The 72,089-nt window shown below is 44.4% G+C and overlaps 2 protein-coding genes across 3 annotated transcripts; both read right to left on the bottom strand.

The window, feature by feature from the left end:
• Positions 1-28,082: 28,082 nt before the first annotated feature.
• On the bottom strand, positions 28,083-63,336 carry LOC134337598 (proteinase-activated receptor 3-like). 2 transcript variants are annotated; one of them, XM_063032755.1, is made up of 3 exons: positions 63,287-63,336; positions 58,358-58,509; positions 28,083-30,695 (listed from the first exon to the last, which is right to left on the bottom strand). In XM_063032755.1, the coding sequence occupies exons 1-3, from the start codon at positions 63,316-63,318 to the stop codon at positions 29,569-29,571; spliced, it is 1,311 nt and encodes a 436-aa protein (XP_062888825.1). In that variant the 5' UTR covers positions 63,319-63,336; the 3' UTR covers positions 28,083-29,568. The 2 variants fall into 2 exon arrangements, with proteins under 2 accessions (XP_062888825.1, XP_062888824.1); XM_063032754.1 differs by lacking the exon at positions 63,287-63,336 and adding an exon at positions 59,303-60,318.
• Positions 63,337-64,842: 1,506 nt separating this feature from the next.
• LOC134337599 (proteinase-activated receptor 3-like) lies at positions 64,843-68,172 on the bottom strand. Its single transcript, XM_063032756.1, has 2 exons — positions 68,012-68,172; positions 64,843-65,984 (listed from the first exon to the last, which is right to left on the bottom strand). Exons 1-2 carry the CDS (start codon positions 68,091-68,093, stop codon positions 64,846-64,848), a joined length of 1,221 nt encoding a protein of 406 aa, XP_062888826.1. The 5' UTR covers positions 68,094-68,172; the 3' UTR covers positions 64,843-64,845.
• Between the last annotated feature and the right edge of the window lie 3,917 nt (positions 68,173-72,089).

Below are 72,089 nucleotides of genomic sequence, written 5' to 3'. Positions count from 1 at the left end.
AGCCAAATAGCTGATAAAGATGTATATTGTGTATGTATCAGATAATGTAGTCATGTTTGTAATTTTTACCTCCCGGTAAAAATCCTTAAAGGGGGGAAGTGTTACGAGAATACACATAAAATTAAGATGTTTGTTGGCCTGGGCTAGCATCAGTGGCATCAGCAGTTGGTCTGCCACCTGCCCTCAGGGGAAGGAGAGATAAGGAACAATGGAGCAGCGTCTGGAGATGTGTAATGAAGGGATGTGGGAGGAAGAGCTGTCTGGAGCGGCTCCCCTCTTTGAACCTTGAACTGTTTGAAGTGATGGACAGGCGATACCCCAGCAGGGGGATAAAAAGGGACAGGTCCGCTAAGACAGCACACACGCCACCCGAGGTAACGAGACCCTGGAAGCGGTGCGCCTCTCACGAGTGGGTGAGAAGTGTCAGACAACGACAAGGGTGGAAAGGTACGATCAGCGGGAACCCGGTGTGTGTCCGCCCTTGCCTGGGTGCCGGGTTCACTGCAGAGGATCGACCGCATCTGGAGGAGGGGTCACAGTCGGTGACCTCAGGTGACATCACCAAGGACCCGCCCAAATGCTGTTTGTGAGCCATCTCGCTGGTCTGTGAGTGAAGCCGTTCTGAATGATCAGTTGTTCCTATTCTATGTCTCTCTTCCCCCACCTTGTCCATCGCCATGGCAACGATTACTGCGAACTGAACTACTAACTGGACTGAACTTTGAGTCATTTTGAAATTGGTCATTTACCCCTAGACAACGATAGAGCTTGATTGATGCTGTTATCTTAATTCTGTGCACATGTGCGTTTATCATCGCTGAACTGTTGCATTTATTATCCTTTCGATTAATGTGTTGCTTGTTTCTTTAATAAAACTTTCTTAGTTCTAGTACTCCAGACTCCAACTGAGTGATCCATTTCTGCTGGTTTGGCAACCCAGTTACGGGGTGCGTAACAATATCAAGAAGCCTTTAGATCCTCCAGACTTATATTAATTCCCAGAAAAGCAATCCCGTTTGTCCCATTTCGACCTTTTCTTATTTCCCTGTACCCCTTCAACTTACTCTCCCACACACATGTCCATCAACTCCCCTTTGACTCTTTTTGCCATTAATCTATACCGAAGGGTCTTTTTTTACAGCAGCCAATTGACCGGCCAGTTCGCCTTGGGGAGGTGGGAGAAAACCAGAGCCTCTGGACAAACTCATACAGTAACGTGGAGAAGGTGAGAACTCCTCACGGACGGAATCAGACCGAGATCCCTGGAGCTGTGAGGCAGCGACACCATCATCAGTGGTGGGAGACACTGAACCTCCCATTGCACCTTCACGGTAGATGTTAGCTACAGCACGCCAGATGATGTTTCCTGAGGTTAAAGTGAAATTATGGGTTTTTTGATGCCGAACTGATAATGAGGCTTTGGGCATAACCCGGGCTGCTCCGGGATTTGGATCTGAGGGCTCAGTTTGGTTCGGAATGCCGTTGTTCACTTCAATTGCTTGCGTGATTTGTGTTTTCTTCCCCCTTTCTCTTGCGCATCGGATGTTGGTCTTTTTTATCTTTAATTAGGTTCATCCAGGTTTCTTGCTATGTGGCTACCTGTAAGCAAACAAATCTTAAGGTTGTATAATTTATATATTCCTTGATAATAAATGCACTTTGAAACTTTGAACTTTTTCTGTGGAGTCTTGATCACTGGATGCAAAATCAGGTGGTCATAGGGTCCACCATGGGGAGGGGGATTATTTGACCTATTGTTTTATTGTGGCTCCTACTTCATCCCATTCAGTACCTCTTCCTTGTTCTGTTCCTGTATTGAATTGACTTTATTACTTACATCCTTCACATACATGAGGAGTAAATATCTTTACGTTACATCTCCGTCTAAGTGTGCAATGTGCACTTCATAGTAATTTAATAATAAATAGCATGTACAACAGGAGAGTAACAAGATGGTTAAATACAACATAGAAATACAGTTGTGTCAGCATGAAATAATCAGTCTGACGGCCTGGTGGAAGAAGCTGTCCTGGAGCCTGCTGGTCCTGGCTTTTATGCTGCGGTAGCGTTTCTCAGATGGTAGCAGCTGGAACAGTTTGTGGTTGGGGTGACTCGAGTCCCCAAAGATCCTTTGGGCCCTTTTTACACACTTGTCTCTGTAAATGTCCTGAATCATGGGAAGTTTACATCTACAGATGCGCTGGGCTGTCCGCACCACTCTCTGCAGAATCCTGCGATTAAGGGAGGTACAGTTCCCATACCAGGCAGTGATGCAGCCAGTCAGGATGCTCTCAATCGTGCCCCTGTAGAAAGTTCTTAGGATTTGGGGACCCATACCAAACTTCTTCATCCATCTAAGGTGAAAGAGGCACTGTTGTGCTTTTTTCACCACACAGCCGATATGACCACATGAGATCCTCGGTGATCAGCTTTATGTTCCTTTAAGTGCCAAGGAACTTAAAGCTGTTCACCCTCTCAGCCCCAGATCCATTTATATCAGTAGGGGTTAGCCTGTCTCCATTCCTCCTGTCGAACATAGAACATAGAATAGTACAGCACAGTACAGGCCCTTCGGCCCACAATGTTGTGCCGACCCTCAAACCCTGCCTCCCATATAAGCCCCCACCTTAAATTCCTCCATATACTTGTCTAAGGTATTTAAGGTGGGGGCTTATATGGGAGTGAAGTCTCTTAAACTTCACTAGTGTATCTGCCTCCACCACTGACTCAGGCACCATGCACCAACCACTCTGAGTAAAAAACCTTCCTCTAATATCCCCCTTGAACTTCCCACCCCTTACCTTAAAGCCATGTCCTCTTGTACTGAGCAGTGGTGCCCTGGGGAAGAGGCGCTGGCTATCCACTCTATCTATTCCTCTTATTATCTTGTACACCTCTATCATGTCTCCTCTCATCCTCCTTCTCTCCAAAGAGTAAACCCCTAGCTCCCTTAATCTCTGATCATAATCCATACTCTCTAAACCAGGCAAATCTCCTCTGTACCCTTTCCAATGCTTCCACATCCTTCCTATAGTGAGGCGACCAGAACTGGACACAGTACTCCAAGTGTGGCCTAACCAGAGTTTTATAGAGCTGCATCATTACCCCGCGACTCTTAAACTCTATCCCTTGACTTATGAAAGCTAACACCTCATAAGCTTTCTTAACTACCCTATCTACCTGTGAGGCAACTTTCAGGGATTTGTGGACATGTACCCCCAGATCCCTCTGCTCCTCCACACTACCAAGTATCCTGCCATTTACTTTGTACTCTGCCTTGGAGTTTGTCCTTCCAAAGTGTACCACCTCACACTTCTCTGGGTTGAACTCCATCTGCCACTTCTCAGCCCACTTCTGCATCCTATCAATGTTTCTCTGCAAACTTTGACAATCCTCTACACTATCTACAACACCACCAACCTTTGTGTCATCTGCAAACTTGCCAACCCACCCTTCTACCCCCACATCCAGGTCATTAATAAAAATCACCAAAAGTAGAGGTCCCAGAACAGATCCTTGTGGGACCACTAGTCACAACCCTCCAATCTGAATGTACTCCCTCCACCACGACCTTTTGCCTTCTGCAGGCAAGCCAATTCTGAATCCACCTGGCCAAACTTCCCTGGATCCCATGCCTTCTGACTTTCTGATAAGCCTACTGTGTGGAACCTTGTCAAATGCCATACAGATCACATCCACTGCACTACCCTTATCTATATACCTGGTCACCTCCTCAAAGCACTCTATCAGGCTTGTTAGACACGATCTGCCCTTCACAAAGCCATGCTGACTGTCCCTGATCAGACCATGATTCTCTAAATGCCCAGAGATCCTATCTCTAAGAATCTTTTCCAACAGCTTTCCCACCACAGACGTAAGGCTCACTGGTCTATAATTACCCGGACTATCCCTACTACCTTTTTTGAACAAGGGGACAACATTCGCCTACCTCCAATCCTCCGGTACCATTCCCGTGGACAACGAGGACATAAAGATCCTAGCCAGAGACTCAGCAATCTCTTCCCTCACCTCGTGGAGCAGCCTGGGGAATATTCTGTCAGGCCCCAGAGACTTATCTGTCCTAATGTATTTTAACAACTCCAACACCTCCGCTCCCTTAATATCAACATGCTCCAGAACATCAACCTCACTCATATTGTCCTCACCATCATCAAGTTCCCTCTCATTGGTGAATACCGAAGAAAAGTATTCATTGAGGGCCTCGCTCACTTCCACAGCCTCCAGGAACATCTTCCCCCCTTTATCTCTAATCGGTCCTACCTTCACTCCTGTCATCCCTTTTTTCTTTACATAACTGAAGAATGCCTTGGGGTTTTCCTTTACCCTACTCGCCAAGGCCTTCTCATGCCCCCTTCTTGCTCTTCTCAGCCCCTTCTTAAGCTCCTTTCTTGCTTCCTTATATTCCTCAATAGACCCATCTAATCCCTGCTTCCTAAACCTCATGTATGCTGCCTTCTTCCACCTGACTAGATTTTCCACCTCACTTGTCACCCATGGTTCCTTCACCCGGACTATTCTTTATCTTCCTCACCGGGACAAATTTATCCTTAACATCCTGCAAGTATATTTCCCTGCAAAAACATCATCCCAATTCACACCTGCAAGTTCTTGCCTTATAGCCTCATAATTTGCCCTTCCCGAATTAAAAATTTTCCTGTCCTCTCTGATTCTATCCTTTTCCATGATAATGATAAAGGCCAGGGAGCGGTGGTCACTGTCCCCCAGATGCTCACCCACTGACAGATCTGTGACCTGACCCGGTTCATTACCTAGTACTAGATCTAGTATGGCATTCCCCCTAGTCGGCCTGTCCACATACTGTGACAGGAATCCATCCTGGACACACTTAACAAACTCTGCCCCATCTAAACTCTTGGAACTAATCAGGTGACAATCAATATTAGGGAAGTTAAAGTCACCCATGATAACAACCCTGTTATTTTTGCACCTTTCCAAAATCTGCCTCCCAATCTGCTCCTCTGTATCTCTGCTGCTACCAGAGGACCTATAGAATACCTCCAGTAGAGTAACTGCTCCCTTCCTGTTCCTGACTTCCACCCATACTGACTCAAAAGAGGATCCTGCTACATTACCCACCCTTTCTGTAGCTGTAATAGGATCCCTGACCAGTAATGCCACCCCTCCTTCCCCTTTTCCGCCCTCTCTATTCCTTTTAAAGCACTGAAATCCAGGAATATTGAGAATCTATTCCTGCCCTGGTGCCAGCCAAGTCTCTGTAATGGCCACTACATCATAACTCCACGTATGTATCCAAGCTCTCAGTTCATCACCTTTGTTCCTGATGCTTCTTGCATTGAGGTACACACATTTCAGCCCTTCTACCTTACTGTCTTTACACCGTTTATTCTGCTTCTCTTTCCTCAAAGCCTCTCTATATGTTAGATCTGGCTTTACTCCATGCACTTCTTTCACTGCTCTATCGCTCTGGGTCTCATCCCCCTTGCAAATTAGTTTAAACCCTCCCTAACCATGCTAGCAAACCTACCTGCAAGGATATTGCTCCCCCTCGAGTTCAGGTGCACCCATCCAATCTGTACAGGTCCCACCTTCCCCAGAAGAGATCCCAATGATCTAAAAATCTAAAACCCTGCTCCCTGCACCAACTCCTCAGCCACGCATTCAACTGTCATCTCTTCCAATTCTTACCATCACTGTCACGTAGCACTGGCAGCAATCTTGAGAACGCCACCCTTGAGGTCCTGTTCTTCAGCCTTCTGCCTAGTTCCCGAAACTCACACTTCAGGACCTCATCCCTCTTCCTGCCTATGTCGTTGGTCCCAACATGTATCACGACTTCTGGTTGCTTTCCCTCTCGTACCAGGATGTCGTGCACCCGGTCAGAGACATCCTGGACCCTGGCACCCGGGAGGCAACAAACCATGCGGGTGTCCTTCTCACGTCCACAAAATCTCCTGCCTGCTCCCCTGACTATGGAGTCTCCAATGACGACAGCTCTCCTCTTCTCCGTCCCACTCTGCACCACCGGGTCAGACTCAATGCCGGAGGCCCTGCCACCGTGGCTCACACCTGGTCGGTCGTCCCCGCCAACAGTATCCGACTTGGTTGTTCGGAGGCCTCTGTGGTCGGGAATCCCAAAGTCATGCTCTCTGCCTCTTCAGTGTTAGCTGCTGACTGTGGCAAGGATGGAGGTCCTGTGCTAACGTTGGTGCTAGCGCTAGCTGTTGAACAAGTCTCCATTTGTCCACCGGTCTCAGACTGTGACAAGAGCGATGGTACTGCTGCATCATTGAGAACAGGTTTAAAAAATTCTGCCAATTTCAATGTCTTTTTTAATGCTTCTTTCTCACGGTCCTCTTTTTCTTGTTTCTTTTTTCTTTTCTGTGCTCCACTCTCGTATTTTTTTTGGTCCGCCATGACGATAGCTACCTATTTTGGGCCCCTCTGCAGCTCTGGCCCCTGGGCTGCAGCCCAGCCTAGCCCTGCCTAAAGTCCAGCCTTGCAAACAGCACATTTCATTGCATGTCATAATAAATAAATCTAAACCTGCATCTAGATTTCTATTCCAAAATCCAAGTCAGAAATCAAAAAATCAATGTTCTCAGCACTGACCTTTGTGGAACTGCAGCTCCTCCCCCTTCAGTCTGAGAAACAATTAACTTATTCTGGCTTGCTGTGTTTTGTCCAGATGTGCCACCGTTACTCGGTTACCTTCCTACCAGAGTGTCGAGAACCAGAAGGCACCAGAAAGGTATTGCTTTGTTACTGTACACCCACAGAGGATGACAATCCTTTCCAGAGAGTTTCTGAATTCCAGTATGCATATAATAGGTGTTAACAGGTAATGCCTCTCTAAATGAAAAGAACTAAGGGATTCTCAGGGAGTGATTAAGATTTTTTTAAACTGCTATGCTGTAGGTATTTCATTTTAGCAGTTCTCTAAGAGCAGTCTGTTCTGCTTTTAGCATGTTTGGGTTTGAGCTAAAGATAAGGAGCTATGTAGTTCAACTTAGGAGTGTTGTGTCAGCCAATCAGGATGGTGGAACTGGGAGATGGTTTTAGAGAATGCTGGAAGGAGAGGTTTTTGTGATGGACACTGGTGTGGGTCAAGATCTTTTTGGCGGGTGCTGGGGGAAGACAGATGGCCGAGGATGCTGTCCCTGTTGCACAAGGTGCTTTGTGCAGATGAATGGCCTCAAGGAGGAATGACCAATACTCCTTGGGGGAGCTTGCTAGTTCGAGATGGATTTTGAGTGACATTCGGAAGGTGGTGTGTGCTTTCATGCAGACCGAGGGTCCAGCACATGAGTGAAAGACAACTTCAAGATGGGCTCCAGTTTAGGTGCACATTTGGACTGGGTTAACTGTAATGGGCCCTTTTTCTTTTCTCTTCTTTTGTCTGCTAACTGTTCGATAAAGCTGAAATGTGTAAATGTACTTTCTTTATAATTGTTTGCAGTGTACGATCTGTTATTTCTTGCTGATGGCTAATTGCATGGGGGCTGTGGGATGGAGACGGCCATTTTGTGAGACTGCCCTTGCAGCCTCCCCCATTTTATGGACTCCGAACTGACTCTTGCTCTGGGATAATCTAATCAGAATGTGGACACAAGGAGCTTCAGGTAACGACCTGCTAAACCTGAGACCATTCTCAGATGAATAGTTATTTACTATGCAAAGAGGCAGACCTACAGAGAAGAAATTTGTAGTCTCGTTAGACTCGGTGTCTGGGTCACCTAGTTTGACTGGTTTGAACCAGTCAGAGTTGAAAGGAACAAAGACATGAAGCTGAGGGCAGAGACCATGGGACAATGTGGGTTATAGCCCTGAACAAGAGCCAACAAAAAGGTATAAAGGGCCAGTCGGATAATATCTATCCAATGACAGTGGAACACTACATTTATAGTGATAAGGCATTAATGCACTATCAATTACTCCAAAAGACTGGAAGTAGAGTAAATACTGAAAGGCTCTTAATAACAGTAAAAAGACACATGTCCATGCTGAATATCTGTCCTGGACTGAGGAAGGAGCAGTGACACAATCACCTTTATTCAGGTGTGAGGGGATCCTGGAGTGCCCCTATAAACTGTTTGAAGAGAGATAGAGACATTCATCATTGATAGTTTGTTTGGAAAGGAGAGAGAGAGAGACGAAGATTAACAGTTGGACTGTCACTTTAAGGCATTGGAAGTAACTTTCAATTTTTACTGAGTTTGGAGTTGGAGACAGCACTGAGCAGCTCGCAAGTTGCTATGGTGATCGAAGACGGTGTTATTTAATGGACACTCGATGTTATAATTTTCAACAGGTTGTTGATATTTCTCCAAGGACTTGTTGCCTGCTTGTGCATTTCTTTGCAGACAAAGGAAAGAGAGACTCTTTGAATGACGGGTGATGGCTCAGCCTGGTGAAATAAATGGGAGGTCAGATGATACAGACCTCAGACACATGATCTGGACACTGAATGAGCATTGTTGTGCCCGCAGAGAAAGTGGGTTTTGGAGGATCGATCAAGTGGATCGATCCAAATTGCTATTCCAGCGGTGAAGAAGGGGTTGACTGGTAGGGAGTTGTCTATGTGTCCACCCTCGCCTGGGTGATAGCTCCACCACAGAAGACCGGTCCCCCTGGTTAAAGTCACAGTCGGTGACTGGTAAAGGATTTCGGAGGACGACGAGAAGATCAACGGCATCAGCTCACCTGAAGACTCAACTCACTCTCTCTCCATCATTATTCAACTACATACCATGAACTGAACTGAACTTTACTCAACATCGTAAGACTGTATCTTTTTACCCCTAGACTTAAAGAAGCTTGGTTTTCATACATATATTTCCACACTTACTGATTTACGTACTTATATATATATATATATTCATTGCTAACCTGTTTGATTTATCTACATTTATTTTACTGTATTCCGTAGTTACTAACAATTATTAGTAGCTTATAGCAATACTGGACTGGCAGAGGACGCCCCTACCCTGAAGGGGTTTGTTGAGAAAGCAGACGAAGAAGTTTTAACCCACGAGGTTGAGGTAACTCCAGATGAGAGTTTGCCAGGGAATAGCTGGGAGGTTCGAGATGACCTTGAATTTGAAACTGGGACAAGTGATGACAGCCCAGAAGAGGCAGTTGTTCCGATTGAATGTGTTCAGGTTGTTGAAGTACCTGTGAGTTCACAGGATTCTGAACCTTATGTTGAGGCTCAGTTGAAGTCTGAGGTGGCTGACTTTGTTGGAAAGGAATGCAGTTTTTGTGTGTCAGATGGACTTGGTTCAGTGAGTAAGGGGTTAACCTTAGTATCAGTGGAATGTGAGGATTCTCAGTCATTTGTAGTAGACCGTGTTTTTAAAGCTGGTGAGGTCAATGTTGCTGGAAGTAATGGGAAAAGTGCTGTTCCTGGACTTTTGGATAAAGTGCTGGAAAAAGTTGGATTGGTTGCACGACCTTTGACCCTGCTTGCAGGACAAGGGCCTGCTGAGACAGGATGCTCTAGTTTGTTGAATTTTGTTTGGACGTTTGGAAGTAAGTACCTGCAAGATCATGCTGTTATTCAGAGTGATGTTATGGAAAGGAAGAATTGTTGTGGTTTTGGAGTGGAAGTTGCCATGGAAACAAGTCGAAGTATAGGTCGTAACCAGATGGGTAGTTTATTTGGTCTCTTTCATAATGTATGCATGATTCTGATCAGCCTGATGATGGTACTGAGTTTAATAAACCATGGAGGCATGTTGACAGCTCTCCAAGGTAAGAGTGTTTCAGCAATTCAGCTAATGAGCAAAGTTGCTATTGAGACCCTATGATAGGAAGACCAGAGGATTAAGTTATTATGATGTGTCACAGACTCTTCTACCTTCCAGATTTCAGCAGGACTTAGAGGGTACCACAATTGATAAGGGTAAGGTGTATAAGAAAGGTTTGTCTTTATTGAGAAAGGAATGTATCGAGGAACAGAAGCGAGATTCTGAATTGTGGCTTTAAGAGAGATAGCTCTCACAGGAGAGGAGGTTCAGAGAGAGTCAGTGGGATGTTACCTTAAAGATGGGGTGTTGATAAGGAGGTGAGTCACGTGGTGGTTTTGAAAGGTTACAGGGCTGAAATTTAAAAAAAAAGGCTTACAATATGCCTTTAGGTGGACATCATTGTGTGAGAAATGAGGAAAATGGGAACGAGGAGGTTCCCCTCTTATTTATTGTGGGAGATTCGATTCAGAAGGCAGTGAAGGGTAATTTGTTGGAACCTGTGTTCAGTTACGGGCCAAAAGGACCTTTGACCCTACTCAGAGAACTCTGGAAAGGATTGAGTAAGCTTTGTGACTTTGCTAAGGGAAGTTTACAAAATGATCGAGTCAAAATAAGACACTTGTTTACTAGAATTGCAGCTGGGAGAATGGTTGTAGAACAAAACGGAGTCATGAAATCTGATAATGGAATGGAAAAACATGTTTACTCACTGAATCTAGACTCACTAAATTGTCAGAATCCCATTGTTTTGGAAAATATTACTGATAAGGTTCACCAGTTGGATCCAAAACCAAAAAAACAAGTAAATTGGTGTTTTGAAATGGTGCACAGGTCCAATCAATTCTGTGATTGGAGGGTTAGAATGGTGCATGACATCATTATGAATCTAGCCTAGTTTATGAAATGGCATCTTCACAGAATGAACTTTGAGAAAAGTAAAATGGTTGAACAAGGAATTAGAAACAAGAAAGAACAAAGAAAGAGAATGGATGACTGTATTGATAGAGTGGGGAAGGCTAAATACCTTATTAAGATTGACTTGTTAAAAGGATACCGGGGTGTTCCTTTAACAGAGAGGGTTAAAGAGATACCAGCATTTGTGACACTGTCTAGACTGTATGAATACAATGTTTTACACTTTGGGATGAAAAATCCTCTAGAAACATTTCACAGAACAATCAATTCTGTGATTGGAGGGTTAGAAAGCACAGGAGTTCATATCAATGATTTAGTGGTCTGGAATGACACGTGGGAAGAGCATATTGCAGCTGTAGAAAAACGGTCTGACAGACTTTCCAAGGCCAATCTTACGGTGAACCTTGCTAAAAGTGAGTTTGGTCATGCCACAGTCACATGCCTGGGGTATGTGGTGGGCCAAGGCCAAATGGCTTCTGTACAGGCCAAGGTTCAAGCTATTGCTGAAGTTCCTGTTCTGACTGACAAGAAAGCTTTGAGAAGGGTTTTAGGGATGTCTGGGTATTATAGAAAATTATGTGAGAACTTTGCTGACATTGCTCTCCCCCAACAAAACTCCTAGGGAAGAGTGAAAGATTTGAATGGAGTGACCTTTGCCAGGAGGCATTTGAACATCGGGAAACCATCCTGTGTTATCATCCTGTGCTCAAAGCACCTGACTTTTCAAAGCCATTTTCTACAACAACCGGTGTTAGTGACGAAGCTGCTGGGGCAGTACTGTTACAGAAGGGAGTGGATGACATCGAACATCCAGTAGCTTATTTCTCAAAGAACTTTAATGTACACCAGAAAAATTATTCAACTGTTGAAAAGGAATTACTAGCACTTATTCTGGCTTTACAACATTTTGAGGCCTATGATCAGAGACCTCAAAACCTTTCCGTTGCTCAGAGACCACTTGTGGTTTACATGGGTTATAATCCGTTGATGTTTCTAGCTAAGATGAAGGATAAGAATAGAAGGTTGTTAAATTAGAGTCCGATATTGCAGGAAGGTGACTTAAAAATCAAACATGTGAAAGGTACTGACAATGTTATAGTTGATTAGTTATCCAGATATTAAGTTGGAAATTGTACACATTTTTGCTTTGTCATCTGATGTTTTTTCCTTGTATTGCTTAAAACCCTGTGATGGACGTTTAAAAAAAAATCGTCTTCGACAATTTTTTTTCCCTGAGGAAGGGGAGTGTGAGGGGATCCAGGAGTGCCCCTATTAACTGTTTGAAGAGAGATAGAGAGAGACATTCATCATTGATGGTTTGTTTGGAAAGGAGAGAGAGACGAAGATTAACAGTTGGACTGTCACTTTAAGGCATTGGAAGTAACTTTGGATTTTTACTGAGTTTGGAGTTGGAGACAGCACCGAGCAGCTCGAAAGTTGCTATGGTGACCGAAGGCGGCGTTATTTAATGGACACTCGATGTTATGATTTTCAGCAGGTTGTTGATATTTCTTCAAGGACTTGTTGCCTGCTTGTGCATTTCTTTGCAGACAAAGGAAGGAGGGACTCTTTGTATGACAGGTGATGTTCAGCCTGGTGAAATAAATGGGAGGTCAGATGATACAGACCTCAGACGCATGATCTGGACACTGATTGAGCATTGTTGTGCCCACAGAGAAAGTGGGTTTTGGAGGATCGATCAGGCGGATTGATCCAAATTGCTATTCCAGCAGTGAAGAAGGGGTTGACTGGTGGGGAGTTGTCTATGTGTCCCCCCTCGCCTGGGTGATAGCTCCACCACAGAAGACCGGTCCCCCGGTTAAAGTCACAGTCGGTGACTTGTAAAGGATTTCGGAGGACGACGAGAAGATCGATGGCATCAGCTCACCTGAGGACTCAACTCTCTCTCTCTCTCTCTCCCCATCACTACTCAACTAAATACCACGAACTGAACTGAACTTTACTCAACATCGTAAGACTGTATCTTTTTACCCCTAGACTTAAAGAAGCTTGGTTTTTCATACATATATTTCCACACTTACTGATTTACGTACTTATATATATATATTCATTGCTAACCTGTTTGGTTTATCTACATTTATTTTACTGTATTGCGTAGTTACTAATAAATATTAGTAGTTTATAGCAATACTGGACTCCAAAATGGTTTCTATTTCCGCTGGTTCCTTTATCCCCGTCACGGGGTACGGGACACAGGGGTCTGTGGGAGGAGCCACAGGAGCAGTCAGCAGAGGGGCGTGTCCAGGCAGGTAACCCAGTAAAACCTATATACATGGTTTACCATAGGTATGAATATAAAAGTGGACACTTTGATTGCGCCATCAGTGATAATTTTCTCCAGAGAATCGCCATCACGAGGAAGAACACCCATGCCAGTGGCTGGGAGAAGAAAGGATCACTCATCTGGCCAGCGGAGATCCCCTGCTTTGGTGTTATAAATAGGAAAAGTGGTCTGAGTGAGTACTGGTACAGAGGGAACATGTTCTAAGCTGTTGGCCGGGGGTCAACAAAGTTACGTTGTTGTTTGTGCAGAGACAATAAAGTGCGAGCTTCGATTAATTGAAAATTTGCGTAATGAGTTTGCCAACCTAGTTCCATTGCTGAACGGTCAACGTATCCCAGCTGTAATAAAAATAGGATGAATATCAAGCGTAGGATCAGTGTTCCTTTCAGGTTCAAGGTAACATATCACAGACTGCTGCTCTAATCTCTTTCTGTACTACTTACTTGTTCATCTGTCTGTCTATCTATTTATTAATTTATTTAATGTTTCTTTTTGTAACAATATCTTCTGTATATTGTTCTGCACTGCTGCCACTAAGCAACACATTTCACAACATATGCCAGTGATAATAAGCCTGGTTTTGGTTCAACAGTTTACATTCTCAACTCTTTTATTTCGCTTACACTTCTGATGTTTTTGTCCAGTTTTATTTGCCATGATCTCCTCAAACATCATCGATCGAGAGAGAAACAGCACTTTCTATCGTTATTTTGGATATTTCATTCTCACTTCCACATGGTCCTTACTATGAATCTCTCTTTCCTTTTTTGACTCTGCAATCGTGGGGTTTAGGTTAAACATCACTGTGGACTTCGCGTGGTTTGTACATACCGGCTGTGTGGTGAAAAAGGCACAACAGTGCCTCTTTCACCTCAGGCGGTTGAAGAAGTTTGGTATGGCTCCCCAAATTCTAAGAACTTTCTACAGGGGCACAATTGAGAGCATCCTGACTGGTTGCATCACTGCCCGATATAGGAACTGTACTTCCCTCAATCGCAGGACTCTGCAGAGAGTGGTGCGGACAGCCCAGCGCATCTGTAGATGTGAACTTCCCACTATTCAGGACATTTACAAAGACAGGTATGTAAAAAGGGCTCAAAGGATTATTTGGGACCTGAGTAACCCCAACCACAAACTGTTCCAGCTGTTACCACCGGGAAACAGTATCACAGCGTAAAAGCCAGGACCAACAGATTCCGGGACAGCTTCTTTCACCAGGCCATCAGACTGATTAATTCATGCTGACATAATCGTATTTCTATGTTATATTGGCTATCCTGTTGTACATAATAATTATAATATATTACTATAAATTGCACATTGCATCTTTAGGTGGAGACGTAACATAAAGATTTTTACTCAGATATATGAAGGATGTAAGAAATAAAGTCAATTCAATTCAATTTACTTCAACTAACAATATCCATTATAAACCCATTAATTCCTATAGCATTATCAATTACAGTTCCATTAGGACTCCAGCCCATTCTCACCATTTGTCTCTTTCTAAAATTACAGTCACAGAGACATAGATTGTCTGACAGAAGAATGGGTCCTTTGAACCTTCTCAGCTACATCGAACTTTTCTGCCCATTAACACGCATCCCAATTAACATTTTGTGCTTTGTGCCCAATTTCAGCACCTCTTTTGTCAGCAAGTTCTAGATATTAACCATTATTTGCCTAAAAAGGCGGGAGGAGAAGATGGCGGCGCGACGTAGTGCACGTGGCTGTTCCGAATGAATATCGATTATGTGTAACTAGGGGCCGTGCACAATCCGGATTTGATGGAGACAGCCGTGAGAAGTGCAGAGGAACATCTGGAGTAACTTCTGAAATGCCTGCTTCACTGCCGCTGCTACTGTGCGATCGAGAATCTCCGGAGACGAAGGCCCCAAAACCTCGGCTTTGCGTATCGCCTGTTGCCAGGGCTGGGGTCGAAACGCTCGGCAGAGATGGTGCTCGGTGCTCAGTGTCGAAGAGGTGGGTTGGAGGCTCGGAGTTTTTTGGACGGACTTGGAGTCGGACTGTGGTCAGGTGCTTCCAGGATGCTGCACCGGCAAGTTGGTGGCGCTAGAGGTTCACCATCTGTGTGAGATGATGGGACTTTCGAGAGACTTTGAGACTTTTACTGTGCCATGGTCTGTTCTTATCAAATTACGGTACAGGTTTCCCCCGCCATCCGAAGGTACAGCGTTCCTATGAAATGGTTCGTAAGCCAGAATGTCGTGAAACGAAGAAGCAATTACCATTTATTTATATGGGAAAAATTTGTGAGTGTTCACAGACTCAGAAATAACTTACCAAATCATGCCAAATAACACATAAAACCTAAAATAGCAGTAACATATAGTAAAAGCAGGAATGATATGATAAATGCACAGCCTATATAAAGTAGAAATACTTTTCCACAATCATTGCCTGCGCAGCCAAAATCTCATGCAAGCGCTCTCGGCAAAAACATGGTGCAAGTGCTGTCGGCAGAAAATCTTACGCAAGCGCAGTTGGCAAAAACACTCTCTCCGGTAACCTTTAAGCGAGGAAGCCAGCTAGCCAAATCATACCAAATAACACGTAAAAATACACAGCCGATATAAAGTAGAAATAATGTATGTACAGTGTAGTATCACTTACCAGAATCCGGAAGACAGCACTGAGCACACTGATGATGGTGTGTTAGGCTGAGTCGTCGCAGGTTGGGGTGGTGCAGTGGCCCCCACCCTCCAGGCCACCGACCGATACCAATCTGCGAAGCATGCAGGGGTGCAGCGGTGGCTGGGATGCACCCAGCACATCTTTAAGAAAAAAGCCGAAATAAACATGCTAATTAATTAGCTGCCGCCTGGCACGTAATTGTCGGCCCAGATCAGAGGCGATTGCCAATTGCGTCGCCTCTGATCTGGGCCAACAATTACGTGCCAGGCGGCACCTAATTAATTAGCATGTTTATTTCGGCTTTTTCCTTAAAGATGTGCTGTGTGCCTCCCGGCCACCGCTGCATTCTCCGTGAATCGGTATCAGTCCTGCAGCCTGGGGGTTGGGGTGGTGGGACACTGGGGTGTCATCTCATCGTCGTCTGTTTCCATCAGGGCAGGCAGCTCATCTTCTCCTATGACTGCCCGCCTCGATGTCGAAGGTCGAGGTTTGTCGTCTGCTGTGGCTGATGTGGAAGGCTTGAAAAATGACAGTATGCTTGACTGCTGAGCCTTGCACATTTTTCTATCGTCTTTGTAAGCACTCAAACCATCTTGCAAATATGCCCTAAACTGACGTACCCTTTCAAAATTAAAGTTGTACTTTATCATTGCAACGAAAATCTCACGCAGTTGCTTCACGTTCAGTTCCTGGACGACTTCACTTTCGGTCCGTTCGCTACTGCATTCGGTTTTAATTGTTATCCTTTTCTCTTCCAATTGCATCAGCTCTTCATCTATCAGTTCTTGGTCATGGGATGCCAAAACCTCTTCAACATCATCGTCATCAACTTCCACAAGCCAAACTCACTTTGCCCTTACTTCGTTTACCATGATCAAAACGCTTAATTATATCTAGTTTTATGCTAAGTGTAACACCCTTATGAGCTCTTTCAGGCTTTTCCGATACCTTAGAACCCATCTTGCTAATGGCTGCTCACAGGCACGTGTTTAAGCAATGCCGGCGAGAATGCCGTTCCGAATCCGGGGAGAACGACTGCTCGGGGCGTGCGCTGCTTTTTAACAGTGAAAACACCTTCTGTTAGCAAAAACAGGTAACTAATGTAGGTCTTTTGTAACAGTGAGGTTTCGTAAAGCGAACGTTTGAAAAGCGGGGGACACCTGTATTGCTTTGCACTGTTGTAACTATATGTTATAATTCTGTGGTTTTTGTTAGTTTTTAAGTCGGTTTGTCATGTGTTTTCGTGATATCATTCTGGAAAAACATTTTATCATTTCTTAATGCATGCATTACTAAATGACAATAAAAGGGGACTGTGTGTCCTCATAATCATAATCATAAAAACTTTCCTCTCAAATCTTCTTTAAAACTCCTTCCAGTAGCTTAAACCTCTTGTTTCTGATACTTCCACCATGGGAATAAGATTCTATCTACTTGTCTCTATGCCTCTTATAATTTCATATTGTCTGTTAAGTTACCTCTCAACTTCCTTCGCTCCTGGATATGAAGCCCAGACAATCTTTCCCCATAACCAAAGTCCTTTAGTCCATTTAACATCCTGGTGAATCTCCTTTGCAGTCTCTCCGGTGCAAGCACATCCTTCCTATAGGCTTGAGACCAGAGATATATCGTGGAATTAGGTCTCAGGACCCCGGCACTCATTTACATTAATCCTGCATTAATCCTAAATCTTTTTATTCCTCCCACATTCTTGTCTTCTCACCTTCCTCCCCAGCCACCGCCTGATTCTACCACTCAGCTACGCACTGTTTAAAAAAAGTCGGTGCAAAGCCTTATATGCTCATCAGGCCGGTGCTTATTCTGATTTCTGTGGTGTGAAGTGACTGAGAGTACGAGACTCCTGCCCCGGATAAGATGCCAGTCTATCGCAAGGTTAATCCCCAGCATTTTGCCGGTACCCATTTTCAGCTAGGTGGACTTAAGCAATGTGTGGTTAAGTGCCTTGCTCAAGGACACAACACATTGCCTTGGCTGGGACTCGAACTCACGTCCTTCAGATCGCTAGTCCAACACTTTAACCACTCGGCCACGCGCCACACACTGTTTAGTTTACTGTGAGGTATTAACCTACCAACCTGCAGATCTTCGAAGAGTAGGAGGAAACTGGAGCAGTCAAAGAAAACAATTAGGTTACAGGGAGAACGTACAGACCTCACCCTTGATCAGCTTTGAACCAGGTCTCTGGTGCTGGGAGGTACTGTCTCTTACAGCTGCATCTCTGTGCTGTCCTGTTAAATTTATCCTGATGATGAGATTTACTGCACTAATGTCTTTCTTTTTCCTGTAATGTGGCTTCCAGTCTACACTGGCTGACAGGCTCCCACATTTCTCCTTCTTCCCTCTCCCCCTAGACTTTAGAAGACAACGTCCTGAAGTAAAACAGCTCACCTCTCCCCACCGCTACCCCTGCCCGTACCATGTTTTTGCAATGGCAACATGTTTATCGCTGTAGTCGATGCTTCAGGAAGGATGCATCATTTATAAAGGGCCAATATTGACTAAATATGGATCAGATTTCTTATCCCATGAAACGCACTGTGATTGCTGAACTTTTCAAAGCCAAAAAACATGTGTTTACACGTTCACAAGATCTTTGGTCGCACTCCAGCCATGCAAAAATATTACTAAAGTCATAAGCCATCTTTTAAATAACAAGCTACCCGGTGAATCCTTCCTTTCTTTCTTTTTAAATCTTTTTATTGAGTAAGTATACAAAAAAGGTAAGCCATATAAACATTAATACAATGTTAAAGTATAATAAAATTCCAAAAGATAACAATACCAAAAAGAAAATACTACAAACAATGTAATTTAAGCATAAGAAACCAAGATAACATAATAGTATACTAGATTTTATATATATCAATGGAAAAAAAAGAAAAAAAAAAAAAACAAAAACCCCAAAAAAAAACCCACCGTGCAACTAACTAAAAGCAAAGCAAAGCAATGGGCTAACTTGAAACCAAACAGAGTTAAACTTAAAATCACGTCCTCAATCCCGACCTCCATTAAAACAGTGAAGAAAAAACAAGAAGGGTAAATATTACATTAAATGAAAATATCGAATAAAAGGTCCCCAAATCTGTTCAAATTTAAATGAAGAATCATAAAGGTTACTTCTAATTTTCTCCAGATTCAAACATAAAATCGTCTGAGAAAACCAAAAAAAGGTAGTTGGAGAATCCTTCCAATGTCAGTATCCTGTCTCAGAACCCCAGATGTGATTTTCCTTGGAAATTATGACAAAACTTCCCAATTTCGAAATTCTCTTTTGTGATAAAAGCCAACTTATCATTTACCTTCCTACATCTGCCTAAAGTGTATTGACTCATGCACAAGAATCCTTAAATTCTTCTGTACGCTTTAATCTTTTTCCATTTAGTTAATAAACTGCCTTTTGACTTATCTTATATAGCACATAACTTCACATTTTTCCATACTTAAACGCCAAGTTTTCACCCAATCACTCAGCCTTCTTACATCCTGTAGTAGAGGCAGAGTACAGCATCGTCACCGTACCTATTTTGTGCTATTAGCAGGGAGTGTCCTTAACAAGTGTAAACTTCAGGAGTAAAACACATCTGCCGCTTCTGGCATGTTGATCAACTCAATCTTTTTTTCCCAATCAAAACATCTTGTTACTTAGAACATAAGACATCACAGCAATCCCTTCAACCCACGATGTTGTGTTGACCTTTTAACTTTAAGATCAACCTAACCCTTCCTTCCCACATAGCCCTCCATTTTAATATCTTTCCCTTGCCTACTAAGAGTCTTTTAAATGTCCCTAATGTGTCTGCCTCCACCACCACACCTGGCAGCACGTTCCACGTACCTTCCACTTCCTGTGATGAAAATCCTAACTCTGGCACCTCCCCTAAATTTTCCTCCAATCACCTTAAAATGATGCCCCCTCATATTAGCCATTTCCTCCTGGGAAAAATTCACTGATTATCCACTCTTTCTATTCCTCTCGCAAACACGAGGAATTCTGCAGATGCTGGAAATTCAAGCAACACACATCAAAGTTGCTGGTGAACGCAGCAGGTCAGGCAGCATCTCTAGGAAGAGGTACAGTCGACGTTTCGGGCCGAGATCCTTCGTCAGGACTAACTGAAGGAAGAGCTAGTAAGAGATTTGAAAGGGGGAGGGGGAGGGGGAGGGGGAGATCCAAAATGATAGGAGAAGACAGGAGGGGGAGGGATGGGGTCCTGACCAACTCTTGTTCCAGCAGCTCTTGCTCCTGACACTGGTCCTAGACTTAACCCACTCCAGCTGTTGATATTGTACTATTTGTCAGCAAAGACCACAGGAATGGATACAACGCTGCCTACCAACCTTTCCAATCTTACACGGGCAAGTGAGTATATAGGTCTGGGATAGCGTCAGTGGATAACAGTGACTTCATGTATAACTGAGCGGTGCTGGCTCAGTAGGGAAAATAGAGATGTTATATGAAATTATATGAACAGCTAAAATAAGAGTGGGAAAATATGGTGCAGAATTTGAAATCTGCTGATTTTTTAAAAGGACTGCAAGTCTTTGATTTCTGTGCTTTACTTTCAAAGAAACACAGCCATTGTTCCTGTCCTAATTCTTCTAAAAGGAATCTGAAATTGCAACTCGTTTCAGATACAGACATCTACCCATTAGTGTTGTATTTCAGTGTTATACAGAGACAGACCAGTGCCCACTGGTGCTACACTGTGGTGTTGGGTAGAATCAAAGTAGTGCCCACTAGTGTTGCTCATCGATGTTAGTTATACAAACTGTAAGCATGGCATTCCCTTCTTTCACTTTCTCTGTCTCCGCCACGTCGGTCCTCGAGATGAGGACTTCCACTCCAGGACATCTGAGATGTGCTCCTTTTTCAGAAAATAAGGCCCCCACCTACTGTCACTTAGAGACCCTCCACCAGCATCTGCTCTGTTTGCTGAACCTGCCCTTACCCCCAGACAGAACAGGTTTAGAAGTTCTCCCGGCCATCACTTACCACTCCGCCAGCCTGTGCATCCAACGCACCATTCTTCACAACCTAGAACACGATCCCACCGCCAGCTGCACCTTCCCCTCACCACCCCTTTCTGCTTTCCACAGGACTCTGTCTGCCATGACTGTCTAGATTTGTGGGTTGTAAGCCTCTTTAATTCTCCTCCCCATTTTCGCACTGACAGTCTGTTCTTGACCTCCTCCACTGCTAATTACAAACTGGAGGAAGAACACCCCACATTCTGCCTAGGTAGTCTGCAACCTGATGGCATAAACATCGAATTCTCCAATTTTAGATAAGATGCCCTCCCCTGCCCCTTTTCTTTCTCCTCCCGATCTACCCTGTTGTCCCTATACTGACCCTCCACCATGCACCTCGTCTGCCCGTCATCTACACCCTCCTTCCACTGGTTCCACTCCCCCACTGTTCTCATCAGTCCCCTCCACCTCTCTATTTGTTTCATCCAAGAAAGATGCAAGGACTCCATCCATGTAGAGATAATTTAGAGCACACTTCTCAGATTTGCTTGCCCATAGGAACTCATCTGCATCTTACGTTTGCTTCACAATTACCTGCTGAAGCTGCTTGCGCCTCGCAAGCCTGATTGAATTCTCCGAGGAAGTGACAAGTGACAATTGCTGAAGGTAGAGCAGTGGATGTGGTGTACATGGTATTTAGTGAGGATGTTCGACAAAGCTCCCCGTGGTAGGCTCGTTCAGAAAGTCAGGGGGCATGGGATCCGGGGAAACTTGGCTGCACGGCTTCAGGATTTGCTTGCCCCCAGTGAAGGTGGACGATGGTAGCAGATGGAGCGTATTCTGCCTGGAGGTCTGTCGTGGAGCGCTCACGAAGGACTGGACCCAGGTGCGGTGGAGCAGCAGGAGATGGAAACAAGAGATTACATGTCGGAATCAGAGCCTCAAAGGAGTGACTGAGTGAGACCATGAGGTAATTCACCCTTTTTGACACAATGACCCCACTAAGGCACCGACTGAGAGTCCTCTTTAAATAATCATAGACTGCAGGAAACACGTGCCAGCCACAATTAACTTGATAAGATTAAACTGAAAACACAAGGCCTTAACAACTCTAGTTAAGATATTGATTAGTAAGTACAGTTACTAAAAAAACCCCAGAAGTTCAATGCCCTATGACAAGTGACAGAGGTCAGTGACCAGTGATGTTCCATGAGGAACTTCTCTGAACCACAGCTCTTTGTGAGTTTTATAACTGACTTCGATGAGGAACTGAGTTAGTAAGCTTGCAGACGATACAAAAGTTGGTCATATTGTGGATAGTGTAGAAGGCTGCCATTGGTTACAAGATTGATAGGGTAGGATGCAGAGCTCAGCTGAGAAGTGGCAGTCTGGAACAGTGGGAACTAATTCATTTTGGAATTTCAAACTTGAAAGCAAAATACAAGATTAATGGCAGGGTGGCGGAACAGAGGGATCCTGAAGTCCAAGTCTATAGATCGCTCCAAGTTTCTGAGCAAGTTGAAAGGGTGGTTAAGAAGGGACAACAGGGTAGATCAGGAGGAGAAAGAAAAGGGACGGGGGGGGGCACAGCTTATCTGAAATTGGAGAATTCTGTGCTCATGCCAGCAGGTTGCAGACTACCTAGGCTGAATGTGGAGTGTTCTTCCTCTAGTTTGTATTTAGCAGCGGAGGAGGTCAAGAACAGGTGTATGGTGTGTTGTCCTTGAGCTTAAGAGCTGTTGAGTTTAAGAGTTGTGAAATAATTTTGCAGCTCTATAAAACTCTGTTTAGACCACGACGAGACGGTTCCCAGCACAAGGTAGCTGCAAAACGGCCGGACCTACCTAGCAAAGTCGTGGACACAGAGACAGTTCCCAACACAAGGTAGCGGCAAACGGCCAGACCTACCTAGCAAAGGTATGGACACAAAGATGGTTCCCAACACAAGGTAGCGGCAAACAGCTGGACCTACTTAGTGAAGGCATGGACACAGAGACAGTTCCAAACAACGAAAGACAGTCCTTATCTAGACATAGCAAGGCTCCTGTCTTGCTCTGGCGGTGGAACTTGACGGCATTACAGGTGAGGACACAGGCGAAAGTAGCAGTTGAGGCTTCAGAAGGAAGGGGAAGGGGAGGGAATGGTCCATCAACTGAAGCTGAACCCAGGAACTGTTTATGTAGCCAGCCCAAAATGAGAATCTTGTGCCTCAATTAAGGCACACAACAGGACAAGGGAAAACTGGAAAACCTGGAATAAGGAATATGGACCGGCCGTGAACCGGAATGCGGACTTCACGAACCGGACCATGACAGTATCCCGCCCCCATGGGAGCCTCCTGGCAACCAAACAGGCTCTCCAGGACTAAGGATGACACGGGCGGGTGGGAGGGTATTTAACAGAAGGGAAACCCGGGTGGCAAGAGTAAAACGACAGTGATTGTGTTGCTGGGTCCATATTTGACTGGACTGTTCTGTCATACGGGGGACGCTGGGAGTGGACCCAAATGCAAGACACAGACACTGAAGTACTAGGAACAGGACCAGGTGTGTCAAGAAAGCAGGGGAAGTGGGGAATAAATGACGCTGGACAAGACACAGGCCCTGGACGAGACTAGGATACAGGGCCTGGGCTAGGACTAGACTAGGAAAGCGGGACCTGAACGAGGAACTAGGAACTTGGAAATTGGACAAGGACTCCGAGCCAGAGACTGGACAGGGTCCCAGAACCTGGGTCTTGACTTGGGCTCGGACCCCAGATCTAGGTTAGGACAAGACGTGGCTACAGGACGAGTAGTGGCAACAGGACTGGATGTGAGACTCCTGGACAGGACTAAGGAACCCCAGCACAGGACAAGGGAACCCCAGCACCAGGCTGGGCAAGGTGCTCCTGGGCCTGTCACACTGGATGGGGGCATTGGGAGCAAGGGTGGACCCAAATGCAAGACACATCTTGTGAGGTTACTTAGATTTAGTTTATTGTTCAAAATCAGGAGAGCAAGGCAGGAGTAGGAATAGCGAACTGGACAAGGATTGAGGACTATGACTAGGCTGGGACCAAGGGTCTGGGCTAGGACTCGGAATCGGTTCGAACTAGAGAGGACATGAAGAGGCTAGGATATGGACTCCGAGCCCGAGACTGGGCAAGGACCCAGTACCCGGGTCTTGCCTCGGGCTCGGATCCCAGAACCAGGCAAGGACATGACATGGGCTAGGGAGAGGAGGAACATGGGAACACAGAGACTTGGTCTCGGGGAACAGGTACATGGAACCATGGACACATACACAGAACACAGAGTCGGGACCCCTCCTTGGGTACAGGACATAGGGCCGGGACTCGCGCACAGAACAGAGAGCCGGGACCCCTCCTTGGGTACAGGACATAGGGCCGGGACTCGCACACAGAACAGAGAGCTGGGACGCCTCCTTGGGTACAGGACATAGGGCCGGGATTCATGACCCTCGGCGGGGCAAAGGCAAGACAGCCTGACTTACCCCACGGAGGCAAGGACAAGACACGACAGAACATGACCCCCCCACGGGGCAACGGCAAGATGGCCTGCCTTACCCCACGGAGGCGAGGACAAAACAAGACAAGACATGACCCCCTGCGGAGCAATGACAAGACGGCCTGACTTACCCCACAGAGGTGAGTACAAGACAAGACAAGACCAACACGAGCGAACACCAGACAGTACGTATCTAGCTCTGGCAATTGAACTAGACCGAAGTGCAGGCGGGGGCTGCAGACGAGGGCTAGAGGCGACAGGGGCAGAGAAGGGATTCAGACAAGGGGGTAGGACAGGAATCACAGACCGCCAGGGCCAAGACTTGACTCAGAACTGGGAAGCCAGCAGGGCCAGGACTTGACTTAGTGCTTGAATGCCGCCGGAGCCAGGACTTGACTTGGAACCTCTGGGTAGTGGCGAGCTCTTAACTCGGCCTGGGAACAGTAGACAGCAGTTCTTGATTCTCTCCGGCGGGTTAACTGACTCACCCACCTCGGTGAGGAAACTTTGCAGGCTCGCTTTGGCAAGGTAACTGGACAGGGTTGCTCCGGTGAGGAAGGGCGAATTACCGGCACACACTTCGGCAGAGACTAGCCTTGCTCCGGCCGGATGACATCGGCACACTGTGTCTTTGATGACTTTGCAGATGCTCTCGCGCCGAACAACTGAAAGCCGGAGACTATAAACTAGCGGTTCAGCCAAGCGTTAATTGTCTCTAATCACCAAAGCCGAGAGACACGGGAAAACAGGGAATCAATGGTCCGGATCATTACATAAACAAGGTAAATTTAAAGGGACCCCGATCCGGACAATGACAGGGCCGGGCTAGACACATGGACAGGATGAGAACACGAAGCCTTGACTTGATCGAGTGAGCCAGGAACGTAGAGCCTTGGTCGAGGGAGACAGGAGTGCAGAACTTTGGTAGTCTTGGGAGAGAGGAAACAGAACACAGAGCCTTGGTAATCTTGGGAGATAGGTACACAGAACACAGAGCCTTGGTCTTGAGAGACAGGAAAATGGAACACAGAGCCGGGACCCCTCCTTGGGATCAGGACATAGGGCCGGGACTCATACACAGAATGCTGAACACAACGAGACAGTTCCCAACACAAGGTAGCGGCAAACGGCCAGACCTACCTAGCGAAGGCGCGGACACAGAGACAGTTCCAAACAACGAAAGATAGTTCCTTATCTAGACACAGCAAGGCTCTGGTCTTGCTCCAGCGGTAGAACTTGATGGTGTTACAGGCGAGGACACATGCAAAGGTAGCAGGCGAGGTTTCAGAAGGAAGGGGAAGGGGGAGGAACAGTCCAGCAACTGAAGCTGAACCAAGGAGCTGTTTATGTAGCCAGCCCAAAATGCGAATCATGTGCCTCAATTAAGGCACGCAACAGGACATGGGAAAACCGGAAAACCTGGAATAAGGAACGATGGACCGGACCGTGAACTGGAATGTGGACTTCACGGACCAGACCATGACAGCAGTATTGTGTTCAGTTCTAGTCACATTATTATAGGAAGGATTTTGAGGCTTGAGAGAGGGCACAGAGGAGATTTACCAGGATGCTGTCTGGATTACAGAGCATGTCTTATGAGGATAGGCCGAGTGACCTGGGGCTTTTCTGTGTGGAGTGAAAGGGGCTGAGAGGTGACTTGATAAGAGATGTTTAATAAAACAATGAGGCATTGATAGAGTAAACCTCCAGCTCTCTTTACCCAGGACAAAAATGGCAAATGCTAGTGAGTGTAATTTTAAGGTGATCGGGGGAAAGTATAGGAGTGATGTTAGAGGGAGGACTTTTTACACAGAATGTGGTAGGTGCGTGGAACAAGCTACCAGGACTGGTGGTAGAGGCAGATACATTAGGGACGTTTAAAAAGTCTCTTAGATAGGTATATGGATGAAAGAAAAATGGAGAGCTATGTGGGAGAGAAGGGGTAAATTGATCTTGGAGCAGGTTAAAATGTTGGCACAAAAAAACTAGTACTGTGCTGTACTGTTCTGTGTTCTGTTATATTAACCAATGGGTCTATCTTTCTGAATAAAGACTGGTGTCAAACAAGACTGAGTCTTTGCCCAACATGCTTCTCAATCTTTCTTGACAAAATATTGGATCTCATGTCCTAAAATCTTCCCAGGGAATGAAGCCACCTTCAGAACCAATGGGAAGCTGCTGAATTCATGTTGGCTACACTCCAGGGTGAAGGTTACCTGAGTAACTCGGTCATTGAGCTTAAATAAGGGGACATCACTTATGTTTGTAACCTTTTGGTGGCTGAGCTCCGAGTCATGGTCCACAGATTCACTGAACCATTGTTAGTAGAATCCCAGATGGAGACGAGAGGGTGTACAGGAGTGAGAAATTACAACTAGTGGAGTGGTGCCACAGCAACAAACTTGCACTCAACCTCAGTAAGATGAAAGAGCTGATTGTGGACTTCAGGAAGGGTAAGACGAAGGAACACATACCAATCCTCATAGAGGGATCAGAAGTGGAGAGAGTGAGCAGTTTCAAGTTCCTGGGTGTTGAGATCTCTGAGGATCTAACCTGGTCCCAAGATATCGATATAGTTATAAAGAAGGCAAGACAGGCTATACTTTATTAGGAGTTTGAAGAGATTTGGTATGTCAACAAATACACTCAAAAACTTCTATAAATGTACTGTGGAGAGCATTCTGACAGGCTGCATCACTGTCTGGTCTGGGGAGGGCTACTGCACAAGACTGAAAGAAGCTGCAGAAGGTCGTAAATTTAGTCGGCTCCATCTTGGGCACTAGCCTACAAAGTACCCAGGACATCTTTAGGGAGTGGTGTCTCAGAAAGGCAGCGTCCATTATTAAGGACCTTCAGCACCCAGAGCATGCCCTTTTCTCACTGTTAGCATCAGGTAGGAGGTACAGAAGCCTGAAGGCACACACTCAGTGATTCAGGAACAGCTTCTTCCCCTCTGCCATCCACTTCCATTATGGACATTGAACCCATGAACATACCTCACTTTATAAATATATATTATTTCTGGTCTTTGCACGATTTAAAAAATCTATTCAATATACATATACTGTGATTTACTTATTTATTTATGTTTCCTCTTCTTCTAGATTATGTATCTCATTGAACTGCTGCTGCTAAGTTAACAAATCTCACATCACATGCCGGTGATAATAAGCCTGATTCTGATTCTGAATCTTGCTAAATCACACCACATTTTGACAACAAGATTTCACATGAGCCCCTAAAAAACATGGATTTCTTCTCATTTCTCAGGAGCAACATCTTGATTAGGGTAGGGAAACTGATAAAGAAATTCACCATTGTGTTCACGGCACCAGTATGTACAAATGTTCATTGAGAAGGCGGGTATTTGAAGATCAAGATCTCAGATCTAGCACAAAACTTGTGTTGTGTCCAATTGTAATTTCTGGCTTCCAATATGCTTGTAAGGCTTGGACTATCTATTGCATCTTCAGACACTGCACAAATGCCACTAATGTGTAGCCACACTAAACTTCAAATTCACTGGAAAGTTAAGCAAGGCAGTATAAGTGTCCCCTGCCTGCCTGCAGCACCATTATTGAGGGCCTTCTCACAATGCTCAGTTGGCCACGTCATTCACATGCCCAACACCAGACTCCTAAGACCCCCAGTTCTGAGCTTTGTCACATGCCAGATTCACAGGCGGACGAAGGAAAAGATCCAAGGTCTCTAAACTTCCTTGAAGATCTACAGCACGTGCACTGACCCTTGGGAGAGTCAAACACGTGAATGCTCAGAACAGAGAAGGAAGATTCAGGGTGATGCTGACAGCTTCAATACCAGTGCCAGGAACATACAGATACCCTGCACAGGTGACTGAAAGAGTGCCTCACCTCAAACTACTCAACCTCCTGCCATCACTCCGCAGATGCCCCAAGCAGAGACTGCCGAAGAAGAAGAATTACTCACTTATATGCTCACAAAAGGCATCCATATGATCTGTTTTTATTTGTTGCACAGGTTTGCGTCAGATACAGTGCTTACATTTTTACACAAGTTTAAATATACCCGTGGGGACGGGCGGTAGGCTGCTACTTTCAGGTTTACACATGGGAGCCTGCAAACAGCAATGTACCACAGGGTTGGCCTGGAAATCCTTCTGTTCATTATTTACATTAATTATTAGGATATGGTAGGGAAGGTATGATTAGTGGCACCAAATTTGGTTGTGGCACTGAGAGTGAGGATGGTAATTTTAAGGCTATTGGATACTACTGATGAGTTTCTGAGATTGGCTGAACAATGGCAGGTAGAATTTAATTCTGATAAATAGGAGGCACTTTTGGAGGACTAATAAAGCTAGGGCCCTATGAGGTATTGAGGAAGAGGAGGACCTTGGTGTACAAAGATCCCTGAAAGTAGCAGCCCAGGTGGATAGATGGCCAAGTCAGTGACTTGAGCTCCCTGTCTTTTTAATAAGGCTTCAAATATAAAACAGAGATTATCACACAACTGTACAAAACATTGCTTAAGCCAAGACTGGAGTACTTTGTGTAATTCTCATATCTGTACTATTAGAACGAGGTGCTTATACTGGAGAGGGTGCAGAGCAGATTCACCACAATGTTGCCCTGGGATTGTGTTGTTTCTCTTATGAGAGGAGACCGGATAAACTGGGTTTGATTTCTAGGAGTCGAGGAAGTTGTGGGGGAATTTGATTTAAGTATACAAAATATAAGAGCCAAAAAATAGGGTTGACTATGAGGAACTTCTCACAGTAGTCCAGAACCAGACCATCTGAAGTGAACTGACCAAGAAGCACAGTGAGACGATGCTGGAATCCCAGAGCAATGCAGACAAAATTCTGGTGGTCAGGCAGTGTCTATGGAGAGGCGTCATGGTGAAGGACCTCAGCCTGAAACGTCAACTGCTTATTCCTCTCCACAGATGCCGCCTGGCCTGCTGAGTTCCTCCAGCATTTTGAGAGTGAGACACCATATTGGTTTTGGTTTTGCGACTGTCACATGTAAATGGAGTGAGAAGCCTTCGTGGTGCATACCAACCAGTCAGATCAGGCCATACATTGTGGCAGTATAGAGAGAAGCAGGATATAGTGTTGCAGCTATGGAAAAAGTGCAGTGCGGTTAAATCTGGCAGGAGGGAGCTGTGTTCTGAAAGACGCTGTGGGGTAGTCACCAGCTCATTTTCATTCCTGCTACTTTGTAAACAATATAACAATATTGAAGGAAACATAAATTCTGGTTTTCAAAATTCTGAATAGGTGATATTTGAGAATAAAAACATAATCTGCTAAATTAATCTGAACCAACAGAATCTGGTCCATTTTCAATTCCATTGTTGATTTGATGCTGAAAGCATTCAGTGCTGATGGTATATTTTTCAGTTCATAGTCAGTGGATTGATTTCTTCCTTTGGGTCTTTGAAACCCTTTCAGGTCCTGCGCGGAATCAGGCGTCTTTCACGGACATCCCAGCTCTGGAGTGTGAGGTGTAGGTGTGAGTGTTCAGGAGTTCCTGGGTGGTCCTCCCAGACAGCAGGCCCCGCTGCTCCTTCCTGCAGCAAATTACATGCACCACCTTGACCCTAAATTCATCAGAAATGTAATAGTAAATGAAAGGGTCAATGCAGCTGCTGGAGCTGCTGACAACCATGCAGACCATGTAATAAATGTAGAGCTCACTCTCGTTCGTATGGTGGTACTCCGAGTGGTGAATTAGGAGGATTATATTGCTGGGAGCGAAGCACCCAACATACACCAGTAAAATCAGGAAAGTGACTATCGCAGCATGCATGTAACTCTTCTCATTGACTATTAAAGTTTTGATTACAGAACCGTAGCAAAAGACAGTGATACAGCATGGGATCAAAAATCCCATGATAACCAAACATACAAAGTAGTAGAAGAAATACCCAGCCTGACTATCCACTGGCAACACATCGTGGCAGGTCGTAATGTTCAGGTTGTCGATGCTGAGCAACTGCTCCTTGAAGAGAAATGGCAGAACCAGGAGTGCGGCGATCACCCAGATCGACGAGCAGACGCTGATGGCAAATGCGTTGTCCCTGAACTGCCGGGAGGTGAAAGGATACACCAGAGCAAAGTATCGGTCGACGCTGATGACGGTGAGGAGCAGGATGGAGCAGTACATGTTCCCGTAGAAGAAGGCGGTCGTCGTCCGACACAGGGCTTCGCCAAACAGCCAGTTGTTGCCCAGAAAGTGGTAGGAGATTTTGAATGGTAACATCAGGATCAGGAGGAGATCTGCAGTTGCCAGGCTGATGAGGAAGATGGTGGAAGGTAATTTTCTGATTTTTGTTGCCAGTACCCAGAGTCCTAGCCCATTGGCAGGGAGCCCAATGGTGAACACTAAGACATAAAGGCCTGGGATGGTAACTGTGGTGGTGAGACCAGTGAGCTGGTTTCTGACTGTCCCCGTCACAGTGTAGATCGTCTCATTGGAGCCATTTGCTCTGTGCACGTTGGGTCTATATCCTCTCATGATGTCACTCACGCTTGGTACTGAATGTGTTTCAGCTTTGACCTCTGAAACAATGGATTCAGTATCATTGTAATCTAAAGAAGAAAGCAAAGAAGAGGGGAATTCATTGTTATTGCATTGGTAACTGAATTCAAGGATCAACCTTATTCACCATACACATTTGCATGTATTAGGAATTTGCTGTGATTTGTTGGCACAACGTGCGACCTAAAACAACAGCATTTAACAATTATAATGAATAAAAGATTATATACAATAAAGCTAAAGATTAAAGTACAGATATGGAATAAAGTGTGCATAATGTCACCAGGATTTATCAAGCAGGGCAATTCAGTGTGCTTCTGCCTTAAAGCTTAAGTGACAGAGGTTTGATTTGACCTCTCATACTATCTGAGTGCAAAATTGTCTCTCCAGACCTGGGTTTCTGCTAGGTGCTCTGCTTTCATCCAATATTCCCTCCCCCTAAAAAATATTGTTAGATTAATCAGCTGCTCTAAATTGCTCCTGGTAGGAGTGAGTGTAGTGAGGTGGGATTAAGGGATTTAGGGATTTCTGTGTGGGAGAAAGGGCAGCAGTGAAATAAATGGGGAAGTGGGATTGATTGGATTGTTCTGTGAGCCAACATAGGTTCAATAGGATGAATGGCCTCCTTCAATGTCATATAGACAGCAGATGGAAGGCAAGGTGCAGTCCAAATTATGCAGGATCTGGAACCATTATGAGTTCTGTCTCCCGGTGCATTCTACTTCTGTCTGTATATCTGTGTACAAGATTTCCCACGTTCACACTGATAAGATGGTAGTGCAAGAATTGCTGTAATATTACTGTATACAGTAATGGGTGCACTTTCACACTGTCCAGATAAGAAGTGATGGTAGTATTGCACAGTGTTGCACAGGGTGTTCGCGATAGTTAGGTGTGGTAAACAGAGCTCTGGTAAACAGTCTAACAGGAGGGAGTCATCAATTCCCCGGCAATAGGTTGACTCTTTACAGAGTCTAATGGCCAAGGGTAAGAATGACCTCACGCAGCGCTCTTTGGAGCAGTGCTGTTGTCTTCGTCTGTTACCGAATAATTATAATAGACTTAGTCTATTATAGAACACAGAATGCAGAACAGCACAGCAACAGGACTTTCAGCACATGATGTCTACGTCAAACATAATGGAATGCTAAATTAAATTAAATCTCTTCTGCCTATTCACAATCCATTTTTCTCTATTCTCTCCTTATTCATGTGTCCATCCAACAGCCTTTTAAATATCTCCTATGACCATTTTCCTGGCATTCTGTATCAGGCACTGCCACTCAATGTGTAAAGTACTTGCCCATACATCTCCTTTAAACATTGTCCCTCTCAAGTGAACTGCATGCCCTCCAAGGGCTTGACATTTCTACCCTGGGAAAAAGAGGCTCTGTCGACCCTGTCCATGCCTCTCATAACTTTTATCAACTTCTATCCATATAATCATATAACAATTACAGCACGGAAACAGGTCATCTCGGCCCTTCTAGTCCGTGCCGAAGTCTTACTCTCACCTAGTCCCACCAACCTGCACTCAGCCCATAACCCTCCATTCCTTTCCTGTCCATATAGCTATCCAATTTAACTTTAAATGACAACAGTCTTCTCTCAGCCTTTGATGATCCAGAGAAAACAACCGTAGTTTATCTCCTTATAGCCTAGACCCTCTAATCCAGACAGCCTTATGGTGAATATCTTCTCAAAGTCTTCACTTCCTTCCTGTAATCGCATGCAAAGATTGAAACATCTAAGATCCTGAAGAATCTTGAAGAAGTGGATGAAAAGAGGAGGATTCTTGTGCGAGATCCTGAAACAGAGATTGGAGTTTAAAAATAAGATAGAAAAAAAGGTGATTTTTAAAAAGTGCATCTTTGCAACTCACTTTTTCAAAGGGCAGTGAAAGCAACATCTTTGAATTTTTTTTTACTGTAGAGGTAGAGAGAATCTTAATAAACAAGTGGTGAAAACTGACCTCAGGTAGATAAGGGTTCAAAGTTGAGGTTACAATCAGGTCACTTATGTTTTTAAATGGTGGAGCATTCTGGGGGAGCCAAATGCTTAGTTTTTTTTAATTGAAACTATGGTCAAATACTGTGTAGGTCTTGACAGAAGAAGATTGTGAATCCTGCCCACCACAGTTACACAGAGGTTACATTGCATTCTCCAGTCAGTCCATGTCAGAACAAATTCTGGAATAGTTCATCCTCTGGCCGTCAGCTGTTGAAATGCCGGTACCCAGACCCCACCCACATGCACGGCAGAATGAGGCTCACCTCTGCCAAGCCATCACCCACGCAGGGCACCAGCGGCACGGGGACCACTGACACACTGGGAGATCTGAGACTGAGAAACTTAGAGACAGCCACTTTGAGAACACGTCTCCTTTAGTTAAAGACACTTTGATCAGAGAAAACAGACCGACCTGTTCCCTTAACTTCTCCAATGACTCCTGGCAGCACCGGGGCACAATGATCCCACACCTTGAGGGATGAGCCAAATCCTCCCCGAGCATTTTGTTAATGTTGATGGAAGATGTTTCTTTAAACGACGTGCTTGCAGCGCACTCTGCCTGTGACGTACATGTTCACAAGGCACAGCAAAATGACTAAGTGGAGCAAGTAATCAGCAAAGGTCCCTTGGCCTCAAGACGTCTGAGTGAATGCAGTTTATTTATTTATTGAGGTACAGTGCGGAATACGCCCTTCCATTTGAGCCGCGCTCACCCAGAAACTCCAATTTAATCTTAATTGAGAATAACGGGGCAATTTACAACCGGTACGTCTTTGGACCGTGTGAGGAAACCCACACGGTCACAGGGAGAACGTATAAAGTCCTTACAGGCAGTGACGGGAATTGAACCTGGGTTGCCTGTGTTGCAAAGTGTCGTGCTAACCACTACGCTACCGTGCCACTCCAGAGATAGAGCTGAAATGACTCATGTCAATATCTTCCTCTCAACATAGGAGCCACATAGCTTACTCACCCAGAATATTGTGGGTTCCTGCAGAAAGTTCACCACGCAAGGACTGAGAGATTTGCTACCTTCGCATTGTAAACACAAAATACTCTGCAGATGCTGGGGTCAAAGCAACACGCACAACAGTTCTCCAACTTCTGGTAATTCCCACCCCCTCCCTTCCCCCATCCCAGTTTCACTCTGCCCCCTCCTCCAGCTGCCTATCACCTCCCTCATGGTTCTGCCTCCTTCTACTACCCATTGTGCTTTCCCCTATTCCTTCTTCACCTTTCCTGCCTATCACCTCCCTGCTTCCCCTCCCCCACCCCTTTATCTTTCCCCTTACTGGTTTTTCACCTGGAATCTACCAGCCTTCTCCTTCCCACCCTCCCCCCACCTTCTTTATAGGGCCCCTGCCCCCTCCCTCTTCAGTCCTAATGAAGGGTCTCGGCCCAAAACGTTGACTGTTCGTTTCCACGGATGCCGCCTGACCTGCTGAGTTCCTCCAGTGTGTTGTGAGTGTTGCTACCTTCGCATTGTTGCCTCCGGTGCTGAGGCCGCCCGTGTGAGCCTTCTTGTGAGAAGTACTTTCAAACCTACGACTATCACTTTCCTATGGGGTGGGGGGGGTGTGGAATCTTCCTCCAGTCCCTCAGCCTCTGCACACTGGACTGGCACAAGAAGCACCATCTCTGACCAGCCTTCGACCAGCCAGCGGGTCATTTCTGGGACTGTCCTTGGCCTTGGCAATGAGGTCCCAGAGAGGACGAGGAGAAATTTAGTTGGGGTGGCACGATGGTGCCACACCTCTCGGTTATAGAGAACCTTGTGTTGCTCGTCTTACTTTTGCTTCATAATGTCTGTAAGCTGTGAATGTAAACTCTGGGAACAGTCCTGATCTCATTGCAGACTGGCATCAAACGATTATGCATCATTGGCATGACATTTTATATTTATTTTATGTAGAGAGCTAGCATGGGAACGGGCCCTTCTAGTCCAACCAGACCAGAATGCCCAATTACACCCTTGTTCCCGATCAGCCCATCATCTGTCTGGAAACCAGAGCATTAGGAGGACTGTGTCAAAATCCTTACAGACAGTGGTAGGATTGACAGGTCATTGGCGCTGTCATAGTGCTACACCTGGCGCGGCACTACCGCGCCACCCTAATTTTATTCAGCCCTTATTGCCAGGGCGCAGCACCTCATTCTTCCTGCTGGAGTGAAGCTAACCTGTCACCGTGTGTGCTGGCAATATCGCAACCGGAACGCGGCGGAAGAGCCGACTCCGACAAAGAGACGGTGAACATCGGTGGCTCATGGGAGGGGCACCGCGAGAAGTAACGTTCTCAAACTAGGACCCTACGATTAGCGTTTGATTCAGTAAGGCACGTAACACAGAATCCCCGAGTCTATCAAAGCAAACTTGACAAGATTAAACAGAAGGCACCAGGAGACCGCATTAGAAACAGCGAGTCGCTCGAGAAAAACACAAGTAACTCTAACGATTGTCTTTAAGCAACAATCAATAATGTGCTCTAAAAACCTCAGGGCCCAATGGTCTCCAGTGTACTGCAGAGGCCCGAAGAACTCATTACAGGATCCCCTCTCCGTGGCCAGCATCTGATGGTCCAGGGAGACCTGAAAACCTGAGATACAGGGGCGACTCAGGAGACCTGGGAGCTTGAGAGGGAGACCAGGAGAGCTTGAGAGGGAGACATGGAGAATTTGAGGGGGCAGCATGGGGAAATCGAGAGGGACCTCAAGAGCCAGAGACACTTGGGGACCTCGAGAGACTGAGAGACCAGGGAACCTTGAGAGGAACTTCAAGCAAGACCAGGGAACGTTGAGCAGGACCCTAAGAAGGCAGGCTTTTGAGCGCTTGAGAGGGGGAGAACATTGAAAAACCCTTTGAAACATTCCTTGGTCCTTGGAAACCTTGAGAAAAGTCCTTGGGAAACCTGGATGGCCACCTTGAACATTTAGTCCATGACACATGGGCTGGGAAAATATCTTGAGACCTAGAAAAAGCTTCGACACCCTGAAACTTGAGTCCTTGAAAACATGAAATTTGAAACTTAGGGAAGGATCCTGGAAGTATTTTGTTCAGTGTTTTACTCTACGTTATTCTTTTGCTCCAGAGACAATTAGGATACAGAAGGCTGCACTCTCAATTTTACAGATTGAGACAGCATAGCTAGGCTCTTCCAATCACTGATCTGTTTCTCTGTAGATCTGCTTCATTTGTTACGTAAAAGTTCAATTTTCACAGTCTGTACCATGACTTTCATCAAGAGGTTAGATATAAGGTAGCTTACTCTTGACCTCGCACTCTCCTGCCAGGAATCAGCTTTTGGAGCAGGCTCCTCCGGAATTTACACTATTGCTTTGAAAGCTGATTTTGAATCCAATGAATTTTGTCGATAAGCTTGCTTGAAGCACTCAATTGTTATGCAGGCCTGAGTCATGGGACCCCGAAGCTGGCAACCGGGGTACTTCTGACTTAAAAAGCTCGGAGCGGAGACCAGAGCAACTCAGAACGTACACTGACTCAGAACATTGACTCAGGACACTCGGAGTGTAGATTCAGGACACTTAGAACATGGACTCGAGACGTGCACTGAGCATAGAAAGCACCCTTGCCTCCAGCCACTGCTGTTCAATCTCTGCCATATCCATTACTTGGCATGGTCCTTCTGTCACGGTGTGTGGTGACAATATCAGAACCCAAGTGCAGAGGAAAGACACACTTCGATGTAGCGAAGCGATGGAAATTTGTTCATAATAATTCCATAAAGAACATCAGTGGCTCAGATGAGCGACACTGAGAGAAGTCACATTCTCAAAACCAGGACCCTGCAATTAGCACTAATCAAACATCCGCTTAGATAATACAAGTAACACAAAATCCCTGAAGATATCAAAATAAACTGAACAAGTTTAAACAGAAGGTACCATGAGATCCCATTACAAAAACGGAGTCGCTTGAGAAAAATGGAAGGGACTTTAAATGATTTATGACTATCTTTAAACAGCAACGAACCTATTCCCTTCACCTGAAACGTCGACTGTACCTCGTCCTAGAGATGCTGCCTGGCCTGCTGCGTTCACCAGCAACTTTGATGTGTGTTGCTTGAATTTCCAGCATCTGCAGAATTCCTCTTGTTTATGAACCTATTCCAGTGGTTTAATTGCTCTCTGGTGCCCCGCACAGGCCAGAAGAACTCATGACATCATCTGCAGGAATAATGTGAACTTTGGTGCCTATACTGGTGAATGAAGGTCATTCCAGTCTCAATGGCCAAGCTGGTGAATGCGTGAGTATGACTAGGCGCATGTTTGGTCACTAAGCTGCAAATCATCAGTTCTCTCACTGAAGTATATGAGAGGATGAGTCCTACAAAACAAATGTGATCTACAGTTTGCTGCCTCTGACAAATAAGGTCTACGGCAAAGTCCTGAAAAATATCGTCCATGGAATTCAGTGAAGACAGATGTCAATGATGAAATTCATTGTCACTTTCCATAAACCAATTCATCCTTTGGATATCCGAGGAAAAAAGTGCTTGAAGATGAAGACTTCAAACCAGGTACCAAGCTCATGGTCTACTGCCAGTTTTTATTCTTCTGGGAAATAGTGCCTCAGGACTCACACCACCAGGTTCAAAAAACTACCCCTCAACCATCAGGCTCTTGAACAAAAGAGGATAATTACACTGATCTGTTGAGATGTGCCTGCAACCAACAAGCCCACTTTAAGGACTCTTTATCTAGTTATTTCATGCTCTCGATATTTATTGCTGTTTACGAGGAGTGATTGATAAGTTCGTGGCCTAAGGTAGAAGGCGTCAATTTTAGAAAACCTAGCACATTTATTTTTCAACATAGTCCCCTCCAACATTTACACACTTAGTCCAGCAGTCGTGGAGCATACGGATCTTGGACTTCCAGAAAGTGTTCACAGCAGGGGTGATTGATAAGTTCGTGGCCTAATGTAGAAGGAGATGAGTTAAACAGCTCTCGTTGCATGCATATACAGGTCAACTCTTTGAGTGATTATGCAGAAAGTTTGAAGTTAATAACTCATCAGGGATGATTGATAAGTTTGTGGCCTAAGGTAGAAGGAGATGAGTTATTAGCTTCAAACTTTCTATATAACTCCCCTCCTTCTACCTTAGGCCACAAATTTATCATTCACCCCTGCTGTGGACACTTTCTGGAGATCCAAGATCCGTATGCTCCACAACCACTGGACTATGTGTGTAAATGTAGGAGGGGACTATGTTGAAAAATAAGTGTGCTAGGTTTTCTAAAATTGACTCCTTCCACCCCAGGTCATGAATTTATCAATCACCCCTCGTATTTGCATTCCAACAGCTTGTCATCTTCTGTGCTCTTGCTTTTTCATTGATCCTGTTTACAGTTACTATTCTATAGACTTGCAGAGTATGTCCACAGGAAAATGAATCTCAGGGTTGTATCTGATGACAGGTATGTACTCGGATAATAATTTTTACTTAGAACTTTGTGTAAGGGGGTTTCGATTTTTATGTTACCGTGGAGGCTAATTAAAATGGCGTCTTTGTTATGTTAATCTGGGGAATGTGGCTTTGTTGTGTTAAACGCTGAGAAAGTTTGCGCTAGCAGTTTGTTTTGTTTAGAGTGTGATAAGAGAATGCTATTAACCAATTGGGATAGTTGTTATGGTTTTGGTGTATTTGAAGATACTGTATGTGCGGGGTTTTGGGGCAGAAGGCGGGAGAGCGAGACGGAGGATGGACGAGGTGCTGTGAGTCCGCTAACGGGGTCGGACCCCGAGGAGGGCGTTTGGCGAGGAGACGGAGATGGACTCGTGTGGAGCGTCTGGTCGACCACCGTTGTTGGTCCCAGGCGGCCGGTCGAGGTGGTCCGAGGGGGTCGCAGGGTGAAGAAGAAGGTCCTTGAGCTCCAACTGTTTTTGTGCACGAAGAGATTGAACTTTGATAAGTGTGGCGCCTTTTATTTTCCTTTTATATTTTATTCTCTCTTAATTATATAGTTCCAGTAATATCTATAAACTGTAAATCATTTAATTGCATCTGGTGTATTGTCTGTTATTTGGGCGGGTGGGGTATATCACACAGCATCCACACAAACTAATTACCCAGTTTGCCGGGGCCGAGGCTGTTTCCCTAGACGACAGCGAGCCGAGCGACCCTGAGGGTGGCCGGGGGGGCTACATTTGTATGAACGAGAGTAGGGACTCCGAAGTGCTGGACCAATGTTTTCACCATGGAATCCCTCATATTGTTGGAAGGGTGTGTCGCAATGCCATCAACCCCCACTCCCCAACAACATTCCCAGCCTCAGAAACATAACTGCACTCAAAAGGCTATGTTCCTGAAACAGGTGCTGTTTTCTAAGATTTGTAATGGGAAGAGATTATGGATGGATAGAGGGAAAAATTCAAGGAGGTGCTGAAAGTTTCCCAGGTAGAACAGCACCATACTGTTGTATTCCTTAGATAATAGGTTTATGGGCCAGTAGGAGTTGAAAACATATTAACCATAAAACTGACCATAATTATAGAATAATGATATCCTTATTCTATGTTTAGCAAGTTTGTTACCATGATTTAAGTCTGTAAACTACTGTGGGTGTATTATTAATTGTATAAGTTGCACCTGTACCTAATAAAGTGGCCAGATATTAGCTCGTTACTGCAAATATCTAATCAGCCAATTATGCCGCAGCAACTTAACGCATTAAAGCATGCACACGAGACTCAGTTGTTGTTTAGACAAAACATCAGAATGGGGAAGAAATGTTGTCTAAGTGATTTTAAGCGTGGAATGATTGTTGCCAACAAATGGAGTGGTTTGAATATCCCAGACCAGGGAGTTTCACACACAGCAGTCTCTGGAGTTTACAGAAAATGGTGCAAAAATCAAAAAAAAAAACATCAGCTCGTTTGAAAGGAGAATGACAATAGTGGTTCAAGCTGACAGGAAGGTGACAGTAACTCAAATAAGCATGCGTTACAACAGTGGTGGACAGAAGAGCATCTCTGAATGCACAACATGTCAAACCTTGAAGTGGATGGGCTACAGCAGCAGAAGACCATGAACATAGACTCAGTGTATATGTCACCATACACTACTACCTGGAGATACAACGCAATGCATAAAGGCATGCAGACATGGTCAAGAGGTTCAGCTATTATTGAGACCAAACACTAGAATGGGGAAGAAATATTAGATAAGTGACTTTGACCCTGGAATGATCATTGGCGCCAGACAGGGTGGTTTGAGTATCTCAGAAACTGCTGGCTTTCTGGGATTTTCAAGCACAATAGTCTCTAGAGTTTACAGACTATGGGGCAAAAAAATTAAAATAAAACAGCTAGTGAGTAGCAACTGTGTGGATAAAAATGCCTTGTTGGGGCCTGGCCTCACCCGTCAGTGCTGCCCTCTCTGTTCGAGCGGTGGAACAACAGGCTGAATTGCATGCATTTACGTACTGCCAGGAGACTGTGCAATGACTGCTGGACATTGTCGTTCAGGCTCTGGACTTTCTATACTGTTTTTTCTTTGAGTGAATATGCTTCTTTGCTCGATATCTTGAATTATGGTTTTTTTAAATGTTTGCTTGCTATTTTGAATGTTTTGCATCTTGGTCCTGGAGAAACACTGTCTCGTTCAGCTGTGTCTTTGCATGGTTTGAATGATAATTAAACTTGATTTGATAATGAGAGGGGTCAGTAGAAAATGGCCAGAGTGGTTCAAGCTGATAGGAAGGCAACAGCAACTCAAACAACCAGCGTTACAATAGTGGTGTGCAGAAGACCACACCAGGTTCCATTCCTGTGTCTAATAAAATAGCCATCCTGCACAATTGAAATGCTGTAAATATAGATAAACCATAATTTTGATGTGAGGTTTGCACAAAGGAAATGGTGTCAACTGTTTGATGCTTGCAGTTCAAACTGCACAAGTCAGCTCAGGAACAATTAGATAAGAGTATTTGGTGTAGGAATGTTCATTTTCTTATTAAGCCTGTGAAAAGGGAGATAAAGACGAAGGAAGACTTGATGGACTGGAACCGTGTCATATAATGAGGAGCTGGTGAAGTCACTGAAGTGAATAAAGGTTTCCTGCTCCAGCTGTTGTGCAGAGTTCTGAAGCATGATAGTAGCAAGTAGTCTGTGAGTCCCACTTGACCTCACTGGTGAGCTCAGAAACCCACTGAGCAGAAAAGAATCTCTTAAAATGGATCATAAGTGTTGTATCTTCATCTGCGTCAACTGAAACCACCCACACCAAAGCTCAAGGTTTAAAGATAAACGTCTTTTTTCACTTAAGCAGCTTTGAAAGTCTTGGGCTAATAAAGGTTCTTGATCCCCGCTCATCAGATGTTAAGTCCCTTCATTTTCCCCCAACACTCTACTTTTCTCCTAGGCTTCTTCCTCTTCTATTCCACCTCCTCCTCTGTTGTGCAATTAGTATACTTGGAAAGCAATCTTTTTTTTCTCTTCCTGGTAAAAATAAATCCCATCCTCCCCCACTTCCTTCTATTCCCCACTCTGACCTTTTACCTCTTCTGACCTGACTATCACTTGCCCCTGAGCAGCCTCCTCCTCTCCTTTCTCCTGGGGTGCAGTCTCCTCTCCTATCAGATTCCTTCTTCTCCAGCCCTTGTCCCTTCTCACCCACCTGGCTTCACCTACCATCTTCCAGCTAGCCTCCTTTTCCCACCCCCACCTTTTTATTCTGGTGTCTTCCCCCTTGCTTCTCAGTCCAGAAGAAAGGTCTCAGCCCGAAATGTCGACTGTTTATTCATTTCCACAGATGCTGCCTGACCTGCTGAGTTCTTCCAGCATTTTGTCTGGGTTCCTTTTTAGTTTTGCTCAGTTCCAGAACTTCCTTGACTTTGCAAAGCACCAATCCCTGGAATAATTTGATGGGACTGTACAGAGGCAGCATTCTTTGTATCTAACTCTTTTTCTTCCTGACATGGGAGTGCGTGATATTGATTCTTGTAGAAACACATTGGTCTTCCAGTCAAGATGGTGCCTGCATACAACGCTCCCTTGGTCGACATCTTCTGGATAGACCACAAAACTACTTCACTTCTTTTACGCAACACACATAAAAGTTGCTGGTGAACGCAGCAGGCCAGGCAGCATCTCTAGGAAGAGGTGCAGTCGACGTTTCAGGCCGAGTCTCCTAGAGATGCTGCCTGGCCTGCTGCGTTCACCAGCAACTTTGATGTGTGTTGCTTGAATTTCCAGCATCTGCAGAATTCCTGTTGTTCACTTCCTTTACGTCTGTTTTTCATATCTAACTGTGTTTCTGGGACTATCAGAGCCCACGATTTACAGTTTGGAGATCGATGCAGTGATCCAGTGCTTTTCTGTCACCGAGAAGATTCTAGAAAGTGAGCTCGAGTTAAAACCCTTGAGGCTTGGAGGCGAGGAAACTTCAAGAGGAGATGTGAGCCAATAATTGACTCCATTTCACCAGTTATTCGTTGATTAAAGTGACAAGCAAGACTGAGACATCAAGGTGGATGGGAAGGCAAGTGACAGTTCAGCGCCGACTCTGCTGTCAGAGAAGGAGCTCGTGTGGACTATCGCTGTGCCCCAAGGGTAAGTCTGTGCACTCGAGCCGTGTCCCTCCCTTTCCATGGTGTTGAAGGGTGTTACTGAAGTTCTGCGTTTATGGATTTGGACTATGGACTTTTTCAGTCTTATGGTTTTTATATTCTGTGCTGTCGCCCGTTCTTTCTCAATGTTTTCTGTGGGAGGGAGGGGTTTTGGGGGTTTGGGGGTCAATGTTCTTATTGTGTTTCTGTGCTGGGGAGGGGATTTTTGGCGACGATGTTCTTGTTGCATTTCGTATAGAGGAGGGGGTTTGTGGCCGATGTTTTTGCTGCAATTTTGTGCGGGGGTTGGGGGCATTTGGGGGTTTGATGATCATGTTGCCGTTCTATTTTTTGTGCGGGGTTGGGTTTGCTGTTTTCCTTTGAATTTACTCCCATGGTTTTCTTTGTTTCGTGGCTACCTGGAGAAGAAGAGTTGTATATTGCATACATACTTTGATAATAAATGAACCTTTGAACCTTTGAAGAATATTTAATTCTTAATCATTCTACAGCTTGAAATAGAAAGTAAACTGCATTAGAAACAGTGAACATCAGGGCTAGACAATGACATATCTTTTCTGGTCATGCAGTGCTGTAATAAACATGAGAAAATAACAAGGCATTATTTACGTAAAGAGTAATTGTTGAATATTTTTCAGTATGTTTACTTTGAGTCTGGTTTGGACCAGCAGTGGGACCTTTCCTTTCGATGACTCAAGGGTATAATGGAAAATTTACATTCCCACCAAACAGCAGGAAGGAAAAGACTGCACTGTAATTCAAGATTGTCCCATGTGTGCACTTCTGCTAATTCCAGCTTGTTGTTCATGACTAAAACATTTTAATGTAGATTCTCACCCAAACAGTTCTTGCCCTACAAGGGATTTTCAGCAAATTTCTGGAATTTTAACTCAATTCATTCTCAGTAGCGGTTCAAATTTCAAAGCACTATCCGCTTGGCACTCAACCTTACAACTGAAGGAACCCACTTGAGGAACTCAGCAAGTCGGGCTGCATCAACGGAGGGGGATAAACTGCCGACATTTCAGACTGATGAAGGGTCTTGGCCTGAAACGTCAACTGTTGATTCCGTTCCATAGGTGCGGCCCAACTTGCTGAATTCCTCCAGCGTTTTGTGTGTGTTGCTCAAGATTTCTAGTAACTGCAGAATCTCTCATTTCTCCAACTGAAGAGTGTGTTTATTGCAACCACAGTGTCCACAGCAGGACATTTGAGTAAGCACAAGGGTTTCCTTCATAAGCTCCTGCTTAATATTTGCCCCACAACCATTAAAGGCAGATTACAATTATACTGCAGTATCTGGCTGTGCATATGCTTGACATAAGGCTCTTCTATTGATTTTTTAGGAGATAGCAGTGGTGGGAAATTCAGCATTTATTGTCCATCCAAATAGTCCTTGAGAGGGAAAGATAAAAGAAACTGCAAATGTTGGAATCTAGACAAAAAAGTGGAGCTCTGCAGGTCAAGCAGCATCAATGCTGACAAACGATGTAGTCCAATGTGTTGGGTCAAGTCCTGTGTCAGTGGTCTCAGTCCTAATGCAGGGTCCTGACCCGAAATGTCTTTTTGCCTCTGAAGGTGCTGCTTGACCCACCAAGTTCTTCTGGCACTCTGTGTGTTGTCTTCCTCAAGAAGGAGTTGACGAACCTCCCTGTTGCACTGCTTGACCCACCAAGTTCTTAGACCATAAGACCATAAGACAAAGGAGCAGGTCAGCCATTCGGCCCATCTAGTCTGCTCCGCCATTTTATCATGAGCTGATCCATTCTCCCATTTAGTCCCACTCCCCCGCCTTCTCACCATAACCTTTGATGCCCTGGCTACTGAGATACCTATCAATCTCTGTCTTAAATACACCCAATGACTTGGCCTCCACTGCTGCCCATGGCAACAAATTCCATAGATTCACCACCCTCTGGCTAAAAAAATTTCTTCGCATCTCTGTTCTGAATGGGCGCCCTTCAATCCTCAAGTCATGCCCTCTCGTACTAGACTCCCCCATCATGGGAAACAACTTTGCCACATCCACTCTGTCCATGCCTTTCAACATTCAAAATGTTTCTATAAGGTCCCCCCTCATTCTTCTAAACTCCAAGGAATACAGTCCAAAAGCGGACAAACGTTCCTCATATGTTAACCCTCTCATTCTCGGAATCATTCCAGTGAATCTTCTCTGTACCCTCTCCAATGTCAGCACATCCTTTCCTAAATAAGGAGACCAAAACTGCCCACAGTACTCCAAGTGAGATCTCACCAGTGCCTTATAGAGCCTCAACATCACATCCCTGCTCTTATACTCTATTCCTCTAGAAATGAATGCCAACATTGCATTCGCCTTCTTCACCACCGACTCAACCTGGAGGTTAACTTTAAGGGTAGCCTGCACGAGGACTCCCAAGTCCCGTTGCATCTCAGAACTTTGAATTCTCTCCCCATTTAAATAATAGTCTTCCCATTTATTTCTTCTACCAAAGTGCATAACCATACACTTTCCAACATTGTACTTCATTTGCCACTTCTTTGCCCATTCTTCCAATCTATCCGTCTCTCTGCAGACTCTGTTTCCTCAGCACTACCGGCCCCTCCACTATCTTCGTATCATCAGCAAACTTAGCCGCAAAGCCATCTATTCCATAATCCAAATCGTTGATGTACAATGTAAAAAGAAGCGGCCCCAACATGGACCCCTGTGGAAAACCACTGATAACCGGCAGCCAACCAGAATAGGATCCCTTTATCCCCACTCTCTGTTTCCTGCCAATCAGCCAATGCCCTATCCGCGTATATAACTTTCCCGTAATTCCATGGGCTCTTATCTTGTTAAGTAGAAGGCCTTTGACAAGTAGCCTCATGTGTGGCACCTTGTCAAAGGCCTTCTGAAAATCCAAATATACAACATCCACTGCATCTCCCTTGTCGAGCCTACTTGTAATTTCCTCAAAAAATTGTAATAGGTTTGTCAGGCAGGATTTTCCTTTAAGGAAACCATGCTGAGTTCTGCCTATCTTGTCTTCTTCTGGCGCTCCATGTGTTGTCTTCCTCAAGAAGGAGTTGGTGAGCCTCCCTGTTGCACTGCTGAAGTCCTTTGGATGAGGATGCTCCAGGGAGCTCTGGACTTCAGCCCTGCAACGACGGAAGGGCAGTGACTTATTTCTGACATGGCACAGAGGGGGAGTCTGCAAGGCCAGGTATTTCTCTGTGTCTGCCACTTTGTCCTCATCAGTAGTGGCTGGTTTTGGGAGGAGCAAGTTACAACACAGTGGAAGTTTTAGCATATGGATTACAGAGGAGGGTACAGAGGAGATTTACCAGGATGCTGCCTGGTTTAGAGAGTATGGATTATGATCAGAGATTAAGGGAGCTAGGGCTTTACTCTTTGGAGAGAAGGAGGATGAGAGGAGACATGATAGAGGTGTACAAGATATTACGAGGAATAGATAGAGTGGATAGCCAGTGCCTCTTCCCCAGGGCACCACTGCTCAATACAAGAGGACATGGCTTTAAGATAAGGGGTGGGAAGTTCAAGGGGGATATTAGAGGAAGGTTTTTTACTCAGAGAGTGGTTGGTGCGTGGAATGCACTGCCTGAGTCAGTGGTGGAGGCAGATACACTAGTGAAATTTAAGAGACTACTAGACAGGTATATGGAGGAATTTAAGGTGGGGGCTTATATGGGAGGCAGGGTTTGAGGGTCGGCACAACATTGTGGGCCGAAGGGCCTGTAATGTGCTGTTCTATTCTATATGTTCTATGTTCTATTTCACAACACAGCGTACTCTGGTAACTGTCTGCAGCAGGGGAGTTCCTGGACTGACAAACAGGTAGTATCAAGGGAGTTGCCAGACCGATCGAGGGTCAGTGACTGGGTCAGGACAGAGGAAGCAGCTTGATCGACAGAGGGGCAAGGTCAAGGGGGAAGCTGGCCTAATGGAGGGAGAATATCAGGGAAGCAATGGAAGAGCAGCGCTGAGAAATTGTTTGCACTAACTCCTGATTAATCAGCATATTTATTCAACACCTGTTGGAAAATGAAGATTTTACTGGAGTGAGTATACACAAAAAAACTACTTTATTGTTGTAAGACCTTTAAGGGTGCTTCAAGAGGACAACGCTGTTTGCATGGGACTCTTCCCACAGGTTACCACTTCAGCAATATTGGAAGGGAGAATATTAAGTCTGTAATTACTAGCAGTGGTATACATCCCACAGTACACGTTGTAAGTACCGTCGGAATGTATGGCACAGAACTCTGGCTTGGACCTGGTCTGCTTCATTTCCACCCAGAATCTCAGCTCAGCCTGGAAACACAGCATTCACCCAACAGAGCAACCTTTACAGGGCCATGACAGTAAGTAATGGTGTAATTCTCTGTGGCAGCACGGTAATATAGCAGTTATTACCATATAACAATTACAGCACAGAAACAGGCCAGACTTGGCCCTTCTAGTCTGTGCCGAACTCTTACTCTCACCTAGTCCCACCGACCTGCACTCAGCCCATAACCCTCCATTCCTTTCCTGTCCATATAGCTATCCAATTTAATTTTAAACGACAACATCAAACCTGCCTCAACCACTTCTGCTGGAAGCTCGTTCCACACAGCTACCACTCTCTGAGTAAAGAAGTTACCCCTCATGTTACCCCTAAACTTTTGCCCTTTAACTCTCAACTCATGTCCTCTTGTTTGAATCTCTCCCATTCTCAATGGAAAAAGCCTATCCACGTCAACTCTATCTATCCCTCTCATAATTTTAAATACCTCTATCAAGTCCCCCCTCAACCTTCTATGTTCCAAAGAATAAAGACCCAACTTGTTCAACCTTTCTCTGTAACTTAGGAGATGAAACCCAGGCAACATTTTAGTAAATCTCCTCTGTACTCTCTCAATTTTATTGACATCTTTCCTATAATTCGGTGACCAGAACTGTACACAATACTCCAAATTTGGCCTTACCAATGCCTTATACAATTTCAACATTACATCCCAACTCCTATACTCAATGCTCTGATTTATAAAGGCCAGCATACCAAAAGCTTTCTTCACCACCCTATCCACATGAGATTCCACCTTCAGGGAACTATGCACCATTATTCCTAGATCCCTCTGTTCTACTGCATTCTTCAATGCCCTACCATTAGTGTGACACTTTATAGTTCCAGTAGTAAAATTAGGGTTCAATTCACGCCACTTTCTGTAAGGAGTTCGGATGCTCTCCCCGTGACTACAAAGGTTTCCTCCGGGTGCTCCAGTTTCCTCCCACTTTACAAGAATGTATAGTTTAGGATGAGTAAATTGTGGGCACGCTACGCTGGTGCCAGAAGTTTAGCAACAGTGCAGGCTGGTCAGACTGTGGTCATTGATGCAAACTGCATGCTTCGCTGCTTTGAAATACATGTGACAAATAAACTTCATCTTCCTTTCTTTTCCTTAAAGGAATTTACCTATCGGAAATGAAGTCCTGAACGTCAGCAGTCTTCTTTACAATGAACAAGGCTGATACAACTCAAGAGCTCAAAGCTTTTCAAGTCCAAGGCAACTCTCAAAATACTAAGTCACAAAATAAAAGCAGATACTGTTGGAGATAATAGATCGATGTGGACTAACTGGTAAGAAGAGGTTGCTGCAGATACGGGGGTCATTTTTAGCTGTAACTAGTGGAGTACCACAGGAAGTAGTGTAGGGACTGTACACTGCACCTCCAGCTTCAAGAACTGTTACTACCCCACAACTGAGGACGACTACAATCACTCGCCCATCTCTTGAGATGTTCCCATGCTCTCATTATTTATTGCTATTTATATATATTTGCATTTGCACAGTTTGTTGTCTTCTGCACTCTGGTTGATCTTTCATTAATCTTGTTACAGTTCAAAGGAAAAGTTTCAAAGTAAACTAAAATTAATTGTCAGTGTACATACGTGTCACCACATACAGCGCTGAGATTCTTTTTCCTGTGGGAATACTCGGCAAATCTATGGAATGGTAACTGTAGACAGGATCAGTGAAAGGGCAAGAACATGGAAGGCAGCAAAGTGTGCAAATGTAAATATAAATAAATAGCAATAAATAACAAGAGCATCAAACTACAAAATAAAGACACCTTAAAGTGAGATCACTGGTTGTAGGAACATCTCAATAGATGAGTGTAATTATTCTCTTTTGTTCAAGAGCCTGATGGTTGTGGGGTAGTGACTGTTCTTGAACCTGGCGGTCTAAGTCCTGAGGGACTTGTACCTTTTGTGAGAATAGTTACTATTCTATAGATTTGCTGAATATGTCCGCATGAAATTTTAATTTTATGAATTTAATTTTAAACTTTGAACTGTTTACAGTATATATTGATGGGAAGCCCGCATATATTAGCAGCATTTGCAGAAAGCACAAAAGGAGCTGGGAAGACAAGTTGTGAGGTTACAAGCACTTTACAGAGGTATTTGTAGATCTAATGAATGGGAAAAATATTGACAAATGTATCATAAGGTGTGAAAATATGAAGTTGTTCACTTTGATGGAAGAATAAAAGAACAGAGTATTATTTAAAATTAAGAAAACAGTAGGAAGTGGCAGCTGAAGGGGATTGGGAGTTCCTGCAATTGAATTCACAGAAAAATCAGCACACAGGCCAAGTACTACAGCTGTTAGGAAATGTTTTTGGGATGCTCACTATCACTTCAAGAGGTTTAAAGTATAAAATATAGAAAAGTTTTATTGCAAATGTACCAAGCAGCACGTTTGAAAGTGCTGGCAATTATATAAGAAAATGTCAGATGTGGTTTAGAAAAAGATCATCAGGTTGATCTGGATGCGGAGGGATTGTCCTGGGACTAAATGTTGCCAGATTGCGAGGCTCTTCATTGGAATTTGGAAGAATGGCAGATGGTTTTATTGAAACTTTAATCCTTGGCGAGTTAGTCAAGTTAAACACTGAGAGTTAGTCAAGATAAACATCTCCTTTGATGTTTCCTCTCAAGGGGCAGTGGGAACCAGAGGGCATAAATCTACATTAAACACAAGCGAAACATAAATAAGGATGCTGCACTTGATGTTTTGGTAAACTTGCATGTAGTCAGATCCCTGGGATTGGACAGGAAAATCCCAGGCTGCTGTGGCAGGCAAGAGAAAGAGATCTGAAATTGTTAAATCTTCACTGGACACAGGTAAGATGCTAGAAGTTTAGAGGACAGAAAACAGTGTCTCCATTTTGAAGAAGGGCTGCAGGAAAAAAAGTCTGGTAATGATAGACCCATGATCTTAACATCCAGTGGTCTGAGAAAATCTGTGGGAGAGGATTAATGTTCACTGGAAAGGCAGGGGCAACCAACATGAGGTTAAATCCTGTCTGACAAATTGATTGAATTCTTTGGAAATGTATTAATGAGAGTAGGGCAGTAGATGTGACTTACATGACCTTTAATAAAGCTTTTGACAAGGTCCCGGTTGGGAAAATGATTTTAAAAATTTAGTGGGTGGCATAATCAAGCTATATAAACTTATGAGGAATATAACTAGGATAGTCTGCAGAAACATTATATCAGAGGAAGATAAAACTGAAGAACATAGCAGGAAGAGATTCAGCGGGACCTGAAGGGGCCCTCCTTCACCCAGAGAGTGTTGAGTACCGGCAGTGCATTCCACACACTCACCACTCTCTGTGTGAAAAACTTACCCCTGACATCTGTTTCCAGGCACCTTAGAACTATGCCCCCTCATGTTAACCATTTCAGCCCTGGGAAAAAAACCTCTGGCTATCCACGCAATCAATGCCTCTCATCATCTTATACACCTGTATCAGGTCACCTCTCATCTTCCGTTGCTCCAAGGAGAAAAGGCCAAGTACGCTCAACCTATTCTCATAAGTTGCGCCCTCCAATTCAGGCAACATCCTTGTAAATCTCCTCTGCCCTCTCTCTATAGTATCCACATCCTTCCTGTAGTGAGGTGACCAGAACTGAACACAGTACTCCAAGTGGGGTCTGACTAAGGTCTTATATAGCTGTAAAATTACCTCACGGCTCTTGGACTCAATAATTGAAATTGGGTCACTGACAGCATTTAAGCAGTGTCTAAATGAGCACTTGAATTACTTAGGCATAGTGGACTCTGAACCAAGTGCTGGGATATAGAGTTAGTAGGGAAGGGTGCCCACTGGACAGTGTGGATGAAGGACTGAATGGCCTGTTTCCTCGCTCAATGATTTAATGATTCTATAAGAGGTTCCCCATTGAACTCTGGGATGAAGAAAGAATTCTTCTTTCAGTGGGGTTTGGAACTCAGTTGGGGATAGATTCCTGAGGCTGAGACAGATTTCTAATTGTACATGTCATACCCTGGTTCGAGAGTAGACTCATCCATGAGTTACTGAGCATGCTTGGAGTCGAGAAGTCAAGTACTATGCCTTATCACCTGCAGGGTGATCCCCAGCCCGAAAGACTCAATCGGTCCTTGCTAGACATGCTCAGAACTCTGGAGATCAGCAAAAAGAGCAAGTGAATTCAACATATTGGACATCTGGTCCACTGCTACAACTGGACATGAAATGAAGCTACTGGGTACTCGCCATATTATCTGATGTTTGGGTACGAGGCGAGGTTGCCTGTCAACCTCTGCTTTGGGACTGGTGAGGAAGATCTACCAGCGAAGACTTATCTGAAGTACGTGTCTGATATGAGAAGGGAGCTGAAAAAGACTAACGAATTAGCTGAGGTCGCGGCTGCCAGGCAGAATCAAGGAAATGAGCGGAGATATGACCTAAAGGTGAGGTTCTCCGAACTCATGCCTGGAGACCGAGTCCTCATAAAGAATTTGGGGCTACCTGGGAGGCATAAGTTGGCTGACGGCTGGGCAGCTATGCCCTATGTGGTGGAGAGTCAGATGCCAAACGTACCAGTTTTCTGGGTGAAACCAAAGGATGGGAATGGGCCTGTCAAGTTCTCTATCGGAATCACCTTCTGCCTCTGGGACAAGAGGTGCTTGCTGACCCAGAGCTTGTTCTGGACCCTACACCTAGTCAGAGGACTCTGCGGTGACGTGGAGAGACTGAAGGACCAGCAGTAGGAAAGATTAGACCAGCCCCACCCCTGAGTGGGATATGGATTCGGAGGATGAGGAAATGGGGGTGTGGTATATGCTGCCTTTTGCTAACTCACCACTAATTGAGGAAGAGATTCCCAACCCTTCTCACACTAAGGCAGATGAAATTGGGGGACTATCTGTGAACAGGCAGGCTTGCAGCTGGAACACGAAGGGGGGCTGGGCTCTAAGGTAACTGGGAATGAAGCTGAGCTCAGCCAAGTGGCAGAGGGACCTGAGTTTCTGGAAGGCAGGAGTGATAGACAGGGAGAGGCCTCGCCATGTAGGCCAGAAGTATCCCAAGGAATGTATGAAACTGAAGACATAGATGATGAGATATGGAGGTCTCAAAGAGTCAGGAGACCCCCAGATAGGCTGGCCTATGTAGCACCGAGGTAACAGAGGGTTGCAAGTATACCCTTAGCGAGATATGTCACTACCATTTACAAATGGATTGGAGGTTCCAACATCACGAAATTCCTTTGAAAACGGTGTTACTAATGATGGGATGACAAACTATCTACAAGTCATGAGGACATGACTATTTTGGTGGGGGGAGAGTGTAATGACCTGGTTCATATTTTTACTGTTATACTGTATGTGTTTCATTTAGCAGTTCTGTAAGAGCAGACTGTTCTGCCTGCAGCCTGTTTGGGTTATCGTTGAAGATAAGGGATGAAGAGGAACGTGTGCCATCCAATTAGGATGGTAGAATTAGGGGGAGGTTTTCTTGGTGAGGGACAGGCTGGTCTTAGGGTTTTTGGTTTTGGTTTGGCGGGAGATGAAGAGAGAAGACACTGGGGAGAACCGGTCATAGGATACGATCCAGTCAGAGACCTGTTTGTTCGAGATGGATTGCGAGTGATGTTCGGAAGGTGGTGTGGGCTTTCCCGCTGACCGAGGGCTCAGCGTGTTAGTGAGAGTGAAATTGAAGATGAGCTGGTGCACATTTGACTGTTTAATTAAAATGGGTCTCTTACTTTTTGTTTTTCTTTACTAACCTTTTAGTTAAGTTAAGATGCGCAAATACAATTCCTTTAATCACATGCGGTGTACTGTCTGTTATTTCATGGCACTAATTTGTAACAGGGCAGCAAATTACACAACATCCACTCGAACTGGGTGTTGGGGTGAGAGAGATTAAACAAATGGTTAATCCAATAGTTAAACATACATTGCGAATATGGTTTCAATTTTGTAAATTTTTTGGTTTGAACAAATTTATTTTATCAAGCCCTATTATATCTAATTTTTTTTTCAACCCTCGGTTATGGACCAAGGCTTTTTGATATGGAAAATGAAAGGTATAACATGTTTTCGTGACTTATTTCTGGATAACTGTTTCATGTCTTTTGAACAGTTATCTAAGAAATTTGATTTGCCTAGATCCCATTTTTTAGATATTTACAAATAAGAAATATTAAAAATACTATGTTGCCTCCCTTTCAGACCTCATATCCTACTGATATCATCGATAACATTTTAGGTTTAAATCCCTTTCAGAAGGGATTAATAGCATCTATTTATGATATAATTATGAAATTACAGCCAGGTATATCTGATAAAATTAAAAATGAATGGGAAAGGAAACTTCAACTTTGCCTACCTATAGAGAAATGGGATAAATTTTTTCAATTAGTCAGTACTTTCTCTATATGTGCTAAACATACATTAATACAATTTAAAGTAGTGCATAGAGCCCATATGTCTAAAGATAAATTAGTCCATTTTTATTCCCATATAAACCCTATTTGTAACAGATGTCACTCTGAGTGGCTTCTTTAACTCATATGTTTTGGTCCTGTCCTCTTTTGGAAAAATATTGGAAAGATATTTTTGATATTATCTCAACAGTTTTGCGTTTTGATTTACAACCCCATCCTATTACGGCAAGTTTTGGATTGCCAGTGGTAGAATATAGATCTCTATCTTCTTCAGCCTATTGGATGATTGCATTTGTTACTTCAATGGCCAGAAGATCTATTTTATTGAACTGGAAGGAGACCAATCCTCCTACTATATTTCAATGGTTTTCCCAAACTATATTATGTTTAAATTTAGAAAAAATTAGAAGTGATATTTTTGAAGAGACTTGGAAACCATTTATTCAACATTTTCATATGATGTAATTTGACCTTTTCCGAATCCTTCGTATTAACTTAAAGTATATGAATAGAGGAGCGGAGTTGACGACATTACTGAACCTGTTCAATTTAAGATATTGGTCTAGCCTTGTTTTGTTCTGTTGGCTTTTTTGGGTTTAGTATTTAGTTCTTTTCTTTTGTTTTTTTGGGGGGTTTTCTTTGTGTTTTTTTTTCTTTTTATTTCTTTTTTCTTTATGATTAATTACATCATGAGTTTGGAAGTTGGCTATACCTGTGTTATCTGAAATCTTTTCTGTATATATTTATTAATAATAAGATTATTCCAATCTCTTTGTATCAACATTGTTACTTTGTTTATAATCTTGGAAAATTTAATAAGAAGATTTAAAAAGAAAAAAAAGATTGGCTTTCCTGTATGTCTATGTCTTATGGTCTTATAGTCTTATGGCCCAAAACCCAATCCATATAACCATGTACTTCAGAGAGTCCAGCAAGTTATGTCAATCAGGCACCATTTGTTCTGGCACAGTCTGACATTGTTCTTATCCTTCTTCCAAGAAAAAAAGATGTGGATAGAAATTCCACTGTGTACGCACACAGATAAAACAAGCTAGGTTCTCTGGCTTATCTGTGCCTCGAGTAATTGTGTATGCTTCTACAAGGCCCTCAACACTCCAGAGGAAAAAAAATGCAAGCTAATATTTTCTAATCCGTATCCTGGCGAAACTCCTCTTGTTCTCTTTCCAAAACCCCTGCATCTTCCCCGCAAGGCAGAACCCCGAACTGCTTGCCATACTCCAAATGGGACCCAGTCAGGTTTTACACAGCTACAGCATGACTTCCCAACTTTTATACTCAACGCCTCGACTGATAAAGGCAAGTGTGCAGTACCCCCTCTTTATCACCCTGTTTACTTGTGTTGTCAATTTCAGGGAGCTCCTAAGAGCCCTGCCCCTGACTGTGTACAGTTAGTGCCAATATCAGGCAGCAGGAAATCAAGGCAACTGGACTTGTTGTGTTGCCTAGAAGATGTCTTGCTACTCATTCAAGGGGCTTCTTCAGTCTGATCCATGGTGGGTGGTTTTCCAGCTTAAACATTGTGAATTGTTTAATGGTATAGCAATCACATGAGGGTCTATATATTTGCGAGACAAAGCAACCACTACACAACCTCAGGGCCAACACCTCAGGTCAAGATTCAGCTGTATATCTACACCTAAAGGACAAGGGGCACTCCTTTGATAACAATTTGCACATTTTGGACAAGGAGGACAGGTGGTTTGAAAGAGGGGTTGAAGAAGCTACCTTTGTCAAACTGGAAAACCCGTCCCTGAATGGAGGGGGTAGGGTATGGCACCACCTATCAGCCACTTACAGTGTAGTCCTAACATCTCTAACCCGGCGTCTCCACAACCGTTCACACGCAAAGATAAGACTAATGACCCTCTCGTCACCTGTACGACTCTTAATGGCCCTCATGTGATTGCAATACCTTTTTTAAAAAAACACTCAGAGTTTATTAACTGGAAAACTACCCACCATGGATCAGGACTGAAGAAGCCCCTGGGATGAGTGGTGGAACAACTCTAGACAACACATCAGGTCCAGTTGTCTTGGTTTACTGCTGCTTGATATACAGTGACCTGAGGACCTTCACAGACCGTTAGTGCCAATGATGATCATATGAGGAATAACTAGAACCTGTAATGGTTAGTACGGTGCTGTACCCAGTCAGTGTGTGTACCACTAAGCGCTATTAAGTTAGTGCCAGCATTAGATGGTATTAATACTGATCTAAGTCTTGGAACTTCTGACTCAAAATGTCTGTAGGAGCACATTCACCACAAATGCTCGAGAAGTGAGCTCGATCGTATCTGCATGAGAACAGCTAAGGAATGACTTTCAGCTGACCTAAAAATGATATTTACATCCCCATAATTAATTAAGTGAAACAGGCACAACATGTTCTTTTGGCACAGCACTTCAAAACATGGGCACCTTCCAGCCGCACTGAACCCTCCAGACACACAGCAGTGATTACATACACAACAGCATTCAGACATATGGAATCCTCAGACACACACCACCCTGTCCAGATACACACCACCCTGTCCAGACACGAACCATCCTGTCCAGACACACCAGTCTGCCCAGACACACACCACCCTGTCCAGTCACACACCACCCTGTCCAGACACATCACCCTGTCCAGACACATCACCCGGTCCAGACACACCACCCTGTCCAGACACACACCAACCTGTCCAGACACACCACCCTGTCCAGACACACACCACGCGGTCCAGATACACACCACCCTGTCCAGACACACACCACCCTGTCCAGACACACCAGTCTGCCCAGACACACACCACCCTGTCCAGACACACACCACCCTGTCCAGATACACACCACCCTGTCCAGACACAAACCACCCTGTCCAGACACAAACCACCCTGTCCAGACACACCAGTCTGCTCAGACACACACCACCCTGTCCAGACACATCACCCTGTCCAGACACATCACCCTGTCCAGACACACACCACCCTGTCCAGACACACACCACCCTGTCCAGACACACACCACACTGTCCAGACACATCACTCTGTCCAGACACACCAGCCTGCCCAGACACAGCACTTGGCCCAGACACACACCACCCTGCCCAGACACACCACCCTGCCCAGACACACCACCCTGCCCAGACACACCAGCCTGCCCAGACACAGGACCCTGTCCAGACATACCAGCCTGCCCAGACACCCTATCCAGAAACACCACCCTGTCCAGACACACCACCCTGTCCCGACACACCACCCTGTCCAGACACACACCACCCTGTCCCAACACACCACCCTGCCCAGACACACCACCCTGTCCCAACACACCACCTGTCCAGACACACCACCCTGCCCAGACACACCACCCTGTCCAGACACACCACCCTGTCCAGACACACACCACCCTGTCCCGACACACCACTCTGTCCAGACACACCACCCTGTCCCGACACACCACCCTGTCCAGACACACACCACCCTGTCCCAACACACCACCCTGCCCAGACACACCACCCTGTCCCAACACACCACCTGTCCAGACACACCACCCTGCCCAGACACACCACCCTGTCCCGACACACCACCCTGCCCAGACACACCACCCTGTCCAGACACACCACCCTGTCCAGACACACACCACCCTGTCCCGACACACCACTCTGTCCAGACACACCACCCTGTCCCGACACACCACCCTGTCCCGACACACCACCCTGCCCAGACACACCACCCTGTCCAGACACACCACCCTGCCCAGACACACCACCCTGTCCCGACACACCACCCTGCCCAGACACACCACCCTGTCCCGACACACCACCCTGTCCAGACACACCACCCTGCCCAGATACACACCACTCTGTCCAGACACACACCACTCTGTCCAGAAACACCACCCTGTCCAGACACACAACACCATCCAGGTATACTGCATCCTGAGACACGATACACTGCCCAGATATACAACTCCATTTAGGCATACCACATCTTCAGACAGACCACACTGTCCAGTTACACAACACCAACCAGATATACTGCAACCTCAGACATGCAGGACTGTCCAGCCACACCTCACTGTCTAGGCACACTCCTGTTCAGACACACTCCACCGTCCAGACACACAACACCGTCCAGACACACAACACCGTCCAGAAACACTCCACTGTCCAGGCACACTCCACTGTCCAGACACACAACACCGTCCAGACACACACCTCCGTCCAGACACACAACACCGTCCAGACACACAACACCATCAAGACACACTCCACTGTCCAGACACACAACACTGTCCAGACACACAACACCGTTCAGACACACTGCATCCTCAGGCACACAGCACTGTCCAGAAATAAACATAAGGAATTGTGCCAATGTTGGAAATCCAGAGCACAAAAAATACAGGAGTTAGAATGTTATGTAGAAGTTGTATAAAATGTTGGTGAGTTCTAATTTGGAGTATTGTGTGCAGTTTTGCTCGTCTACCTATAGGAAAGATGTAAATAAGATTGAAAGAATACAGAGAAAATTTACTAGGATGTTGTCGGGTCGGAAGGACCTGAATTATAAGGAAAGATTGAATAGGTTAAAACTTTATTCCCTAGAATGTAGAGATTGAGGGGTGATATAGAGAAGTATACAATATTATGAGGGGTATAGGTATGGTAAATGCAAGCAGGCTTTTTTCCACTGAGGTTGTGTGAGACTACATCTAGAGGTCATGGGTTAAGAGAGGAAGGTGAAATGCTTAAGGGGAACACAACGGGAAACTTCTTCACTCAGAGGGAGGTGAGGGTGTGGAACGAGCTGCCAGTGCCAGTGGTGGATGTGATTTCGATTTCAACATTTAAGAGAAGTTTGGATAGGTACATGATTGAGAGGGGCATGGAGGGCTATGGTCCAGATGCAGGTCGGTGGGAGTAGGAAGTTTAAATGACTCAGCATGGACTAGATCAGCTGAAGGGCCTATTTTGCTGCTGTCGTTTTCTTCAACGCTATGAAACTGTCCCGATACACAACACTGACCTGGCATACGATGTCCTCCGCACATCACACTGTCCAGACATACTGCATCCTCTGGATTATACCTTCTGTCTCTTCCTGCTTTGACCCAATCAGTTTTGTGTGCTCTCAAAGACACACAATCCTTTCTCCTTCTTTGCACATTTTTAGAGCATCCAAAGGTGTCCTCTGGTTGGGTCCTTGCCTTGCTACAAGCTGCCACTGTGTGAGTTACCCAGAACGAAGATTCATGGCTGATCAGGCTTCCCAACATGTACAAGGTATCAGAAACCGGTGGCACGTTTTTTTAGTAGAACCTTTTTCATGTTTAGACAGGAATAGATCTGCACTAAAAGAGAGAAAAAAAACACTTACCGTCATAGTCCAAGGACCTGTTAGCTTCTTGTCTGCTCCAAAAGACGCAAAGCAATATGGCCCTCAGCAATATGCTGCAATTCATTTTGTAGCAGCTCCAAACAGTTTCTGAGTTCAATTTGTGTGGCAACCCCAGGCAGAAAGGCTTCAGACTGAACAAGGAATAAATGACTTTCAGTTAGATAATTGGACAGTGGAAATATTTTTTACAATGGTGATTACACTTGCACCCTGTGTAAACAGCAGAGGTCATTGCGATGACGTTTATCACTCAAGACCTGATTCCTGCACAGTTTTTAAGTTATACCACTGATGGGGAACAACCATAAGTAATTTTGTTTTTACAAGTCCTGTGCTGTAACAAAGGACAGAGTTTAACTCTTTCTTTCCCTTTCATTCCTCTCTCTATTCCTTTCATTACATCTCTGCTCTAACGGGAGAGTCAAGAACCCATTCGTCCCTATTGGCAAGTGCTATGTGTATATTATATGTTACCTCAGCAGCCTACACCTGACCAAAACCCTCACCAATATCTGAAGGGCAAGTAATGCAGATACTCTTTGGAGTTCCATTTTCACCTCTTTTTCTCCACAAGGAGGAGGCATTTTAAAAATTTGAATTGAGTATCTGCATTAAAAAAAACCTAAAGGCCACCCTCAGGAATAATTGAAATAAGAACAGGATTTCAAGCTTTTTAAGATTGTTATTATTTTCATATAAATTAGGATATTCTTTTGCCTTTCCCACACCCAATTCTGCCCTGAGAACCCTGCTTATATTTTTCTGTCATTATCTTTGCTGGCAATGAGTTTCAAATCATGTGAAAATGTTTCCCCTTCTGTCCTCCTTATACCTTACGATATTAACTTTAAATGTCCCAAATCTAAATTACTTATTTCATTCATTTTACAATTAAATCTTGCTGTTAATTAAATTAAGCAATACCTTGATCCTCGAAGTGAATGAAACCAGTATTCCTTCTCCGACTGTAAGGAAACACTACCCTCTTGTCTGGTCCTACCACAAGAACATCTTATCTCTTTGTGCACGTTTCCTTCACTAAGGCCTTCATGCATACTGTTTCTTAGAAATGGTCACTTGAATGTCATGCATTGAAGTTAAAAATAATATTCCCTATGACTGGAGCCCATCTTGGAGATGACAGTGTGATGAGCTCATTGGAAAGCTTTACATTTAAGTTCCATTCCAAGGACTTGAGCACAAGGTCTGGATGAGCATCTCAAAGCAGCACAGAACAGTTGTTGCACTGCTGGAGACGTGCCTAGAGATTTTGTACTAAACCCACAATGTAAACATACCAGTAAGTCAGTCCTTGAGTTAAGTAGGACCAAAGTTCAGAGGCAGAGCATAATGCGTAGACGTGATCACGGGGCAGTAGATTCGGACCACACAGAATCATGCCCTATGACCACACCACATCAATAATGTCATTCAAGTACTTCTTGGTTCTTGATTAGTCAGGGCATCAAAGGTTACAGGGAGAAGGCAGGAGAATGTGGTTGAGAAAGGTAATAAATCAGCCATGATGGATTGGCAGAGCAGACTTGATGGGCTGAATAGCCCACTTCTGCTCCTATGTTTCGGTGGCCTTACAGTCTTACCTATTGTTACTAATCCCATTTACCAGCATTTGGTGCAAAGCCCATTACCTTTTGGTGATTCAAGTGCTTCATAAATGTTGTGAGAGTACCTGACCTTACCACCTGCTAAGGAAGTGCATTCCAAATTGTAACTACCTTCTGAGTGGGAAAAAAAAATCCCCTGGTCTCCTCTAAATCTCTTTGTCCTCACCTTACGCTCTTTGACCTCTGTCATGGGGGTAAGTTTCTTGCTACCTGTCCTACCTATGCCCTTCATAATCTTGTACAACTCTAGCCTTGGCCTCCTTGGCTCTCTCTCCAGTGTAGTTATGTCATAGACCAGGATGAATTTCTAGGTTGCAGTCTTTTTAATGCGAGGTTAAACAGAGACCAAATCTACACTCTCTCAGGAGGATGGAAAGCGTCCTCTTTCCCTATCTGAAGAAGAACAGATGAGGCTTGTCTGATGGCCTGAGAATTTATCCATCCAATAATAGATACATAGGCCTGGAGAGGGTAGAGTGCTGTCGGCAAGGCTCCGTATAAGGGTTGTAAAGCAGGTTGGGAAGAAGATGGCAGTCAGAGTCGTAGTCTGGGAAAAAGGTGGCTTGCACGAGAGGCCAGTCAAGCCTTGAGATCGATGGTGAGGTTGGGGGGAAGGCTGGGAGCTCCGGGGTGTTTACATAAAGGCAGATCAATGCCTTGTGGAGGGTGGAAACTGTCGGAGATCTGCGATTCCATTAGTATCCATGCAGAACTGCAGAGGACAAGTCACTGGCTGTATTTAAGGCAGAAATTGGTAAGTTCCTGATAGATTCTTGAGGAGGGTTAAAGGTTATGTGGAGAAGGCGGAAGAATGGGGTTGAGAATAAAAGAAATCAGCCATGATTGAAGGGTGGAGCAAACTTGCAGGGTAGAACAGCCTTACTTTTTTCCTGTGTCTTGTGGGATTTGGAGGGCTCAGTGCTCTTGGGGTCATGGCCAGGGATAGTTGAGGATTGGGGTGTGGTCAATCAGGGAGGTCAGGTTTTCGTAGAATTGGCTATTGAGGAGTTCAGAGGTTCTGGGAATGTGGCTACTGGGACAGTGAGTGAAATAGATCTGTTGCTGCGGGATGGGAGGTTGGTGGTTTGCAGGGATCGGAGTTGGCGACGAAGGGAAGTTTGAGTCAGGACAGCAAAACGTTAACTACAACTAGAGCAACACACAATCTGCTGGAGGAACTCAGTGGTTTAAGCCGCATTTCTGAGAGGGAAAGGGAATAGATGACATTTCAGCCAACAAGCCCTTCCACCTCACAGATGTTGCTCAAGTCATTGAGATCCTCTAGCAGGATGTTTGCTCCCCAGATTCCAGCATCTACAGTCTCCTACGTCTCCATAAATTAAAACTCAGAGAGTGCTGAATAAAACGGCTGCTAGGATAATTTGGACAAACTTTCCTAGCAGTATATCAAAAGCAGCAGGATTAAATACTTGTTCCTGTTAATACTTCCACTCAAAGAGTATTAGGCTCTTTCGCCCCATCTCTAAACAGGACCTGAAAAAGGATCTTGGCCTGAAACATCAACTGTTTATTCATTTCCACAGATGCTACCCGACTGGCTGAGCTTTCACGTCTGTAGATAATTTTTGTTCTCCATTAAATAATCTGAGCAGAAGAACTCACTTCAAACATAATTAGTGAAACCAGTATCCTACACTGAATGAAGTGGAACAAAACTGTAGGGAAATTATCTTAACTTAATTAAACATTAGAACAGGTTAGAAATGAATTTGAGAGCAATTTATTAATATTACAGTACAGTAGCTTTTACATAAAGTGACAAAGCTTATACTAACAATGCAAATTTTAGCAAAATTCATTTCATGAAACCATAATATAATGCAATGAGAAAAATCAGAGTGACTAGTTGGAGAAAATATCTGCATCCTGTGTTGTTTAAAGAACATTTTGTTCTGAAATGCACTAAGTGATTGAGATTCTTTTGGCTTTAGTTTGTCCAGTTTGAGATACATGTGTTCAGAGTTTTATACTGTGTAGAGCATGCAATTTATTGCAAGTGGGAGTTCTGCAAAATAAGGATCAAAGTGATCTTGTGGTGCATAAATGGGACCTCCTCCTCATCGCTTGAGGTCTCTGGTATTGTAATACACCAAGCTTTAACTCTTTCTCCACATTCCTTCAGTTGCACTTTCTAGTTATCTCCTCTCCCCTCTTTCTCTCTCCACTTTCTCTTTCCCTTCCCCCTCTCCCTCCTCTCTCTCTCTCCCTTCCCCCTCTCCCTCCTCTCTCTCTCTCCCTCTCTCTCCCCCTCTCCCTCTTCTCTCTCGCTTCCCCCTCTCTCTGCTCCCTCTCTTGCTTCCCCCTCTCTCTCCCCTCTCTCTCCCCCTTTCTCTCTCGCTTTGCCCTCTCTTCCCCTCACTCTTTCCCCTCCCCCACTCTCTCCCTCTCTCCCCCCTCTCTCTTCCCCATTCTCTCTCTCCCCCTCTCTCTCTTCCCCATTCTCTCACTCCCCTCTCTCTCCCCTCTCTCTCACTTCGCCCTCTCTCCCACTCTCTCTCCCCCTCTCTCCCCCTCTCTCTCCCCTCTCTCTCACTTCACCCTCTCTCCCATTCTCTCTCCCCCTCACTCTTCCCCCTCCCCACTTTCTCTCCCCCTCTCTCCCCTCTCTCTCACTCTCCCCTCTCTCTCCCCATCTCTCTCCCCATCTCTCTCCCCATCTCTCTCCCCATCTCTCTCCCCCTCTCTCTCCCCTCTCTCTTCCCCACTCTCTCTCTCCCCCTCTCTCCCCCTCACTTTTCTCCCTCCCCTACTCTCTCCCTCCCTCTCATTCTCTGTCTCACTCTCTCTGTTCCTCTCTCATTCTCACTGCTACTTTCACTCTCATTGTCACTCTCTCCCTCTCTCTTCCTCTCTCTCACTCTGTACCTCGCATTTTCTCACTCTCATTCTCATTTTCACTTTCTCTCTCTCTCTCTCTCCACTCTCTCTTTCTTCATGTTCTCCTGCAGAATCTCTTTGCTCAATATAAAACAAAATTTATTTGTGCTAGTTGTTCCATGTTTGTCCTGTAACAGGTTCCCATTAGGCATTTGCCCCAAATGAGTATTAAACTAAAATCAGCTGGACTCTCTTTAGGTTATTGCAATAAGGGGGGGGGGGGGGTTCTCTGGTTTGCTAAGAAGTGTATTCCATTTTACTATTCTGTATCACAAAGCGGTAAGAGTTTCCTCACAGTGATAGCCAGTAATCGAGATGTAGCCAAAGGTTGGTGAGAACATTACACTTTGCAGCTTTGCCTTTGGTAGCACTGACAGTGACTCACGGATATGGCTTATGTGAACTGTATTTTGGCATCCATTAATCCAGCATCACTGCAGACATTAAAGTCCCTCCGACTGTAGGTGGGAGGCTTGGCTCAGCGATGGACTCCTGCCAAAAGTGAAGAACTAGGCAAAATATATAAACTCATCCCCAGATGAGGAGGTCATAAATAAATTCAGAAAATATTAAAAAAGTTTACTTGAAAGCATATATCAGACTCACATTAGTGATTCGACCGTCCTTCAATAACATGACAAATAAACAAAGACATGAAAAATAAATTTATGAAGTTAAAACTAGATAAGTTGACTGCATGAGTGAGTGCTGGAACAATACAAAACCAAAGCTACTGATGTCTATCTCTAGCTCGTTATCAGAACTAAATTCCATCCCACTGCCCATTGCTCTCCCCCTTTTCCCATAATAATCTCAAACTAATCCCAAAATCCTGCTCTTCCTATATATACATATCAGTTCCAGTGTGTTCTTCTGATTTTTGTGTCATCCTCAGAATTAATCAGAAGACTTTACACGCTCCTTAAATCCTGTACCATACCCAAACGAATCCCATGCTGTGGTCTCTGCCCACAACCCTGTAACATTCCTCAAATTAATTCTGAAACTGACAACGTTTCCGAAGCACAGTACCTATTTCAACCTAATCCCATTTTGCTGCATCTGTCCACGCAGTCTCGTATTTTTCACTGCATCAAATATTTATCTTTCACAGATGGAAAGGCTTCTGCTTTCATCCTCCCTGTGACAAAACTTGCAATCATCAGAGTTGATAAAAATGCCTGTGGAACTCCCTTTGCATTCCCATGATTATTTAAAATCACTGACATAAAACCAGAGAAGCATTTTTTTCCAAGACTTCCCAATCAAATGTTGGAAGTCTGAAATAAAATCATAAAAAGTTATGAGTACTCATCGTCCGTGATGAATCTAATTTAATGCTTTAGTTCAATGATCTTTCTATTAGATTGGGTCTTTCATAAACCACCATTGTTGGAATAAGTGAGGGTAGGGGCAGGGGGAGGGGGCGATACTTTGGATGGAGGCTTTGGGGTTCTAACTTTTTTGTCATTTATTCTTTGGGGTTCTTTTCTGTTTTGTGGATGTCTGCGAAGAGTAAGAATTTCAGGTTGTATACACTCTCTGATATTAAATGGAACCTTTGAAACTGGGATGTTAAATGCTTTTCCCTGCAACCTGCTAGTACATTTCTGGGGATGTAGGCATATTGCTACTACTTTCCAAAAATTATATCCTTTATATAATCATTTGCCAGCTAATAAATACCTGCTGTAATTCTAAAAATTCTTAAATGCATGCTTGACAATTTCTGCATCTGTGGAAGTAATCCCATCTTCCCAGATACTTGATCATAGATTCTAGGCGTCTTCCTGCTTTTATGTCCTATCAACAAGAAAGCACAACTTGTGCAGAATCTCAAACTGTGACCCAGGCAACATTTTACACAAATGCCTTCTTTATACTTGCAATCAATGTCTCTACTATTAGAAAGCAAAATCTTACTTATCTTTTCATTACTTAATTTCACTTCTCCTTGAATTCTCTATTGCAACCAGTAATTTCTCTTGATCCAAGACTTTCTGAGTTTTTCAAAGTAGAACACGCACATTTAGATGCTATACTCCTTGATGTTGAGGTGCTCTCTGTGTGAAAGAAAGTTTTTCTGGAATCCTCACTTTTCTTCTCCTTACTAAAAGACATAATGCTTCTCACATTGTCGCGAAAGTCTTCGGACATATAGTAATATATGAAAGGGTCAATACAGCTGTTGAAGGTGCTTAATGCCAGGCAGATCACATAATATAAATACAAGTGATTGTTCTCTGCAAGGTCAAACTGTGAGAAGTGGATGAGCAAGGCAGTATTACTAGGCGTGAAGCAAACCACATATACAATCAGCACTAGTATTATAGTCCTTATTGCTTTGGCATACTTATCATTTTTCATCATCAGCGTTTTGATTACAGTTACGTAGCAAAATACAGTTATAAGACAGGGAATGAGAAAACCCAACACAACCAAACATACAAAATAATAGAAAAAATAATCCTGCTGTGTGGTCCTTGGTAAAACATCGTGGCAGGTTGTGATGTTTAATTCCTGGAATGAGTACACTTGCCTCTGGAGGAGAAACGGTGACACAGAGAGTGCTACAAGAGTCCAAATCATAGAGCAGACAGCCACAGCAGACCTATTGTCCCTAAAGCGCTTGGAGTAGAACGGATGGACCAGAGCAAAGTATCTGTCGATGCTGATGAAGGTGAGGAGCAGGATGGAGCAGTACATGTTCCCGTAGAAGAAGGCCGTCATCGTCCGGCACAGGGCTTCGCCGAAGACCCAGTTGTTGCCCTGGAAGTGATAGTGGATCTTGAACGGGAGCACCAGAATCAGGAGGAGGTCGGCTGTCGCCAGGTTCATCAGGAAGATGGTGGAAGGCACTCGTTGCACCTTGGTAATGAGATTGATCATAGCCAACCCATTGGCAGGGAGACCAAAGGCAAAGATGATGAGATAAAGAGTAGGGATCACTGCTGTTGTAATAGCTGTGGTTAGGAAGTGTTTCGCTGACTTGTCTAAGATAGTCTCCTTGGCGTCAGATTTGTTTCGTGCCGACTGTTGATCAAAGTGTATACTTCTTCCAATGAATTGATCACCTGAGCCTTCTAAACAAACAGGGAACATAGATGTTTAGAATAATAATAATGTTATAGCATTTTTAAAAATCACAAGTGAATCTGCAGATGCTGGAAATCCAGAGCAACACACACAAAATGCTGGAGAAACTCATGGTCAAACAGCATCTGTGTGAAAAGGAATTAAAAATCGACATTTTGGGCCAACACCCTTCATCAATTCTTTCCAAAGCCCCTTCCTGGCCTGCTGAGTTCCTCCAGCATTTTGTGTTTAGCATTTCAAATTGATTTTTTTCTCTGTTTCGGATGTCTTTAGATTTTTTCAGCGCACACAGTGTCTTTCTGGTTTTTTTATTGCTTCCTAGTTTGGAAAAGGAGAAGGACAGATGGCTAAAATTGCTGAGCAAAATAGAAAACAAGGAGGAAGGGTAAAAGCAAACGTTTGTAAAGTGGCATAATGTGGATAGCAGGTTGCCCTGGGAGCTAGAGCCATGGAAACCTCCAGGGTGACAAATGGCACATCCTGTTTCTGCTGAGTGCCCCCTCTGAATGAATGAGTAGATCTTATGGACAGACGGACGGAATCCGCTTGCTTATGATGCCAATGATTTACCGTGGGGAAGAAGGTTGAAGATTCTTGAGGATTTGCAGAATTGTGAAGCTTTACCATGTGATGTGAAGCGGACTGACAATAGTCTTTGTTGGCTGCGAGATCGTTTGGCAGACGGTCGTCAACGTGATGATTTTGTTTGCGCCAGGCAGGCCGTGGCAAGCTGGCATTTTCCACCTTGTCGGTCATCAAGGACATGTTAAGGAGGAAAAAGGTCATGAAAAGGACATGTGCATCTACACTTTTCTGCTAAACAGCTAAAGATAAAACCAAGATAAAGGGACCAGAGTGGTGCAAGGCAATGTGGAGATGCACAGATATCAGAAGTGGCACAGTTGTGTTGCAGCATTGCCGTCTGCTTTGCTACTCAGCAAAGTGATACTTATCTAATTTCATTTCCACATTGACCTACTTTGCAGGGTGGATTGGGAGGTCATAATACAACAGGGACCACTTTAATTCAGCACCACCTCGTTTTCCACATATCCTGCCTTTGCTGAGTTGCGGGATTGATGACACCTTTCTAACATGCCTCCCCTTAGTTCTAAGGGGTAAACAGCCAATTCCTTCACCTCCCACATAATTGAAATCCATTTTCCTGGGACTATTCTGGCATATTTCATCTGCAACCCCTCTTGGTGCTCACTTCCTTCCTATATTATTAAGAAAGCATTCGGATGCTTCCCTTAGAGGCAGAGGTATTGACTCGAAGATCAGGGAGGGCAATAGCAGTGTGGGTTAAATGCAGGATAAAGCTCACTCTGTACTGCCTCACCAAACATGCCTAGGGCAGAAACAGCACAGGTTAAATACAGACTGACCCTCCCTTTACACTGCCCCAACAAACTTTGCATGCACAGCAAGGCGTCAGCCTAGGATGATGGTCACTCATAAACATCCCATCAAGGACATCCCGGGCAGGGAAAACAGGGCTTACCTAATGAGTAAAGCTCCCTTTACACTGGCCTATCAAACAGAGGAGGGACAACATAGGCTAGATACAGAGTGAAACTGTCTCCACGATGTCCCATCAAACACTCCGGGGAGAAACAGAACAGGTTAGATAGAGAGTGAAGCTCCCTCTACACTCTCAACATCAAGCATAGTCATGAGGTCATAGAATAATAGAGAGATACAGCAGGAATACAGAGCTTTCAGCTCACCAAATGTACAGTATATCAGCCATCTATCACTCCTTTTACATTAATCTGATATTAACCCTTCTCTTTTGATCTCCTGGAGGAAATACAGAATAGCCCAGGAAGAACATAGCTTTAGGGTAAATGAGGCTTTGTGTAGTTTGATGTTACTTTCCAGTTTTTGAGGAGCTTTGAACTAATCTGAGTAAGAGAACACGGGCCAACATAAAAAAGATAATGAGTCATCCCCAAGAGTTTAAAGTCTAAGTCTATACCACCTACTTCAAAGCATTAGTGTGTAGTCTTACCTTCCTGTGAGAAACAAAACGCTGTACAGAGGAGGAAGATAGCTGAGACATTGAGTGTAAAGGAGGGTTTGTCCCAAACCATTGGTGCAGGTTCGTACAGCTTCTCCTCAGAGAAATAGTTTGACTTTAGACTGACTGCCGTGAGAGTCTTTGTTGGTGCCTTCTCCTGTTTATTGTGGGAGGTTACAATGAAACTGCAGGAACTCACTCGTTTATTACATTCATGCTGTGTCTTATCAAACAACTCGCAGAAATACTCAGAAACCACAGGACTCCCTTACTGATCAGCAATGTGCAGAAACGGGAACTTAGCCCACGCAGCTCTTGATCCTTGCAAGTGACTTCCAGTACACTGGCTGTATTACATCAACTGGAAAACTTGCATGTCCACGATAAATAAATGAACAATTGGTTCAATAATATTTCTGAGATACTCTGGAAAATGTACCAAAATGAGTGTTACCTAACAAAAATTAACAGGGTATATTAAATCATGTGAACAACAGAAATTCTGCAGATGCTGGAAATGCAAGCAACACACATCAAAGTTGCTGGTGAACGCAGCAGGCCAGGCAGCATCCTCATAAATCATGTGATCCAAGGTTGGCCAAAAAGCCAGTTTTTAAGGAGGATTTTTACTCAACAGAATGAGTAAAGAGAAAGAGGTGGAAAAATTTAGTGGAAAAAATTACAGAGCTTATGTGCTTGACAGCTGATCAGAGGGGCACCAATGGTAAAATGGGAATGTCTAAAATCGGGAGGGGAAAATAATCTTGGAAGGCTTTGGAACTGCAGGAGATTATTGAGAGAGGTGGGGTTCAGAACTTGACAGGGACTGGAAAATGAGGACGAGCATTTTAAAACCAGGGTGCTCCTTAATGGAAATGACCAACACTACATCCACATCAGTCACTCATTTCCACGCCGCGTATCTACTCTGACACAGTACAAAGTTCAAAAGTACCATTTATTATCAGAGTACATAGTATATGTCACCACATACATTCTTGAGGTTCAGTTTCCTGAGGGTACAATCAGCAAATCTACCGAACAGTAACTGTAAACAGGGTCAATGAAGGGCAAGAATATAGAAGACAACAAAGTGTGTAAATGCAAGTATAAATAAATAAGAATAAATAACAAGAGCATGAAATAACAAGATAAAGAGTCCTTACAGTGAGATCATTGCTTGTGGGAGCATCTTACTAGATTAATGTAATTATCCTCTTTTCTTCAAGAGCCTGATGGTTGAGGGGTAGTGACTGTTCTTGAACCTGATGGTGCTAGTCCTGAGGCTCTTGTACCTTCTGTTGGATGGCAGCAACATGACAAGAGCATGGTCTGGGTGGTGAGGATCTTTGATGATAGATATTGCTTTCCTACGAGAATGTTTCATGTAGATGTCCTCAATGGTTGGGAGGGCTTTGGGAGTCACTGTCCTGCTGTGTTTCCAAACGCCTTGCTGCTACTTAGAAGAGTTCTTCTTGCCAAGAGTCACTTTCTCACTTAATCATTTCCTGTTAGAGTTATCTAATGTACAGATACTTCTGCTTCTAGCATAGATACAATCAGTTTATGTATAGTTTATAAAATAATCTTAAACAACCACACCCAAAGAGTTATTTATACATTGTGAGACATGTCACAGGAATGTTTTATACTTTATACTTTATTGTCGCCAAATGATTGGTACTAGAATGTACAATCATCACAGTGATATTTGATTCTGCGCTTCACACTCCCTGGATTAAAAATATGAAATATTATAAATATTAAAAAATAGTTAAAATTAGTAAATATTAAAAATTTAAATTATAAATCATAAATAGAAAATAGAAAAGGGAAAGTAAGGTAGTGCAAAAAAACCGAGAGGCAGGTTGGGATATTTGGAGGGTACAGCCCAGATCCGGGTCAGGATCCGTTCAGCAGTCTTATCACAGTTGGAAAGAAGCTGTTTCCAAATCTGGCCGTACGAGTCTTCAAGCTCCTGAACCTTCTCCCGGAGGGAAGAGGGACGAAAAGTGTGTTGGCTGGGTGGGTCGTGTCCTTGATTATCCTGGCAGCACTGCTCCGACAGCGTGCAGTGTAAAGTGAGTCCACAGACGGAAGATTGGTTTGTGTGATGTGCTGCGCCATGTTCACAATCTTCTGCAGCTTCTTCTGGTCTTGGACAGGACAACTTCCATACCAGGTTGTGATGCACCCTAGAAGAATGTTTTCTATGGTGCATCTATAAAAATTAGTGAGGGTTCTAGGGGACAGGCCAAATTTCTTTAGTTTTCTCAGGAAGTAAAGGTGCAGGTGGGCTTTCTTGGCAGTGAACTCTGCTTGGTTGGACCAAGTCAGGTCATTTGTGATATTGACCCCGAGGAATTTAAAACTTTTGACCTGTTCCAGTTGCGCACCACCGATGTGGACCTTTTCAGAATGGCAGGCAGTGACTAGTGGGGTACCGCAAGGCTCAGTGCTGGGACCCCAGTTGTTTACAATATATATTAATGACTTGGATGAGGGAATTAAATGCAGCATCTCCAAGTTTGTGGATGACACGAAGCTGGGCGGCAGTGTTAGCTGTGAGGAGGATGCTAAGAGGATGCAGAGTAACTTAGATAGGTTGGGTGAGTGGGCAAATTCATGGCAGATGCAATTTAATGTGGATAAATGTGAAGTTATCCACTTTGGTGGCAAAAATAGGAAAACAGATTATTATCTGAATGGTGACCAATTAGGAAAAGGGGAGGTGCAACGAGACCTGGGTGTCATTATACACCAGTCATTGAAAGTGGGCATGCAGGTACAGCAGGCGGTGAAAAAGGCAAATGGTATGCTGGCATTTATAGCGAGAGGATTCGAGTACAGGAGCAGGGAGGTACTACTGCAGTTGTACAAGGCCTTGGTGAGACCACACCTGGAGTATTGTGTGCAGTTTTGGTCCCCTAATCTGAGGAAAGACATCCTTGCCATAGAGGGAGTACAAAGAAGGTTCACCAGATTGATTCCTGGGATGACAGGACTTTCATATGAAGAAAGACTGGATGAACTGGGCTTGTACTCGTTGGAATTTAGAAGATTGAGGTGGGATCTGATTGAAACGTATAAAATCCTAAAGGGATTGGACAGGCTAGATGCAGGAAGATTGTTCCCAATGTTGGGGAAGTCCAGAACGAGGGGTCACAGTTTGAGGATAAAGGGGAAGCCTTTTAGGACTGAGATTAGGAAAAACTTCTTCACACAGAGAGTGGTGAATCTGTGGAATTCTCTGCCACAGGAAACAGTTGAGGCCAGTTCATTGGCTATATTTAAGAGGGAGTTAGATATGGCCCTTGTGGCTACGGGGATCAGGGGGTATGGAGGGAAGGCTGATGCAGGGTTCTGAGTTGGATGATCAGCCATGATCATAATAAATGGCAGTGCAGGCTCGAAGGGCCGAATGGCCTACTCCTGCACCTATTTTCTATGTTTCTATGTAAATTGGCTCGTGCGGTCCGCTACTCCTTCTGAAATCAACAACCAATTCCTTCGTCTTGCTGACGTTAAGGGATAGGTTATTGTCTTTGCACCATGCCACTAGGTTCTTAATTTCCTCTCTGTACTCAAACTCTTCATTACCCGAGATAGGGCCTCAGCAAACTTATATATTGAGTTTGATGGAAACTTGGCTACACAATCATGGGTGTATAGTGAGTACAGCAGGGGGCTGAATACATAGTCTTGTGGGGCACCGGTGCTCAGAGTGATTGTAGAGGAGAGCTTGTCCCCTGTTTGTACAGCCTGGGTCCTGTCTGTGAGGAAGTTGAAGATCCAGCTGCAGATCTGAGTGCTGAGGCCCAGGTTCCGGAGCTTAGGAATCAGTTTATTTGGAATGATGGTATTAAAGGCAGAGCTGTAGTCAATGAAAAAGAGCCTTATGTATGCCTCTTTATTCTCCAGGTGTTCTAAGGAGGAATGTAGGGCCAGAGAGATGGTATCTGCTGTTGACCTGTTGCTCCAGTAGGCGAATTGCAAAGCGTCGAGGTTGACCGGTAGGCTGTGGTTGATGTGTGCCATAACCAAGCTCTCGAAGCACTTCATAGCAATT

This window comes from Mobula hypostoma, chromosome 24 (genome assembly GCF_963921235.1).
Source record: "Mobula hypostoma chromosome 24, sMobHyp1.1, whole genome shotgun sequence".
Lineage (NCBI taxonomy): Eukaryota > Metazoa > Chordata > Chondrichthyes > Myliobatiformes > Myliobatidae > Mobula > Mobula hypostoma.
Note: the sequence above shows the minus strand (reverse complement) of the source record. Positions and strands in the feature narration are given on the sequence as shown.

Excerpts from the sequence above, each read along its gene's own strand:
- LOC134337598 (XM_063032754.1), bottom strand. The coding sequence starts at position 59,433 with ATGCATGAAGGCCTTAGTGAAGGAAACGTGCACAAAGAGATAAGATGT. Across the intron at positions 58,510-59,302 it reads CATTCACTTCGAGGATCAAG|TCTGAAGCCTTTCTGCCTGG; the intron begins GTATTGCTTAAT and ends TTCCTTGTTCAG. Across the intron at positions 30,696-58,357 it reads CAGGTCCTTGGACTATGACG|ATTACAATGATACTGAATCC; the intron begins GTAAGTGTTTTT and ends TTTCTTCTTTAG.
- LOC134337599 (XM_063032756.1), bottom strand. The coding sequence starts at position 68,093 with ATGGTTTGGGACAAACCCTCCTTTACACTCAATGTCTCAGCTATCTTC. Across the intron at positions 65,985-68,011 it reads GTTTTGTTTCTCACAGGAAG|AAGGCTCAGGTGATCAATTC; the intron begins GTAAGACTACAC and ends CTGTTTGTTTAG.